General features: G+C 42.7%; 1 pseudogene; it reads left to right on the top strand.

The window, feature by feature from the left end:
* The first annotated feature begins 22045 nt into the window (after positions 1–22045).
* LOC148003043 (ATP synthase peripheral stalk subunit F6, mitochondrial pseudogene) lies at positions 22046–57307 on the top strand (annotated as a pseudogene).
* Positions 57308–72089: the final 14782 nt, after the last annotated feature.

Raw genomic sequence — 72089 nt, 5'->3', positions numbered from 1 at the left:
GTTTTCCTCTGGCCTTTACATATGTGCATGAGCATGTATATGCACATATCCTGCACACAGGCACATCATACACATATACATACAATCAACTTGCATGTGTTTTTTATGCCTGGGAGGCTGAGGCAAGAGTATCACAAATATAAGGTCAACCTGAGCTATACAGTGAGGCCAAAGTCAGCCTACCTTACATGGGCTGGTTAATGTCAACTTGACACAAGGTAGAATCATCTTGGGAAAGGGAACCTTAACTGAGAAAATGCTGAAATTGCTTCCACTAGATCAGTCCATAGACATATCTTGGAAGGGGGGATTACTTTTCTCTTGCTAATTGATAGATTGATATGGGAAGGGCTTGTCCCACTGTGAATAGTGCCACCCGTGGGATGGTGATTCTGGGCTGTATGAAACGGTGAGCTGAATAAACCACAAGCAATGAGCCAGGAAGCTCCGTGGATGCTGCTTCGATTCCTGCTTCCTGGTTCCTGCCTCAAGCTTCTGTCCTGGCTTCCCATGATGATGCACTGTAAAGTGTAAAAACGAGATAAACCCTTTCCTCCCCAGTTGCTTTTGATCATGGTCTTTGTCACAGTAATAGAAACCAAACTAGGACAGTGCATAATGAGTTTTAATCTGAAAAAAAAATGAGCTTTCTAATGTGCGTACATGGAGATCCCAATTCCGTCTCGGTGCCTGTAGTTTCTAAGTATAATACTGACTGAACCCTGGATCTTATAAAATGTTAATTCTTTTAGACAGTATGTCCATTTTGCTCTATGGAAGGAGAGCTCCCAGTCTACTTACTGGTGGTATTCTTTATCCTTCCAGGAGAATGCATATGCAGACCATGCCATGGACTCAAAGGTGTTACTGACAAGGGTCAGGCAGATGGTCTGAGTCCTCACTGGAGCAAGCGTGAAGAGCCTGCTACTCAAATCCTGACCTGTAAACTTAGTCAAGCAGGGCAAGCTGCAGATCCCTGGAGCACTTAGAATATTATTGAAGAAATACAGCCAAACAGCAAGTCCAACGCAGCTGTCATCTTCACTCAACCACTGGAGGAAGAGTCCTTTCCATTTGTCCTACCTAACAACTTTGGTCTCAAGGGCCAGGGTCCTGTAGCCACTGACAGCTAGGATCAGCTACTGATCAACTAGGAGTGCACATCACTGAACCTCTAGGGCCACAGACCCCTCCTTTCCTATCTAACTCTTTCCTGGGACACCTAAGCCTTCAAGCTCTACAATCCCAGGATTCTGTCGAGGTTTGGTCTGTTACTATGTGTTGTACTGCTAAATACTGGCTGGCCCTGGTTACCTCGGGGACAAGTGAATCCTTACCACATCAAGTGACGCTATGTGGTCTTGCTCCTTAATTTAAAAGTATTGGTTGAATAAAGATGCCAACAGCCTGTAGCTGGGCAGAAGAGAGGAAGGTGGGGTTTCCATTCTTGGGCTTGGGGTCTGAGAAAGGCCAAGAGGGGGGAGAGAAAATGGAGACAGAAGATGCCATGGGGTAGGAATCTTGAAAACATGGCAATGAGGGTTGGCTAATTGGAATTAAGAGCATCTTAACGATAATGGCAAGTCGTATTGAGAGAAGACAAGCAGGGAAGTAGACATAGTAACTAGTAGAGGATAGATATCTGCCCAGCTCTAGTACTGATTAAAGCTTAGTAAAAACGTAAAAGCTTTGTGTCTTTTATCTGGGAACTAAATAATCAAAGCCAGGGTGTGAGATTAAATATTTAACACAATAGGATTCAGTGTTTATTTTATCATACCCCATGACCCCTCAGTTATAATCAGAAGAGTGGTGTTCTTATTTACTTCTGATGCTGGGACAAAAAGGAACGTAGGGGAGAAAGCATTTGTTCAGATTACAGTTCCAGGTTATCACCCATCACTGGGGAAGTGACGACAAGAACCCAAGCAGCTGGTCACATCACATCCCAGTCAAAAGCAGAGAGAACTAGAAGCATGTAGGCCTACTGGCTTTCTGGTTGGCTTTCCCCTCTTATCCTGTTCAGGAGCCCTTGCCTAGTGAATGGTGTTGCCCACATTTAGGACAAATTCTTATATGTCAAGGCACTCAAGACCCTTCCCTCATAGAAAGGCCTACAGGTCAGCCCAATGTGCACAATCCCTTTTGAAACCTTCCCAGGTGATTCTAGGTTTTAACATGTTGACTGTTAAAGTTATCCATTACAAGTGGCTTGGGAGTTTCTTCTCCTAGGAGAGGGGTGAGCTTTTCTCTTCAGTGGGGTATCTGGGTGATGTACCAACCTGAGCAATGTCGCTGCCTGCGGGGGGGGGCATCCATTACACAGTTTCTTCCTTTCCTTTTCAAATAAATGCTTAAGAATACATTGTCTCTATTAAGGAGGACTATTTTCATGCCTTATAAGGACCACCAAAAATTGTATCTCTTTTTTTTTTTTATCCTTTGCAACTTGGGTATATAATTATCTCTTCAGGAGTCCATGCATTTACAAAGCTCAGGATAAATGGAATTCTTATAAAACTGGGTTTTATTTCACCACTCATGCATATGGCCAGAGTCAAGCTTAGGTTTTAGATTGGTTTCTCTCTGATGGTCATTTGGTATATGCTCCTAATGACTGACTCAGGTTACGTTGCCAAGTAGCGATGAGCTGCAAGTCAGCCCCTTAATTTACAAAAGACTTGATGCTTTTCCATGTAACATTATTGCATGCCAGGGTCAGGGAACCTGGGTTTTAATCTCAGTCTTGTTGCTAATTGGTAATGGAATCAGTGTGCATTGACATGCACCTTGGTACTCCCACCCTCTGTCCACCACAGACATTTCTAATAGATCAAGGCAAAGTTTGTCTTCTTTCGTTTTTTTAGAAACTTATTTTCTAATTGTGCGTGCGTGTGTGTGTGTGTGTGTGTGTGTGTGTGTGTGTGTGTGTGTGATATTTATGTGCACATGCATGGGGAGATATCTTAGTCGAAGTTCTATTGCTGTGAAGAGACACCATGACCACAGCAACTGTTAGAAAGGAAAGCATTTAACTGGGGCTGGCTTACAGGCTCAGAGGTTTAATCCATTATTATGGTAGGAAGCATGGCGGCCTGCAGGCAGACATGGTGCTGGAGACGGAGCTGAGAGTTCTATATCCAGATCTTCTGGCAACAGAGAGAGAGAGAGAGAGAGAGAGAGAGAGAGAGAGAGAGAGAGAGAGAGAGAGAGAGAGACTGGGCCTGACTTGAGCATTTGAAACCTCAAAGCCTACCCCCTTCCTCCAACACACACTTCCTCCAACAAGTCCACACCTACTTCAACAAGGCTACACTTCCTAAATCTGGTGAGCAAACATTCAAATTTATGAGCTATTGGTACCACAGAGGGTATATGTGCCTGTGAGCATGAGTTCAGAGACCAAACAGGGACATTGGGTGTCTTTCTCTGTCACTATCTTGCTACTTTTAAAAAACATTTATTTATTATATATAAGTGTATTTTTTGTGTATATTTGTGTGTGTGTGATTTATGTGCGTATGCACATAGCTACACTGGAAGAAGGCATCAGATCTGACTACAGATGGTTATGAGCCACTATGTGGTTGCTGGGATTTGAACTCAGGACCTCTGGGAGAACAGTCCGTGCTCTTAACCGCTGAGCCATCTCTCCAGCTCCTATCTTGCTACTTTGAAGCAGGGTCTTTTCCTTACTCCGAAGCTCATGGTTTTCAGCTAGGCTAGCAGACAGCAAGCCCCAGCAATGCTCCCATTTCTGCCCATCGACAGTGCTGTGGTTACAGAGGTATATGAAACCAATCACACAGCTTGTTCTCTGCATTCTGGGATCTGAATTCAGATCCTCATGTGCGTGCAGCAAGTAGTCCTAATGAGTGGGCCATCTCTGCGTCCTCTGAGAGAAGATTTCTAACTAGGTTCATACCCAGTTGTGGAATTCTTCTCTACAGGGCCCTCTAGGCAGTCCCTGCTAATTGCTTAGAATTATTAGAGGTGAAAACTACTTGTCACTCTAGGGCAAAGCGATATTTTTTGCTAAGAATTCTATTGTTTAATACTTGTATAATTAATGCCCATCTTTTGGGTAGAAGACGGAGAAATCGGATACTATCTCTTTCTGGCTGAAGAATTATAGATTGCTACACATCAGGACTCTTTTGTTTGTTTTTGAGACAAGAGTTCTCTGTGTAATAGCTCTGGCCATCTGGGAACTTGCTCTGTAGACCAGGCTAGCCTAGAACTCAAAAGGTCGACCTGCTTCCATTTCCCAGGTGCCGGGAATAAAGACGTGCGCTACCACCATCCAGTTTACAGCAGAACTCTTAATGGTTTATAGTAGAATCTTAGGACTTTGTCCTGGGCAAGAGAAGTAAGTCAGGGCTCACTGTGACAGTGGCTGGAAACATTGACACAGCCACAGTGGGAGTGGCTTAGAAACACAGCACTTAATGCAGAATGCTGACCTATCTTGAACAATTTAAACTTGCTTCTGCAAGTTTTGGCATTCTGGGAGCCTCATTTGGTGCAGAAAATTGATGCATAAACAGAGGAGCAGATACTCACAAAGATAAGGTGCCCGCTTTCATGTCTATTCCCGACAAATTCTCAGCTAGTGAGTGGGGGAGGGGGCAACATTGACTATTGTCAATGCAAGGTAGGTGTTAGCCTCTCACAAGAGTGGTTTGAGTGACAGCTAGAGTTGAGATAGAAAATGCAAGAAGATCAGTAGTCATAGGTCAAGGAGAGAACTCCTGGCTGACTCCTAGTCCAACGTGAGCCTAGGACAGGGATGTTAAACCTGATGGTGAACCTGTTGTTGAGTTCAGAGGGAGGTGTTCAGGGAAAGCTGAGTCCGAGGCCAATTTCGTAAGTGTTTTAACTTCATGACACTCCTGTCCTAGAATTGCATGTGCATATTAACCAAGGAGATCCTGCCTGATGTCCAAACACTTCCTGCATTGCAGCTAGCTCTCTGAGAGTCAGACTTAATAAGAAGTGTCCAGAGCTTGGGGCTCAGGTGTCGCTCACAGGCTATTTCGGAGCTGCTGAAGAACGAGGGTGTGTAGCTCTTATAAAGCTTGTGGGAAATATTTTTTTTGATTGAATTGGGTCTGAAGATTGAGTCCAGTAGCAAGTTTTGATTATGGTTTTCTTCTCCTGACTGTCTGTGATGGGCTCCAGGGACTGGGCTCAATTAAAGTCCCACTGTTGGAGAGAAAGCTGCCCAGAAACCCAAGTAGCCCGACAAACTCTTTCAGAGCCATTGTCAGTTAGCAGAAGACCCACTCTGTCCATGACTGTGTGCGGATCCCTATATGTAGGCTCTCTCTGCCTCTCTGTCTTATTCTCTGCCGTCGGATCTGGATCAGGTCTCAGTGTCTCTGTGCTCAACTATAAGAGCAGTGGGTCTTAAACCCAGCTACTTTCGAGAATTACAGGAAGAAGGTTAGAAAATAATCCTATGCCTGGACCAACACCAGGGACTATGGTGGAGCCTGCATATTTGGAACTGTAGTCAACTATGCACCAAAGTTGAGAGTCTCCCTAAGAATTTCTGGGTGACTTACTAGGCTCTGAAGTCAGGACTTAGTTCTGACAATGGCAGCCATTAGTTATAGATCACAGGGAAGGTGTTCAAAAGGTCCATCTTGCCACCCACTCAAAACATTGCTCTTCAATATACGCTATAGCGGAATTTTTCTGGACCCACTATTGGTTAAATAATGACACAGAAACGTTGATTTTTTATTATAGCTTAGGCTTTTAACTGGGCAGACTCTCAGTGGCTCAATCTAAATTTATCCCGACTACTCTAACCCCATGTCCTGCCACGTGGCCAGCTCTTTTCTGATGTTTCTGTTAGTCCACTTGCTGGGGAATCTTCCTCTCTCCGATTCTTCTCCCAGAGACACCCTCTCAGCCTGGAAGTCCCGCTTCCTTTCCTGCCTAACTGTTGTCTGCCAGATCTTTATTAAGCCAATCCACAGATGAGGGAAGAAGAGTGTTTACAAAATGCTGAGGCAGGGGGTGAGCCATAAGAACAATATCAAACTCTGGCCAGCACTCAGCTCTCTGCTAGTACAGCAGCCAACAACTGAATATACAGAGATAACCCTCATAGTGCACCCCCACAATACAGAGATAACCCTCATAGTACACCCCCACAATACAGAGATAACCCTCATAGTGCACCCCCACAATACAGAGATAACCCTCATAGTGCACCCCCACAATACAGAGATAACCCTTACATGTGCACCCCCACAACAGGCACTTCATTTCTTCTCCTGCTAGGAGGCTGAGAGGTAGGAACAGAGGTTGTGTGGCAAAACTATTTAAGGCCAGGGCTACAGCAGAGCCTGTAGTAATATGACTAATTATCCCGTCTTTTCTTTTTTAAAGATTTATTTATTTTATATAAGTACCAGTAGCTGTCTTCAGACACCAGAAGAGGGCATCAGATCTCATTTCAGATGGTTGTGAGCCACCATGTGGTTGCTGGGAATTGAACTCAGGACCTCTGGAAGAGCAGTCAGTGCTCTTAACCACTGAGCCATCTCTCCAGCTATCCTGTCTTTTCTTGTTCTAAACCTCCACCTGACCACCCATACTTTTAAATTATCAAGAGGGGGAAAAATCTACACTTAAAAGAAGCATGTATTTTGGGTTAGTGGCTAGATGAATTTTTATTCTATCGCCACCACTCACGTAGAGACAATTCTAGAAATTGCTTTGTGTCCACCCGTCTTTGTTGTGTTGATCGAATGACTTAGAGAGCAAGTTGAGAGGGGACAGAACTACTTTAATTCATAATTCAGAGGGTCCAGTTTGTGACAACCTGGCTTTGTGTATTAGGGCAGAATATCATGGCAGTGAGTGTGTGGTGCAAATCATGTTGGATATGGAGAGAAGCAGGAGTTGGAAGGAGGGGAGGGTAAGAGGAGAGGATAGGAGAATCGAGGGTTCAAGTTCAGTCTTCAAAGGTGTGTCTCTAGTGACCTGCTTCCCACATCTTTGTGGACCACCTCCCAGAGTGTCCATCATCTCCGGACAGCCCGGCCAACTGAGCACCAAGCATTTGGCACACAAGCTGCTCTGTACTGTCCAGAGAGGATGGTCAAGCCTTACCTTTGGTTTTAAATTAATAAGTTAGTTAAGCATATAGCAAGCAAAAACAAAGGAACAAATAGCGGTAGCAAACAGAGAGAAGCCATGACCACGTAGCAAAACCTCATTAAATCAGGTGCTCACAACATCCGGCAGAGACGACTGGGGATGCCAAATTGAGTGAGGGAACAAAAGGAACACCATTAAATCAATGCTCACTGCTAAAATCTGCTGGGGAAGCAAACAGCTATGCTGGGCTTTCTCTCCATGAGTAGACGTCTCCCTGTTCTTTTCCATGATGGGCATTTCCATACTATAAGACAAACATTAGACATATCAGTTGCAAATGGCTTACTAGTTATAGATTTTCAAGGACATCGTGTTTTAAAATACGTTCAGCTACTTGCTGTTTGGTTTGTTTTTCTTTCTCCATATCTCAGGACCAAGGAGCTGGTCCAATACCAAAGTTGAGAACACTTTGAAACAAACATGTTTGGGTTTGAAATGGTGTGCATGCACATGTGTGTGTGCACACATATATATGTATGTATGTGTGTGCACATATGCATGTGCATATATGTGCATGCAGTGTGTATATGTGTGCACGTATGTATGTATTTGCATGTGAGCGTATATGCATGTGCATATATGTTTGTGTGTGCACATGTGTGTATGTGCATGCAACGTGTGTGTGTGTGTGTGTGTGTGTGTGTGTGTGTGTGTGTTTTACTTGGCCAGATTCATAGTAATCTTCACAGCACACAGCAGCTTACCAGTATGATGCATAATTATGAACCTATGGGGGACAGTTCACTTTGAAACCATCGCAGCTTCTCGGTACCCTTTGTGAGGTGATAACCCCTCCTAATGTGACCACTATCTGACAGCGAAGCTGCAATCTTTTAAATTGGGTTTCTCTGGCAAGGTTTTGTTTGCCTTGACTGTTTCCAGACATTTCTCCCTTATTTTTCAGTCCTCAAACAATTAAGATCCAGTAGAGATGATTTCTCTGGGCTTATTCTGTTTAGAATTTGTTCACCTCTCCATGGGTGAAATTTGGGAAGTGCCAGCCATGCTGTTTTTCAAATACTCTCAGCCCTGCCCTCTTCCTTTTAACCTTTCTAGACTCTGGGACAGGAAAGCGTTCTTTTGTTATAGTCCCACAAGACTGGAGGGGTCTGCTGATTTCATTCACTCTGTTTGCTCTGCGTACACAATGGATAATTTCTGCTGCACCTGTCCGTCCACTGCTGATTTTCTCTGCCGCCGCTGCTCATCAATCAAACCTTTAATGTTTATTCTGGCCTTCACCTATAAAGATCCCCATTTGGCCTCTGGTTTGTCCTGCCTGCAGAGTGTTCTGGAACCAGAGCCTACCCTAATGGTCATGAGAGAGACCAGAGAGACTTCATCCGGCCACTGATGGGTGCAGACGCACAATCCTACAACCAAACCAGGGAGTTCTGTGAAAGAGGAGGAGGAAGATGAGGAGGAAGATGAGGATGGGGATGAGGATGATGGTGGTGATGATGATGAGGGTATCAGAGGAACCAGATGGGTCAGGGACACGCCACAAGAACGTAGCCCACAGAATCAACTGACTAGGCCTCACTGGGACTGTCAAGAGATCAGGGAGCCTGTAGGGGTCTTAGCTAGGTCTTCTGCATAAATGTTATGGATGAGTAGCTTGGAGTTCTTGTAGGATTCCTTCCTCCTACTGGTTTGCCTTGTCCACCTTTGAGGTGATGGTATGTGCCTGATCTTTATTGTAGCTGGTTAAGCTGTGTTTGGTTGATGTCCCTGGGAGGTCTACTCTTGTCTGAGGAGGAGGCAGAGGAAGGGTAGATCTGTGGACAAGGGAAGGTGAGGGCAGGGAAAGGCTAGAGGAAGGGGAGGGAGGGAAAACTGAAGTCAGGAAGAGAGAATATATGAGAGAATAATAATAATAATGATGATAAATCCCTGTTTGGATTTACATCATGTTTCCCAATTTGTTGTTGATGTTATTTCTTGGCCAGGCTTTCAAGAGTGCATGAAATCACTTGTTGACTTAAAAACACTAATGATATCATGGTACTTTTTTTATAGATTATTTGGATATCTGTCATTTTTGGCACTGGAATCAATCCACTGCCACTGTCATTTTTCGTTTTTTCTTTTTATTCCACTTAAGAAATTCTTGGCTCTTGGTAGGATGAGTGCTATTCTATTGACACCCATCTTTTTTTTTTAAATTGTACTCCGTAGCCCCAGGTCTTTTACAAACACCATCTTGGTTGGTTTTCCTGAATATTGATCCAATGGGGCAAAGAGGCAAAAGTCTATACCTCCCGGGACATCCAGTAATGAAATAAGAGGAAGTTCCTTGTGAACTTGAGTTCCAGGAAACCCAGGTTTCCTAGGTGATATCCTCAGACTCCGTGGGAATGAAAACCCTCTGTCTTTATGTGGCTTCATCAGTTCTACCCTGGTAGGGAGGGTGAAGGTTTGTAACACTCTCCTGAGACTGGTAGTCTAGGCTCTCAATTTGGTCCTTGGTCTTTTTTTTTTTTTAAGATTTATTTATTTATTCTATATTAAGTACACTGTAGCTGTCTTCAGACACACCAGAAGAGGGCATCAGATCCCATTACAGATGGTTGTGAGCCACCATGTGGTTGCTGGGAGTTGAACTCAGGACCTCTGGAAGAGCAGTCAGTGCTCTTAACCGCTGAGCCATCTCTCCAGTCCTGGTCCTTGGTCTTAACTGATAAGTATGTCTAATTTATTTATTTACTTATTAATGGCCGCCTTGAAGGTTTCATCTGCTCTTTGGCACCTGAGCCTGATGTCGAGGTGAAGATTTCCCTGCGTTTACTCTGCTTAGGGACTTCAGAACGTCTCAGCTCCTCAGGGTGATAACTAATTGAATCTGGACAGCTCTTAACTGTTGTTTCTTCAGATATTAAAACATCTTCTATTTCCTTCTGGGACTTCAGTCATGAGCCTGGTGGTGTCCCAGTGGTTTGTGTCTTTTGCTACTTGGTCCTCTTGTATTATTTTTTTCTTCTGTACTTTGTTTTGGATGACTCCTACTGACTTTACTTCAAGCCTACTGATTGTTTCTTCTTTAGCATCAAACCCTTTGTTAAACTCACCCAATGAATTTATTTATTTATTTTTTAATTCTGATATCTTATTTTTTATTTGTACAGATTTTTGGGTTTTTTGTTTATCTTTGAGTCTGTTTTATCTTTTCACCCAGCCTGTAGATATTTTTCTGTAATGTATGCATTCTGTATGTGTTAGTTAAAGAGACAGGGTTCACGCTTGCTTGTGATTCCAGAGAAGTAAAATCCACCATGGTGGGGAGGCAAGAGATGGCACCTCATGCAAGGGCACCTCATGCAAGGGCACCTCATGCAAGGGCACCTCATGCAAGGGCACCTCATGCAAGGGCACCTCAAAGTAATAACTGCGCACAAATTACAACAGGAAAGTAAAACGGGCCGTGCTGAAGCACAGAAGAAAAAATAACACAAGCAGACAGAGCATGAGGCCAGCTTGTTTCCATGTGCCCTCACTCAGGAGACAGAGGCGAAGTAAGGCTTGGCTATAATAACTCCAATCGCAACCCCAGTGACGTCCTCCAGCTCCACTTCCTAAAATTCCAGTACCTTTCCCAACAGCGCCACCATCTGGGGACCATGTGTTGAAACACATGAGCCTATGGGGGACCTATCACTTTCTGAGTATAAACTATTAATTAATTGCGTGTTTCTCTGTGTGTATACACACATTCATGCTATAGCATGCGTGGAGGGCCAGAGAACAACTTCCAGGAGCCAATCCTTTCCTTCCATCCCGTGGGTTCTGGGAATTGAACTCAAGTCTTGGGGGCAAGTGCCTTTATCTGCTGAGTCATCCGTCTAACCCGTCAAACAGAGAGTTTACAAATCAGCAAATACACAGTGCGCAGTGGAACTCATCATTCCTGTTTACTTTCCTGTTGTAATTTGTATACATTTATTGCTTTGTGGCATCCTTACCAAGACCACGGGGAGACTGTCACAAGGCGAAGAGCCAAGGCATCATCAGGTCTCCTGTGTTGTACCTAATAACGTTCCGTCTGGATCCTAGCTGGATGCTAAGTTTCTTGAAGGCAGGTTCTGTGCTTGGTTCACTCTTATTTTCCCCGTGCTTGGTATTGGGTGGAGATAAAGTGAATGTCCATGAAGGAACTCAGCTAAAGGCTCCTTTGACTGTCCAGGAATAGCAGCTCCCCTAGTAAGGTGTCAGCAGTCTCAGAAAATGCAGTATGAAAGTCCTAGACTTTGAATGTGAATTAAAAAAAATGAATTCAGAGGCTTATATGCTCATCAAGGGTTATTATATATGGGTTTTCTGATTTGAGGACCAGAGTCTTTGCACAGGTGTATTTTTTTTTAAAAAGACAAAATAGCCATGATAAGGACTAATGCATTTAAAACATAAAAATTATTATTTTAATTTTGCTGATGTAATTTAGCACATATAAAAATCAGTAGAAGTTTAAAATCCATCATGCAGTTCTGGGAAAACTATCTAGAGCAACTACAGTACCAGACATGAATCTGGAATAATGTCACCAAAAATGCTGGCAAGACCCAGAAGGACACTGTGTTATCCTGGGAGAACCCTTGGGCATGTGTTCACTAAAGCAGCTTTGAGCATATTAGATGCACTGGACGAAGCCAAAGAGGCGAAGCGTGACAAATACGTGAAGATCTAACTAATGCCTTCTTACAACTGAATGAAGAATGATATCAACGTCATCGCAGGGGCGAGACGAGCGACTGCTTACCCTAATGCCTCTCTCTGAGAGCACAAATTTGGGAGAGACATAAGGCAACTAAAAGTTTCAATCGATTATTTCTCCCTCTTATCTGATATTTTATTTATTTAGTGCCCTTATATTTATTATTAAGTTTTTTGTACTTTGCTGCCGTGATATAACCTGTATGAAATTCAGTAGAAGAAATGGATTCTTATCAGTATTTCTCTGGCATCTTGTTTGTTTGTTTGTTCGTTAATGAAAAATGATTTTGTCATATAAAGGAAGGGTGGTGCGTAAAATAATTCAGAGTTCACTCTTCATCAAGGGCAATGCGACTTCTCCCCAGCCTGTGATGACAAGAAGGAGGGAAAGCTGTGGAGAGGGCTGTGCTTAACCCAGTGTGGTTAGCCCAGTAAGGTTAAGCCCATCAGCTTCTAAGATGTCGCCTCTGGAATAACGACACGTCCATATAGGCAAACGATCGTGGCTCAGGCTAAAAAGAGGTGTGGCTTCCAAGAAGACTCGAAGTAGCACAAAGAAAAGCCTGTTAGCAGGTGAATAAGAAAATGGTCATACTCATGCTAAGTCTTGGCTACTTTTCGGTCTTGCTGTGTTGCCATCACACGTGGACAGGAGATGGAGCTGTTTACAGAGACTCTGTTCACTCTGGGACTGCCTGCCTCATCTGCTGCCTGTGTATGTGGAGGATGGCCACAGATCAGAGAGATGTGAGCACAAAGTCCCCAGCTTGGAGAGAGATAGACAGAGATAGAGATAGATAGATAGTGAGAGAGATAGAGAGACAGAGAGACAGAGAGACAGAGAGACAGAGAGACAGAGAGACAGAGAGAGAGAGAGCCTTATAACCTCACAGACATGGCTACCACACAGTGGAGCGGGTCTCAGAGAAAAACTTTTTCAGTTGATAAAGACCTAATAAACAGTTGAGTGATACTTTTCTGAGTCCAGGGATGTCTTCAGAGCAACGGGACCTTCCACTGAGATAGTGTATGCCTTTCCCCATAAGCATAGCTGAAAGAAATGTAAGTGTCTCTTATAAAAATGACTTACTGTTCACTTAATGAGCAGTTTTTATTTCACATGGGCTATAAAATGTCCCGAAGCAGTTTTACAAATTGCCTTTGTTGTTTTTATATTCAATGCATGGTGGTGTCTTCTAGAATATAAATGTGGCTAAATTCGATAGTCTATCTGAATGTAGTTAGCACGTTGCACCCCTAGTTGGAACCATGACTTCTCCAGATGTCTTTGCTGTTTTTTTCATTTTTTTTTTAAATCACTGGTCCTGAAGCTTTTGGGAGTCACCTTGCATACAGAAACACACCTTCAGTCACTTTATAAAAGTGAGAGGGTGAGCTAGCCCCATCAGTGCTGGAGAGCTCTCCTTGGTGGTGCTGATTCAGGAGAGCCAGTGGACTGACCAGCTCAGCCTCCACCCAGGCCCACATCTAGGGCTTTGAGGTGGCCCACCCCAAAATCTGTTTCATCTATGAACCATTGGAGCATGTAAAAGGGGTGGTCCTGCTGATCCAGGACTGCAGGATCTCCATGACACAGGGCGACCAGGATAATGGAGAGAAGTCCAGGCGAGGGTCCAGTACTGATGGTGTGGCAGTACATAAGAAACATTTGTGAGTGAAGATGTGTGGACAGAGGTGTATACTATGTGACACACTATGTGACATGCTACAGCTTCCAAGACGAGATGTTTTTATGCTTTTTTATTGTTGTTGTCTTTTCTTTTGGGGGTTGGGGGGAAGTGGATGTGAAGGGACTAGGAGATGAGTGGGACTGGGGTACATGATGTGAAACTCACAGAGAATTGATTAAAAAGTTAAAAAAAAAAAGTAACAACACACAGGACCACAAGTGATGGAATCAGGTTGAAATGCACATTTGAGAATTTGGGGAAGCTTAATCAAGAGGTTGAGCTGACCTAAGCCAAGGATGCTGTGGAAAATTAGACTGAAATTTGCTTTTCAAGAAAGCGAACAGCAGCATGTGCTGTGGGCCCTTAGTGTCACTCGGTCGTGCTCAGAACTGAAGGTGACAGCTGAGAGGCCTCCTAGAGGACAGATCTTCTGTCCTTCAAATCAAACATCAAGTGACAGTAGAGGAGAAAGGGAGGCGATAAACAGCATTCTCCCCAAATGATGTAAACAGAAGGCTTCACGGCAGATTCGCTCTTCCACTAGTTTTGTGCACCAGGTAGGAAGTGAGTCCCTTACACGTTCTCTGTTGTTTGGTGTGGTGACTGGAATGATCCACTTTCTATCCCCGCAGGCAGGAAGGAGCTTAGGCATTCTTAGGGAATTGCTTTGTTGTCCTCACTTAGTCTCACATTAAAGGATGCTGCTCCAAAGAGAACTAGTTTCTGTCAGACGTCTATGCTTGAATGGTCAATTGATACCATGGTAATGACAGTTATTAATAATAATACACTGTATACTTCAAATTGCTAAGATAATAGAACATCAAAAAGAAGAAACAAGTAGGTGATAAGAGGGTATGAAATGGTAGGTATTAATTAGACTGATGTAATCATTCTACAACATGTATGTAAATCAAAACGTATCACCTATTATAGATATACACAAATATTTGGCAGTTGACAATAGTATTATCTATCATCTATTATCTCATTGGTCTATTATCTATCTGCATCTATCTATCTATCTATCTATCTATCTATCTATCTATCTATCTATCTATCTATCTATCTATCTATCTACCTACCTACCTACCTACCTACCTATCTATCTATCTATCTATCTATCTATCTATCTATCTATCTATCTATCTATCTATCTATCTATCTATCTCATTAGTCTGTTTATTATGTCTGTCTGCCTGTCTGGCTCTGTGTGTCTATCTGGATTTCTTCAGGAATTTTATTCAGGTGAAGTTATCATTAGAGTCTTGACTTGGTTCTCCAATTCTCAACTAAGAGGATCTCCTTTCCTTTCAGAATTCTGCTTTGTGTGATTTATCCTCTTGTTTCTGGGTCATGCACCCATTCCACATGACTTTCACAGCAGACAGGGCACAGACACTGCACAGTCCTTCCTACTTGTGTACTTGCTTGACTGGCTTCAAGTAATTAAAATGCTCAGCTATTTAAAGTTGTGCCTTGCACAGCTCAGAGCTAATTTATATCCTAAGAAGTTTCTCTAAAAAATCACATCATCAAGAGATACTGAAAAGATATTTTGATCAAACATTAATTATCAAACTTTTTTCCTTTCAGAAAACAACCACCACCACCACCACCACCACCACCACCACCACCACCACCACCACCACCACCACCACCACCCCTTGCCAGTCAAGTCTATCCCTTAAGACTGAGTTCATCCTGCATCATAGGCTGGTGCTTTACTGTGGACCAGATAGGCTCAGGCCCTTCATCCACTCAGTGACAATGATGCTTCTTCAGAAACTCTTTCCTCCAGGGTCTGGAGAGAACCTTCCATGGCACTTCCTCCTTTAGAAAATGTGACCCCAGGGACTCTAAAACATTTCTTCCTCAATGTCTCAGAGCTGTGGTCTATTTTGCCTCTGCCTCCTTAGGATCAGGCCCCTACCAGACATGGAATTTGATAATGCCTTGATTGTAGATATCAAGCATCCAGAACTGTTATCAAGGAATTAACAAGGAAGGGCTGAGAGGTGTATAGGAAATATGGCCACAGAAGGAATTGAACAGTGTGTAAGAATATGGAAATGCTGGAAAGATTTTGTTTTGCTGGGATATTTGTTGACAGAGAATGGAGAAAAAGAACACAACATCTTATTTGAGACTACCCTCAGTCTACCTGAAGGAGACAGTTAATACACTGAAAAATCTAAATAAGTTGTATTGTAAGATGGGTGGCATTGAGTGCTCTGGAGAACCATAAGGCAGAATCAAAGGGCTAGGGGATGATCGGGAGGAGTAGGATCCACACAGGGTGACTGTGGCAGACCTCATCTAAGCTCTGGATAAAAGGGAATGGTGAGGCACACGGACTTCTGGGAAAAGATGTCCTAGGAAGAGGCCCCAGCTAGAGTGTGGAGTGGAAGGAGCTATAACCATGGGTGGGGCATAAGGAGTGTTGAGGGTGGGAAGTAAGAGCAGAGAGTTAATGGTGGGGAAGGGCTGGTACCCTGCAGAGTCCTTGGATGACTTGATCCAGGAGAGCCATGTGCAGGACATTGTGAGTGTGGTTCATGTATTTCCTTCCAAGTTTTGTCTGTAGTTCTTAGTGTAATTGTTTTGGGAAAGAACCCAGGTTCACAACAATAATAATATAACTCATTTTCTGTGACTCTGCTCTTATCGAATGTGCCAGAATTCCAGTCTGTCTTAGAAGTTATCTCAATGAGTTCAGGAAAACTCACTTGTGTGTGCGTGTGTGTGTGTGCACGCATATGTACATGTGTGCATGTATACACACATATATGTGGCAGCCCGAGGTATCATAAGGCTCTGTCCGCTCTGTCCACCCTTCCTGCCTCCCAGAGTCCCTCACTGATCTGAGGCTTGTTGATGAGGGGTGACAGGCCCTGGTGCCACAGGGATCCTCCTGTGTCTGTCTCTCACTGCTGGGGATTATCCATGTATGCCACCACGCCCTGCTTTGTTTTTACCTAAGTTCTGGCACTGAACTCGGATCTTTATGAACACTTTATTAACAGAGCTCTTTCCCAGTGCCAAATTCAAGAGGGCTATTTATGACATCTCCAAGCGTTTATTAACCTAACTCCCTGCTGACCATGTTCACGAAACCTCTCCCTTTCCTTCTAGTCAGGCTGCAGCACAGAGGCCTCTCTGGATTTTAACATCCCCTACTTATTTCTTCCCTAAACTGTTTCTCAGGCTATGTGGCCCTTTTTGTGTCACTTAAAGATTTCCACTGTAAGCCATCAAACTTGTCCTAGATGAATGACATAAGCAGAAAAGCTATTTATGAAAAGACACATAGAAGGGGCATAGGCTTGGGGTAACACAGTCAGAGACAGAGCCCCCACCGTTATGGAACAAAGGCTTCCCTTCACTGCTGCCCATGTGCCAAGTGGCTCAAACTGAAGCTGCTGCTCTAGCTTGCTAAAGGATGAGGTCTTCTGCTGCTAAAGGATGAGTTCTGCTGCTAAAGGATGAGTTCTTCTGCTGCTAAAGGATGAGGTCTTCTGCTGCTAAAGGGTGAGGTCTTCTTCTGTTAAAGGATGAGTTCTTCTGCTGCTAAAGGATGAGGTCTTCTTCTGCTAAAGGGTGAGGTCTTCTTCTGCTAAAGGATGAGGTCTTCTTCTGCTAAAGGATGAGGCCTTGTTGCCTCTGAGTGGCAGCTATCAGCTGGCATGGGTTAGCTCTATGTCTGGCTCCCTTCTTCATGCCTCCTTCTCCTGTACCGAGTCCTCATGCCCCTGGCTGCAAAGAAGACCGACACAGTCCAGCTCTGATTCTTCCTGGGTGAGAACTGTGCTCTTGAGTATTCTGAACTGGGACAGGATAGCCAAACTGTCCTGGGCACCAGAAACTATGACAACAAGTCCCTTGTTCCCTGTTCAGGTTGCTGGGGGTGTTTTGTCTTTGCAGTGACTTTGGGTGGCGATAATGACTTTCACATCTCGTTAATACCACAGACTCCTGCCATCTAGTGCAGATTTATTATTATAATTAAAATTACTAGACAGAAGCAAAAGAGCCCACGAAGAAGCCTTACTTTTAAAGTATGTGTGTGTGTGTATCTATCTATCTATCTATCTATCTATCTATCTATCTATCTATCTATCTATCTATGTATCTCTCTCTCTCTATATATGTATATATATATATATATATATATATATATATATACTTTTTTTTGAAGAGGTACATTTCTATACTTTAAAAGGTCAAGTACTGTACTGCTGGAAGACTCATTTTAAAAAATACCCAGTCTGCTCTTGCTTCATAGCTTTCTTCCATCTCTCCAGAAGCACCCCAAGTTTTTAATTGTTTTCTCTTGGTATTTACTTCTTGGTTTCTAAGAAATATGGCTATGAAGCTCTCTCTTCATTGATCATTTTTAGACAGGGCGTATGAGGAGCTGATGAGAATTCTAAATCTACTGTCCCCTCTCGATATAGTTCTAGTGTTATGTAACTATAGAAAAACCCACAGTTGCTGCTTTCGGCACTTCCTCAGTGTTCTGCATCCCTGGGCTATGAGTGTGCTGTTTATTTTCTTTTGGAACAAGTTGCTTTTCCTAAAGTTATTGTTTTCCCCATTTATTTTCACTTCCTCCATCTTTTGGACAACTCTTTCCACACCCGGGCACAGTTCTACAACTATGTAGTGGGTGGGCAGGAGTAAGCAAGGCGTGCTTGGTCATTTGCCGCTCACTAGCTTAATGTCACGTCCATGGTAACAGTCAGGCTCAGAAGCCTCCCGAGCACCTTCTGGCCCTCAGTTCTTGGTTTCCTTGGTCTCTCCATCCTTCTGCATAGTCCTTCATCAGCTCTCATTCCTATTCCAGGTTGAATTCCACACAGGGGTAGGGCTCTGCTCTATGCATTTTAACTTTGAGCCATTCAACCTATAATAACAGCTTGCCAGTTTCTATTAGCACTGTCCCCCCTGCCACAGTGGTATGGGGATTTTTTTTTAAAGCCTTGGAGTTCCCAGAGAACCCCTCCTAGGCACAGCCCTTAGTGGGCCATCAGCCCCAGAGGATTATGGACAGAAAGACCCCACTCTCAGCTTATTTTCCCCTTTCCCACCCCCATGTCGTAATTTGGCCTGGCTGCCCTTACTGAACGCAGGGGCTCTGGGCCGCCTCGTGATGGGCACCTGTGAGCACCTGTGCTTTCTGGCAAGCATCTCTGTATGAACAGCTTGCGTGTGATCTTTGTGATAGCTGTTTTTGGATTTTCAAAGTGCATCCTAAATATTTGCTCTCCTTCTTGGTTCACTCTATTTTGCAAAATTGGAACTCTACCCTCCTGTCCGTATAATTCTTAGTTCTTTTTGAATCTTTTACTTAAATAAAAAGCTTGGGTCTCAGCATTAATCATCGTGATTAATGTGATTCCACTAATAACCTTTTTCTACTTGGGAAGGCTCCAATTATGACTGTATTTTGTGTTTGGCCTTGGGCCAGTTTCTAACTCACCTAGGTTGGTTTCATGATGCCTCAGCATGAACATTAACCTCTCCTGTCTCCACCTTCTCCTGCAGACTTCAGGCAGAGCCCATTCTTGGGACCTTTTACTGACCCATCCTTGGATAAATATGCCCAGCTATCTGGGGAGGGAAGAGCTACCTTTCTCCTTTTCTGGATGGTTCAGACACAAGGCTATTCAAGGATTCTTGATGGCTTCCCCAAAGGTGATATCAAGCCTTCATAATTCTTTGGCTCACTATTCACCCTTATAATTAATAATGGAACCTTGCCAGAAGTACTGATCTTTTAGGATGCTCTGGAAGGAGGATACCAAAGGGATCTGCACTGTAAACTCTTCACAAGCTCTAGGCTCTCCTTAAACACAGTAGAGGAACTAGGCTCTTTAGAGAGGTAAGAAGAGATAAAAAGAAAGTGGTTTTCAAGGTCAGACAGCACTGGATGTGTGACTGAGGAAATTGGTTAGCTTCTCTGGGTCTCCGTTGACTCCTTTGTGAAACGGGAGTATGGTTATCATTAGAATTGGGATGAGGAGTCAAAGGGTAGAAGGAATGATGCCTATATGACCAGTGACCCATTCCTACTCCCACAGTAGTTCAATGTGCTAGGAAACACCTAGAGATGCTACACAGACCATCTGCACGAGTAGCCCTGTACTTCGGGTTTTCATCAACAAATGTCATTCTTGAGGTTTTTTTTGTACCTGTTCTCACAATGGCACGGGAAAAGGGTGTTCAATAGCCAGACGCTATGGATAAACTCAAGTGCATGTAATGTTCAGCAACCATAACACAAGATGCTCATTTACTATACGCCAATATAGTTCACTAGCAATTTTCATAAAATATTTGCTACTAACTTCATTCACAATTTTATGAGTTATTATATGAAATAAAATAAAACCAGAAAAAAGCATCCTTTTAGATAATTAGATGTGAGAAGGGAAATCCCAGGACCCATCACAGAGGGCTGAAGGACAGAGCAGATGTACAGAAAGCCTGTCGCACCTCACTACTGAAGTTGTAGTTAACCATGTCCGGAGAGCTCTTCTGAGCTCAGTGTGGAGTGCAGGACTCTCTCTTCTTAGTGTGGTTGGGAGTTTGGGGTTAAGGTGTGGCTTCCTCTTCTCTGCCTGATCTGAGGAGACACCCCCCTCTCCAATCTCCTATCTGAGGAATGAATGCCACATAGTCCTTGGCAAACATACAACTTCCTCAAATTCCTCTTTCTCGATAAGACCCTGCCCAGCATGTGCCGGGGATTCCTGAATGGCTCTCCATAGAAATGAAGAGTTCACACTACTTTAAACGTCAGCCAATGATTTACGTTCACCCTGAAAACTCCTTCCTACGCTCCAAGGTTCACATTTAGCCCTTTGTCACCCCGAATAAAGTGTATGCACACCAGCTGTCTCACTGAGGAGCCTCTAAGAGAGCTGTCTCATCGAGTATTGTCTAAAAGAGGTGTAACACCAAAATCTGCCCCCCACTCACTCCTAGGCAGGATTCTGCAGACCACACCCATTCCTGACTCTGCTTCATCCTTCCGGGCTGGTGTTCAGCAGGACTTGAACAACCTGAGGGAGGAACCAGAGGATATGGAACCCTGCTGTCCCCCAATATGCATACCACTGCGGGTGCCCAGGATATGGAGACACAGCTGGAGGAAGTGCATTCACATACCATGAAAACTCACGCAAGTTAGAGTTTCTTGATAGCGTTAAATATGGGGTTTTGGTTTTAAGTTTGTGTAGAGATGGAAGGTGGGACCTTAGGCCTTCGTGTGGCGGGGTGGTGAACCTGGGACCTCTGCAGAAAGCTGGGACACCCAGGAGGCTTATAGACTTTTGAGAAAAGGTAAAATGGAAAGAGCCGCATAACGGCAGGGACGCCGTAGGGAGATTCACGTTTCTCTTTCCGCGTTCTAGGTGGGAACATTTGCCTTTCAGCATACAAAATCATATCCATTCATACCCAACTCTCCATACACGCTTGGGATTCCAAATCATACTTCCTATATAGGGCCTTCTAAGATGACAAACGGACCTGCCACGGAGTCCAGGCCGGCGTAGAAACAACGAACTACGTTCAAGAGCTGAATAGACAACCTTAACTCAGCCAATTGCTATGTGCGTAGCAAGAGCCCCACTAGAGTTGAACTAAAAACAACAAAAACAAAAAGCAAAAATAAACACAGAAACAAAAAAAACTCTCCCAACCCCCCCCCCCCCCCCCCCCCCAAAATTACAATGAGAAAATCAGCCACCATGCAGCTAAGACTCAATGGGCAAAAGACACAGCAAGGCTGGAGTCTGAGAAGCTTCCAGAACCAGAGCTCTTAAACGCAGGCCATGAGATAAGCACCCTAGTTTCTCCTTCTCTATAAGGAATACCAACAAATAATGCCAGTGTGGATATTCCGGACAAAGGGATGATTTGCAGCCTGGGTAGAATGCTGCCAGAAAGCACAAGGGTTCGCTACAACAATCAGCATAGCATGCCGTTGGAAACTTACAGGTTTTTAATTTCTGGAATTTTCCAGGAATTTATGTGCAGACCAGTGTTAACAGAGGATAGCTGAAAACATAGAAACCAAACTGTGGATATGAGGGAGGGACGACTGCATACTTAAAAGTCATCAAGGATAGGCTAGAAGGAAGTGGGACTGTAGAAAAACACTGAAGTGGAGAAGCCAAAGTAAGCCTGTAGAAAAGAGAGCGTGATCACTAAAATATAACACTAAGGAGACCTGGCAAAAACAATACGGAGAAACTTGAGTGGCCACAACTGCTGGCCAAAAACAAGCTGCTCAGAATTTCTGGGGTTTTACCTTAGTAAAATTTAGATGTTTAGTCTCTTGGGAGGGAGAAAGGACTAGAAACATCAGTGCTTATCTATATATCAGTAAATTAATTTTAAACCAATAAACTTTAAGAGTTTTGAGTCGTTTCTGTTCACAGCGTATAGAGCTCCCATTCGCTATGACCCTCTCCCTCCTCCGAGTGCCTGTAGAACCGTGTCGACAGCTGCCCTGCTATGCCCTGCTGGCGTTGGAGCCTTATGTGTGTTTTAACAGAGAGGCCCGTGTCGACACAGCAGCACTCCGAGTTGTTGACATTAGGGGGTCTGGATAGTCTTCTGTCAACTTGACACAAGCTAGAGTCATCAGATAGGAGGGACCTTAATTAAGAAAACGCCTCCACAAGATCCAGCTGTAGGAAGGCTCTTAGAGTGTTTTCTTAATTGGTGATTGACAGGGCAAGGCCCAGCCCATTGTGGGTGGAGCCATCCCTGTGCTGGTGGGCATAGAGTCTATAAGAAAGCAGACTGAACAAGTCACGGGGAGCAAGCACGGGGAGAAGCTGCCTCCAGGTTCCTGCCCTGTTTGAGTTTCTGCCTTGACTTTAGGAATGGACTGTCGCTTGGAAGTGTAAGCTGAAATAAACCGTTTCCTCCCTAGTTGTCTTGGTCATGGTGTTTTATCACAGCAATAGAAACCTTAACTAAGACAGGGTCATTTTGCTTTAACATTCTGTGAGTTTTAGCAAATATACAATGATGTGTGTCCACTGTTATATCAGACAGAACAGTTTCCTTGTTGTAAAAACCCCACGTGCTCTGCCCATTCATTCTCCCGGTAACCACCAATACACACACACACACACACACACACACACACACACACACACACACACGCGCGCGCGCGTGTGTGTGTGTGTGTGTGTGTGTGTGTGTTTTATTATCATTACAGTTTTTCCTTTGTCAACAACAACAAAAGAAGTTAGGCTTATACACCACCTCCGTTTTCAGCTTGGCTTCTTTCACTTAACAATATGTACTGGTGGCTCATCCATGTCTTCCATGGCTTGCTGACTCATTTCTTTCTAGGACTTAATAACATAGCGCTGACTGTATTTACCACAACATCTGCTCACTGACTTACTGTCTTGGGGTTTACTGCTGTGAACAGACACCACGACCAAGGCAACTCTTATAAGGACAACGTTTAATTGGGGCTGGGTTACAGATTCAAAAGTTCAGTCTGTTATCATCAAGGTGTGAGCGTGGCTGAGTCCATGCTGGTGTGGTGGTGCAGGAGGAGCTGAGAGTCCATTGGTGTGGTGGTGCAGGAGGAGCTGAGAGTCCATCTGAAGTCGATAGGAGAAGATTGGTTCCCTCGTGGTTAGAAGGAGGGTCTCACTGCCCACCCACACAGTGACACACCTACTCCAACAAGGCTACACCTCCGAATTGTGCCACTCCCAGGGCTGAGCATATTCAAACTGCCACATTTACTGAAGGGTATTTTGGCTTCTTTTGAGTTCTCACAATCTCATTAGCTGTTACAAACGTGCAAGTACAGTGTGTGTGTGTGTGTTTGGGTGTGTCTGTTGTCTGTGTGTGTGTTTTCAGTTCATTTGAATGAAGAGCTAGGAGCACAATTGCTGGCTCATCTGTAAGAATTTTTTTTCCCCTATAAGAATCTGCCTAACAACACCCGCGGATCCCGGCCCGCAGCAGCTCTCTGCTCCCAGACCCTGTGGGAAAGAGACCTCACTGCCTGGTCAGGTGGGCACTCCTAAGGCTGCAGAGCAGAAGAGACCACCAACACTGCCCACCCCTGCCCACATCCCTGGCCCAAGAGGAAACTGTATAAGGCCTCTGGGCTCCCGTGGGGGAGGGCCCAGGAGCGGCAGGACACCTGCCTGAGACACCGCCGGAACCTGAAGGAAACAGACCGGATAAACAGTTCTCTGCCCCCAAATCCCGTGGGAGGGAGAGCTAAACCCTCAGAGAGGCAGACACGCCTGGGAAACCAGAAGAGACTGCACTCTGCATACACATCTCGGACGCCAGAGGAAAACACCAAAGGCCATCTGGAACCCTGGTGCACTGAAGCTCCCGGAAGGGGCGGCGCAGGTATTCCTGGTTGCTGCCCCCACGGAGAGCCCGTGGGCAGCACCCCTCGAGCGAACTTGAGCCTCGGGACCACAGGTAAGACCAACCTTTCTGCTGCAAGAAAGCTGCCTGGTGAACTCACGACACAGGCCCACAGGAACAGCTGAAGACCTGTAGAGAGGAAAACTACACGCCCGAAAGCAGAACACTCTGTCCCCATAACTGACTGAAAGAGAGGAAAACAGGTCTACAGCACTCCTGACACACAGGCTTATAGGACAGTCTAGCCACTGTCAGAAATAGCAGAACAAAGTAACACTAGAGATAATCTGATGGCGAGAGGCAAGCGCAGGAACCCAAGCAACAGAAACCAAGACTACATGCCATCATCGGAGCCCAATTCTCCCACCAAAACAAACATGGAATATCCAAACACACCAGAAAAGCAAGATCTAGTTTCAAAATCATATTTGATCATGATGCTGGAGGACTTCAAGAAAGACGTGAAGAACTCCCTTAGGGAAACACAGGAAAACATTAATAAACAAGTAGAAGCCTACAGAGAGGAATCACAAAAATCACTGAAAGAATCGCAAAAATCCCTGAAAGAATTCCAGGAAAACACAATCAAACAGTTGAAGGAACTAAAAATGGAATAGAAGCAATCAAGAAAGAACACATGGAAACAACCCTGGATATAGAAAACGAAAAGAAGAGACAAGGAGCTGTAGATACAAGCCTCACCAACAGAATACAAGAGATGGAAGAGAGAATCTCAGGAGCAGAAGATTCCATAGAAATCATTGACTCAAATGTCAAAGATAATGTAAAGCGGAAAAAGCTACTGGTCCAAAACATACAGGAAATCCAGGACTCAATGAGAAGATCAAACCTAAGGATAATAGGTATAGAAGAGAGTGAAGACTCCCAGCTCAAAGGACCAGTAAATATCTTCAACAAAATCATAGAAGAAAACTTCCCTAACCTAAAAAAAGAGATACCCATAGGCATACAAGAAGCCTACAGAACTCCAAATAGATTGGACCAGAAAAGAAACACCTCCCGTCACATAATAGTCAAAACACCAAACGCACAAAATAAAGAAAGAATATTAAAAGCAGTAAGGGAAAAAGGTCAAGTAACATATAAAGGGAGACCTATCAGAATCACACCAGACTTCTCGCCAGAAACTATGAAGGCCAGAAGATCCTGGACTGATGTCATACAGACCCTAAGAGAACACAAATGCCAGCCCAGGTTACTGTATCCTGCAAAACTCTCAATTAACATAGATGGAGAAACCAAGATATTCCATGACAAAACCAAATTTACACAACATCTTTCTACAAATCCAGCACTACAAAGGATAATAAATGGTAAAGCCCAACATAAGGAGGCAAGCTATACCCTAGAAGAAGCAAGAAACTAATCGTCTTGGCAACAAAAGAAAGAGAATGAAAGCACACAAACATAACCTCACATCCAAATATGACTATAACGGGAAGCAATAATCACTATTCCTTAATATCTCTCAACATCAATGGCCTCAACTCCCCAATAAAAAGACATAGATTAACAAACTGGATACACAACGAGGACCCTGCATTCTGCTGCCTACAGGAAACACACCTCAGAGACAAAGACAGACATTACCTCAGAGTGAAAGGCTGGAAAACAATTTTCCAAGCAAATGGTCAGAAGAAGCAAGCTGGAGTAGCCATTCTAATATCAAATAAAATCAATTTTCAACTAAAAGTCATCAAAAAAGATAAGGAAGGACACTTCATATTCATCAAAGGAAAAATCCACCAAGATGAACTCTCAATCCTAATTATCTATGCCCCAAATACAAGGGCACCTACATATGTAAAAGAAACCTTACTAAAGCTCAAAACACACATTGCACCTCACACAATAATAGTGGGAGATTTCAACACCCCACTCTCATCAATGGACAGATCATGGAAACAGAAATTAAACAGAGATGTAGACAGACTAAGAGAAGTCATGAGCCAAATGGACTTAACGGATATTTATAGAACATTCTATCCTAAAGCAAAAGGATATACCTTCTTCTCAGCTCCTCATGGTACTTTCTCTAAAATTGACCATATAATTGGTCAAAAAACGGGCCTCAACAGGTACAGAAAGATAGAAATAATCCCATGCGTGCTATCGGACCACCACGGTCTAAAACTGGTCTTCAATAACAATCAAGGAAGAATGCCCACATATACTTGGAAATTGAACAATGCTTTACTCAATGATAATCTGGTCAAGGAAGAAATAAAGAAAGAAATTAAAAACTTTTTAGAATTTAATGAAAATGAAGGTACAACATACCCAAACTTATGGGACACAATGAAAGCTGTGCTAAGAGGAAAACTCATAGTGCTGAGTGCCTGCAGAAAGAAACAGGAAAGAGCATATGTCAGCAGCTTGACAGCACACCTAAAAGCTCTAGAACAAAAAGGAGCAGATACACCCAGGAGGAGTAGAAGGCAGGAAATAATCAAACTCAGAGCAGAAATCAACCAAGTAGAAACAAAAAGGACCATAGAAAGAATCAACAGAACCAAAAGTTGGTTCTTTGAGAAAATCAACAAGATAGATAAACCCTTAGCCAGACTAACGAGAGGACACAGAGAGTGCGTCCAAATTAACAAAATCAGAAATGAAAAGGGAGACATGGTCAGGTGGGCACTCCTGAGGCTGCAGAGCGGAAGAGACCACCAACACTGCTCACCCCTGCCCACATCCCTGGCCCAAGAGGAAACTGTATAAGGCCTCTGGGCTCCCGTGGGGGAGGGCCCAGGAGCGGCAGGACCCCTGCCAGAGACACCGCCGGACCCTGAAGGAAACAGACCGGATAAACAGTTCTCTGCACCCAAATCCCGTGGGAGGGAGAGCTAAACCTTCAGAGAGGCAGACAGGCCTGGGAAACCAGAAGAGACTGCTCCCTGCACACACATCTCGGACGCCAGAGGAAAAAGCCAAAGACCATCTGGAACCCTGGTGCACTGAAGCTCCCGGAAGGGGCGGCACAGGTCTTCCTGGTTGCTGCCGCTGCAGAGAGCCCCTGGACAGCACCCCACGAGCGAACCTGAGCCTCGGGACCACAGGTAAGACCAAATTTTCTGCTGCAAGAAAGCTGCCTGGTGAACTCACGACACAGGCCCACAGGAACAGCTGAAGACCTGTAGAGAGGAAAAACTACACGCCTGAAAGCAGAACACTCTGTCCCCATAACTGACTGAAAGAGAAGAAAACAGGTCTACAGCACTCCTGACACACAGGCTTATAGGACAGTCTAGCCACTGTCAGAAATAGCAGAACAAATTAACACTAGAGATAATCTGATGGCGAGAGGCAAGCGCAGGAACCCAAGCAACAGAAACCAAGACTACATGGCACCATCGGAGCCCAATTCTCCCACCAAAACAAACATGGAATATCCAAACACACCAGAAAAGCAAGATCTAGTTTCAAAATCATATTTGATCATGATGCTGGAGGACTTCAAGAAAGACATGAACACACTTAGGGAAGCACAGGAAAACATTAATAAACAAGTAAAAGCCTACAGAGAGGAATCGCAAAAATCCCTGAAAGAATTCCAGGAAAACACAATCAAACAGTTGAAGGAATTAAAAATGGAAATAGAAGCAATCAAGAAAGAACACATGGAAACAACCCTGGATATAGAAAACGAAAAGAAGAGACAAGGAGCTGTAGATACAAGCTTCACCAACAGAATACAAGAGATGGAAGAGAGAATCTCAGGAGCAGAAGATTCCATAGAAATCATTGACTCAACTGTCAAAGATAATGTAAAGCGGAAAAAGCTACTGGTCCAAAACATACAGGAAATCCAGGACTCAATGAGAAGATCAAACCTAAGGATAATAGGTATAGAAGAGAGTGAAGACTCCCAGCTCAAAGGACCAGTAAATATCTTCAACAAAATCATAGAAGAAAACTTCCCTAACCTAAAAAAAGAGATACCCATAGACATACAAGAAGCCTACAGAACTCCAAATAGATTGGACCAGAAAAGAAACACCTCCCGTCACATAATTGTCAAAACACCAAACGCACAAAATAAAGAAAGAATATTAAAAGCAGTAAGGGAAAAAGGTCAAGTAACATATAAAGGGAGACCTATCAGAATCACACCAGACTTCTCGCCAGAAACTATGAAGGCCAGAAGATCCTGGACTGATGTTATACAGACCCTAAGAGAACACAAATGCCAGCCCAGATTACTGTATCCAGCAAAACTCTCAATTAACATTGATGGAGAAACCAAGATATTCCATGACAAAACCAAATTTACACAATATCTTTCTACAAATCCAGCAATACAAAGGATAATAAATGGTAAAGCCCAACATAAGGAGGCAAGCTATACCCTAGAAGAAGCAAGAAACTAATCGTCTTGGCAACAAAAGAAAGAGAATGAAAGCACACAAACATAACCTCACATCTAAATATGACTATAACGGGAAGCAATAATCACTATTCCTTAATATCTCTCAATATCAATGGCCTCAACTCCCCAATAAAAAGACATAGATTAACAAACTGGATACGCAACGAGGACCCTGCATTCTGCTGCCTACAGGAAACACACCTCAGAGACAAAGACAGACACTACCTCAGAGTGAAAGGCTGGAAAACAACTTTCCAAGCAAATGGTCAGAAGAAGCAAGCTGGAGTAGCCATTCTAATATCAAATAAAATCAATTTCCAACTAAAAGTCATCAAAAAAGATAAGGAAGGACACTTCATATTCATCAAAGGAAAAATCCACCAAGATGAACTCTCAATCCTAAATATCTATGCCCCAAATACAAGGGCACCTACATACGTAAAAGAAACCTTACTAAAGCTCAAAACACACATTGCACCTCACACAATAATAGTGGGAGATTTCAACACCCCACTCTCATCAATGGACAGATCATGGAAACAGAAATTAAACAGAGATGTAGACAGACTAAGAGAAGTCATGAGCCAAATGGACTTAACGGATATTTATAGAACATTCTATCCTAAAGCAAAAGGATATACCTTCTTCTCAGCTCCTCATGGTACTTTCTCCAAAATTGACCATATAATTGGTCAAAAAACGGGCCTCAACAGGTACAGAAAGATAGAAATAATCCCATGCGTGCTATCGGACCACCACGGCCTAAAACTGGTCTTCAATAACAATAAGGGAAGAATGCCCACATATACGTGGAAATTGAACAATGCTCTACTCAATGATAACATGGTCAAGGAAGAAATAAAGAAAGAAATTAAAAACTTTTTAGAATTTAATGAAAATGAAGATACAACATACTCAAACTTATGGGACACAATGAAAGCTGTGCTAAGAGGAAAACTCATAGCGCTGAGTGCCTGCAGAAAGAAACAGGAAAGAGCATACGTCAGCAGCTTGACAGCACACCTAAAAGCTCTAGAACAAAAAGAAGCAAATACACCCAGGAGGAGTAGAAGGCAGGAAATAATCAAACTCAGAGCGGAAATCAACCAAGTAGAAACAAAAAGGACCATAGAAAGAATCAACAGAACCAAAAGTTGGTTCTTTGAGAAAATCAACAAGATAGATAAACCCTTAGCCAGACTAACGAGAGGACACAGAGAGTGTGTCCAAATTAACAAAATCAGAAATGAAAAGGGAGACATAACTACAGATTCGGAGGAAATTCAAAAAATCATCAGATCTTACTATAAAAACCTATATTCAACAAAATTTGAAAATCTTCAGGAAATGGACAATTTCCTAGACAGATACCAGGTATCGAAGTTAAATCAGGAACAGATAAACCAGTTAAACAACCCCATAACTCCTAAGGAAATAGAAGCAGTCATTAAAGGTCTCCCAACCAAAAAGAGCCCAGGTCCAGACGGGTTTAGTGCAGAATTCTATCAAACCTTCATAGAAGACCTCATACCAATATTATCCAAACTATTCCACAAAATTGAAACAGATGGAGCCCTACCAAATTCCTTCTACGAAGCCACAATTACTCTTCTACCTAAACCACACAAAGACACAACAAAGAAAGAGAACTTCAGACCAATTTCCCTTATGAATATCGACGCAAAAATACTCAATAAAATTCTGGCAAACCGAATTCAAGAGCACATCAAAACAATCATCCACCATGATCAAGTAGGCTTCATCCCAGGCATGCAGGGATGGTTTAATATATGGAAAACCATCAACGTGATCCATTATATAAACAAACTGAAAGAACAGAACCACATGATCATTTCATTAGATGCTGAGAAAGCATTTGACAAAATTCAACACCCCTTCATGATAAAAGTCCTGGAAAGAATAGGAATTCAAGGCCCATACCTAAACATAGTAAAAGCCATATACAGCAAACCAGTTGCTAACATTAAACTAAATGGAGAGAAACTTGAAGCAATCCCACTAAAATCAGGGACTAGACAAGGCTGCCCACTCTCTCCCTACTTATTCAATATAGTTCTTGAAGTTCTAGCCAGAGCAATCAGACAACAAAAGGAGATCAAGGGGATACAGATCGGAAAAGAAGAGGTCAAAATATCACTATTTGCAGATGACATGATAGTATATTTAAGTGATCCCAAAAGTTCCACCAGAGAACTACTAAAGCTGATAAACAACTTCAGCAAAGTGGCTGGGTATAAAATTAACTCAAATAAATCAGTTGCCTTCCTCTATACAAAAGAGAAACAAGCCGAGAAAGAAATTAGGGAAACGACACCCTTCATAATAGACCCAAATAATATAAAGTACCTCGGTGTGACTTTAACCAAGCAAGTAAAAGATCTGTACAATAAGAACTTCAAGACACTGAGGAAAGAAATTGAAGAAGACCTCAGAAGATGGAAAGATCTCCCATGCTCATGGATTGGCAGGATTAATATGGTAAAAATGGCCATTTTACCAAAAGCAATCTACAGATTCAATGCAATCCCCATCAAAATACCAATCCAATTCTTCAAAGAGTTAGACAGAACAATTTGCAAATTCATCTGGAATAACAAAAAACCCAGGATAGCTAAAGCTATCCTCAACAATAAAAGGACTTCAGGGGGAATCACTATCCCTGAACTCAAGCAGTATTACAGAGCAATAGTGATAAAAACTGCATGGTATTGGTACAGAGACAGACAGATAGACCAATGGAATAGAATTGAAGACCCAGAAATGAACCCACACACCTATGGTCACTTGATTTTTGACAAAGGAGCCAAAACCATCCAATGGAAAAAAGATAGCATTTTCAGCAAATGGTGCTGGTTCAACTGGAGGGCAACATGTAGAAGAATGCAGATTGATCCATGCTTATCACCCTGTACAAAGCTTAAGTCCAAGTGGATCAAGGACCTCCACATCAAACCAGACACACTCAAACTAATAGAAGAAAAACTAGGGAAGCATCTGGAACACATGGGCACTGGAAAAAATTTCCTGAACAAAACACCAATGGCTTATGCTCTAAGATCAAGAATCGACAAATGGGATCTCATAAAACTGCAAAGCTTCTGTAAGGCAAAGGACACTGTGGTTAGGACAAAACGGCAACCAACAGATTGGGAAAAGATCTTTACCAATCCTACAACAGATAGAGGCCTTATTTCCAAAATATACAAAGAACTCAAGAAGTTAGACCGCAGGGAAACAAATAACCCTATTTAAAAATGGGGTTCAGAGCTAAACAAAGAATTCACAGCTGAGGAATGCCGAATGGCGGAGAAACACCTAAAGAAATGTTCAACATCTTTAGTCATAAGGGAAATGCAAATCAAAACAACCCTGAGATTTCACCTCACACCAGTGCGATTGGCTAAGATCAAAAACTCAGGTGACAGCAGATGCTGGCGAGGATGTGGAGAAAGAGGAACACTCCTCCATTGTTGGTGGGATTGCAGACTGGTAAAACCATTCTGGAAATCAGTGTGGAGGTTCCTCAGAAAATTGGACATTGAACTGCCTGAGGATCCAGCTATACCTCTCTTGGGCATATACCCAAAAGATGCCTCAACATATAAAAGAGACACGTGCTCCACTATGTTCATCACAGCCTTATTTATAATAGCCAGTAACTGGAAAGAACCCAGATGCCCTTCAACAGAGGAATGGATACAGAAAATGTGGTACATCTACACAATGGAATATTACTCAGCTATCAAAAACAACGAGTTTATGAAATTCGTAGGCAAATGGTTGGAACTGGAAAATATCATCCTGAGTGAGCTAACCCAATCACAGAAAGACATACATGGTATGCACTCATTGATAAGTGGCTATTAGCCCAAATGCTTGAATTACCCTAGATCCCTAGAACAAAGGAAACTCAAGACGGATGATCAAAATGTGAATGCTTCACTCCTTCTTTAAATGAGGAAAAAGAATACCCTTGGCAGGGAAGGGAGAGGCAAAGATTAAAACAGAGACTGAAGGAACACCCATTCAGAGCCTGCCCCACATGTGGCCCATACATATACAGCCACCCAATTAGACAAGATGGATGAAGCAAAGAAGTGCAGACCGACAGGAGCCGGATGTAGATCGCTCCTGAGAGACACAGCCAGAATACAGCAAATATAGAGGCGAATGCCAGCAGCAAACCACTGAACTGAGAATAGGTCCCCTATTGAAGGAATCAGAGAAAGAACTGGAAGAGCTTGAAGGGGCTCGAGACCCCAAAAGTACAACAATGCCAAGCAACCAGAGCTTCCAGGGACTAAGCCACTACCTAAAGACTATACATGGACTGACCCTGGACTCTGACCCCATAGGTAGCAATGAATATCCTAGTAAGAGCACCAGTGGAAGGGGAAGCCCTGGGTCCTGCTAAGACTGAACCCCCAGTGAACTAGTCTATGGGGGGAGGGCGGCAATGGGGGGAGGGTTGGGAGGGGAACACCCATAAGGAAGGGGAGGGGGGAGGGGGATGTTTGCCCGGAAACCGGGAAAGGGAATAACACTAGAAATGTATATAAGAAATACTCAAGTTAATAAAAAAAAAAAAATCAAAAAAAAAAAAAAAAGAAAAGGGAGACATAACAACAGATTCAGAGGAAATTAAAAAAAATCATCAGATCTTACTATAAAAACCTATATTCAACAAAACTTGAAAATCTTCAGGAAATGGACAATTTCCTAGACAGATTCCAGGTACCGAAGTTAAATCAGGAACAGATAAACCAGTTAAACAACCCATAACTCCTAAGGAAATAGAAGCAGTAATTAAAGGTCTCCCAACCAAAAAGAGCCCAGGTCCAGACGGGTTCAGTGCAGATTTCTATCAAACCTTCATAGAAGACCTTATACCAATATTATCCAAACTATTCCACAAAATTGAAACAGATGGATCACTACCGAATACCTTCTACGAAGCCACAATTACTCTTATACCTAAACCACACAAAGACACAACAAAGAAAGAGAACTTCAGACCAATTTCCCTTATGAATATCGATGCAAAAATACTCAACAAAATTCTGGCAAACCGAATCCAAGAGCACATCAAAACAATCATCCACCATGACCAGGTAGGCTTCATCCCAGGCATGCAGGGATGGTTTAATATACGGAAAACCATCAACGTGATCCATTATATAAACAAACTGAAAGAACAAAACCACATGATCATTTCATTAGACGCTGAGAAAGCATTTGACAAAATTCAACACCCCTTCATGATAAAAGTCCTGGAAAGAATAGGAATTCAAGGCCCATACCTGAACATAGTAAAAGCCATATACAGCAAACCAGTTGCTAACATTAAACTAAATGGAGAGAAACTTGAAGCAATCCCACTAAAATCAGGGACTAGACAAGGCTGCCCACTCTCTCCCTACTTATTCAATATAGTTCTTGAAGTTCTAGCCAGAGCAATCAGACAACAAAAGGAGGTCAAGGGGATACAGATCGGAAAAGAAGAAGTCAAAATATCACTATTTGCAGATGATATGATAGTATATTTAAGTGATCCCAAAAGTTCCACCAGAGAACTACTAAAGCTGATAAACAACTTCAGCAAAGTGGCTGGGTATAAAATTAACTCAAATAAATCAGTTGCCTTCCTCTATACAAAAGAGAAACAAGCCGAGAAAGAAATTAGGGAAACGACACCCTTCATAATAGACCCAAATAATATAAAGTACCTCGGTGTGACTTTAACCAAGCAAGTAAAAGATCTGTACAATAAGAACTTCAAGACACTGAAGAAGGAAATTGAAGAAGACCTGAGAAGATGGAAAGATCTCCCATGCTCATGGATTGGCAGGATTAATATGGTAAAAATGGCCATTTTACCAAAAGCGATCTACAGATTCAATGCAATCCCCATCAAAATACCAATCCAATTCTTCAAAGAGTTAGACAGAACAATTTGCAAATTCATCTGGAATAACAAAAAACCCAGGATAGCTAAAGCTATCCTCAACAATAAAAGGACTTCAGGGGGAATCACTATCCCTGAACTCAAGCAGTATTACAGAGCAATAGTGATAAAAACTGCATGGTATTGGTACAGAGACAGACAGATAGACCAATGGAATAGACTTGAAGACCCAGAAATGAACCCACATACCTATGGTCACTTGATTTTTGACAAAGGAGCCAAAACCATCCAATGGAAAAAAGATAGCATTTTCAGCAAATGGTGCTGGTTCAACTGGAGGGCAACATGTAGAAGAATGCAGATCGATCCATCCTTATCACCCTGTACAAAGCTTAAGTCCAAGTGGATCAAGGACCTCCACATCAAACCAGACACACTCAAACTAATAGAAGAAAAACTAGGGAAGCATCTGGAACACATGGGCACTGGAAAAAATTTCCTGAACAAAACACCAATGGCTTATGCTCTAAGATCAAGAATCGACAAACGGGATCTCATAAAACTGCAAAGCTTCTGCAAGGCAAAGGACACTGTGGTTAGGACAAAACGGCAACCAACAGATTGGGAAAAGATCTTTACCAATCCTACAACAGTTAGAGGCCTTATATCCAAAATATACAAAGAACTCAAGAAGTTAGACCGCAGGGAAACAAATAACCCTATTAAAAAATGGGGCTCAGAGCTAAACAAAGAATTCACAGCTGAGGAATGCCGAATGGCTGAGAAACACCTAAAGAAATGTTCAACATCTTTAGTCATAAGGGAAATGCAAATCAAAACAACCCTGAGATTTCACCTCACACCAGTGAGAATGGCTAAGATCAAAAACTCAGGGGACAGCAGATGCTGGCAAGGATGCGGCGAAAGAGGAACACTCCTCCATTGTTGGTGGGGTTGCAAACTGGTACAACCATTCTGGAAATCAGTCTGGAGGATCCTCAGAAAATTGGACATTGAACTGCCTGAGGATCCAGCTATACCTCTCTTGGGCATATACCCAAAAGATGCCCCAACATATAAAAAAGACACGTGCTCCACTATGTTCATTGCAGCCTTATATATAATAGCCAGAAGCTGCAAAGAACCCAGATGCCCTTCAACAGAGGAATGGATACAGAAAATGTGGTACATCTACACAATGGAATATTACTCAGCTATCAAAAACAACGGCTTTATGAAATTCGTAGGCAAATGGTTGGAACTGGAAAATATCATCCTGAGTGAGCTAACCCAATCACAGAAAGACATACATGGTATGCACTCATTGATAAGTGGCTATTAGCCCAAATGCTTGAATTACCCTAGATGCCTAGAACAAATGAAACTCAAGACAGATGATCAAAACGTGAATGCTTCACTCCTTCTTTAAAAGGGGAACAAGAATACCCTTGGCAGGGAAGAGAGAGGCAAAGATTAAAACAGAGACTGAAGGAACACCCATTCAGAGCCTGCCCCACATGTGGCCCATACATATACAGCCACCCAATTAGACAAGATGGATGAAGCAAAGAAGTGCAGACCGACAGGAGCCGGATGTAGATCTCTCCTGAGAGACACAGCCAGAATACAGCAAATACAGAGGCGAATACCAGCAGCATACCACTGAACTGAGAATAGAACCCCCGTTGAAGGAATCAGAGAAAGAACTGGAAGAGCTTGAAGGGGCTCGAGACCCCATATGTACAACAATGCCAAGCAACCAGAGCTTCCAGGGACTAAGCCACTACCTAAATACTATACATGGACTGACCCTGGACTCTGACCCCATAGGTAGCAATGAATATCCTAGTAAGAGCACCAGTGGAAGGGGAAGCCCTGGGTCCTGCTAAGACTGAACCCCCAGTGAACTAGACTGTTGGGGGGAGGGCGGCAATGGGGGGAGGGTTGGGAGGGGAACACCCATAAGGAAGGGGAGGGGGGAGGGGGATGTTTGCCCGGATACCGGGAAAGGGAATAACACTCGAAATGTATATAAGAAATACTCAAGTTAATAAAAAAAAAAATCAAAAAAAAAAAAAAAAAGAATCTGCCTGTTTTCCAAAGTGACTTTGCATTTGCCATTTGCAGCAGCAGGAAGTGAGAGTTCCCAACACGCTATATCCTTGCCAGCGCTTCTTGGTGTTGATGCAGTGGATCTTGGCTGTACTGAGTGTGTGGAGTTATCTCAATATTTCTTACCTTTTAAATTAAATGCATTAAAATTAAAAACATGTTAAATGTAATTTCTAAACTTAAACTGTCTTTAGTTTACTCGACTACTCCTGTAGCCGTGTGGCTTTTCTATTATTTATTTGCCATTTCATTTTATTGCCACACTCTCTTGCCTCGATGTCCCCATTCTCTTCCTCCCTGTCACCTGCCAGAATGCTGTCTTAAGAAAGGACTTTCCAGACTGTCTTACATGCAGCCTGGGGCTTTGGAACAAAGTTTAGGTTTTGGATTTAAAAACCTGAACTTGACTAATGGAAGATGCACCTATAAAATCTGATTCACATTCCTTTTTAAGAGTTATTGACAAGATTAACAGATCTTGTCATAGTATCTTGTAAGTGGCAAAACTTAGTATGAGGCTAAGAGATGGCTATTGTGATTTATATATCGTATTATATATGTATATAATTATCTACCTACCTGTCTATCTATCTTATCTATCTATCTATCTATCTATCTATCTATCTATCTATCTATCTATCTATCTATCTATCTATGGACAAACAGATACACACACACACACACACACACACACACACACACACACACACACACACACACAAAGATTACAACCAAGTACAGACTTTCAGGATTATTTCTTACAGATTGATTTGCTTTGTCTTGGGAAGTCTCTAAGCCAAACAAACAGGTTCTCTAGTGATAGGAGTTTAAATATTCCTGGGCAACTTGGCAAGCATTTCTGACCTTCTTAAAACCTGACCAAATAAGAACTTAATGTCCTACCACAATTTTCCTGTGTATGTATTGATGTGTGTGTGTGTGTGTGTGTGTGTGTGTGTGTATGTGTGATATGCACATCTGTGTTGGTATCTGTGCACATGTCTGTGTGTATACATGTGCACACATATGTTTGAGTGTGTAGACCAGAGGTCAGAGTTGGGTTCTTCCTTTATGGTTCTCTATCTTTTTTTTTTTTTTTTGGTTCTTTTTTTCGGAGCTGGGGACCGAACCCAGGGCCTTGCGCTTCCTAGGTAAGTGCTCTACCACTGAGCTAAATCCCCAGCCCCTATGGTTCTCTATCTTATTTCTGACACAGGGTCTCTCCCTGAACCTAGAGCTCACCAGTTCATCAAGACTAGATGGCCTTGATATACAGTGATACAACACTCAGCTTTTTATGTGAGTGTTGGGAATCGGAACTCAGGTTCTCAGGCTTACACAGTAAGTACTTAACAATTGAGATGTATATTTGTATGTGTGATTTGGAGCAGGGGGATGTGAGGGAATGTTTTCTATAAAATGACAGTGTATATAAATTGAATTTCTGAAGCCAGATTTGTGTCCAGGGTAGGAAAACAATCTGCTTCTGAGTCTCTGCCTTGCTAACTTCTAAGATGTTTGTGTTTGAGAGTTCTCATGTTTGCTATTAGTTTGCATTGTCAAATAAGTCCTGTAGTCAGGAGTGACCATTTTTGGCTTGCTGTGTTAGACTCCTGTTTTTTTCTTATTGATTATGCTCTTTACATATTCAAGGATTATGCCCTTTATCTGTGATTTAATTAAAAAATTCCAAGCTTATAATTCATCTTTCTCCTTGTACTTCAGAGATTTTAGAGACTTTAAAGAACGTGGTTGGTATTAGAGGTAAAACTCTCATGTTCCCTGCATGTGGTGGTACTTTTTTTTAAAGATTTATTTATGTATATGAATACACTGTCACTGTCAGCAGACACACCAGAAGAGGGCATCAGATCCCATTACAGATGGTTGTGAGCCACCATGTGCTTGCTGGGAATTGAACTCAGGACCTCTGGAAGAGCAGTTAGTATTCTTAACTACTGAGCCATCTCTCCAGCCGATGGTACATGATTTTAATACCAGAATTCTGGAAACAGGGAAAGGCAGATGTCTGTGAATTCTTGGCCAGCCTGGTCTGTGTAGCAAATTCTAGGCTAGCCATTGTTACATGGTGCGACCCTGTCTCAAAGAAAACCGAAACAAAAACCAACCGACTATAGGTTTTTATGGCAACTGGAAACAATATCACTATTATCATTCTAAGTGCTCATCAAATGGATTATGAATTATTGTTTGTGCATAAAGTAGTTAATATGCAGAGGATATGGACTCCTTGTTATAAATACAAGCATTTTAAGAAATAATTAGATAAGTTATCTCTTTAATAAATATCTTATAACCAAAGTTATTAGACATGGTAACTTATTAATTAGTGTCAGGCTGGAAACTCTAGAATCTTCAAGGATTAACCATTAAATTATGGTATCAAAATCTGATCCATCAAATACATACATACACATGAAAACCTCTTTGGTTTTTGTACCAATCTTATTTTCTCATGTATTTTCCTGAAAATTTTATGGCTGAGTATGTGTGTGTGTTTGTGTGTGTGTGTGTGTGTGTGTGTGTGTGTGTTTGTGTGAAATATATGAACTCTGCATCCTTTTAACTCGTGTGAATCTTTTTGAATCCTGATGAAGTTTTCTTGTTTCTCCTTCTCTGATATGCCCCTATTGGTCTCTGACATCTCACTCTTTTCTTTCCAGAAACTTCAGTGGTCTCTCAGATTCCCGAGCAGATCCACTCCTATCCTGTGGGATTTACATGGGAAAGGGGCACATTTTATTCATCTATCTGCAGCAGTCTCTTGTGAATCTTTTCCAACAGATTCCAAGCATCTCTATTAATATATCAGGAGAATTTAACGGATGATATAGAGTCATAGATGCATTTCAAAGCCCAATTTATTAGCCAACTGGAGGCAGCTATGGAAAGTCTCTATTCACCAGTAAATTTAAGACCTGGAAGGATGGGTTGGTGGAGAGGCAGAGGGTGAAATTTCTCAGTTCCACAGGCTTTGTCACAATAATGTTACTAGTGGAACTGGTCCCAGCTGTAAGGGATAATTTGTCTCTATTGTACCTGTGACAGTACAAACCTTTTCCCAGTGGGGTTAGCTAAGTAAGGATGGAATTAATGGGTAGAGAACAGGAGAAAGCCCATCCTACTTTGGTTGTCTAAACTTACAAAGTGAAGCACTGCGGCTCTCACAGTATCATCTGAGTGAGGCCTCCTCATCCTAAATTTTCTTACCCTTCTCCCACCCTGTGTGCTGTGTTTCTTTTATTCCCAGAGTTTCCCCGACAGTTTGGATGCAGTTGTGGTTGCAGACATTCCTACTGCCTGGAGACAACTGCTGGGGGGTCTCACCTTTGATAGATCATGACACTTTAGACTCTTATGGGCGACCCTCTCACTTTGGGAACACACAGGTAGGTATATCATGAATAGCTCAGGGACCTTGCTGAATTGGAACATGCACATTAACTCAGAAGTACCATTGCTTTTCACTCTTTCTTTACAGGGAGAGAAGGAAGGCATTTTTTTATTTATTTTTATTTTTTACTTTTTATTTGACGTGTTAACAAGATTCCTGAAGTAATCACTCTAGCAACCTTTCCTGTCTACTAGGAACACAGAGTGGAGCCCAGGCCCAGGCCCAGGCCCAGGCCCAGCCTGAGGCTCAGGCACAGGCACAGGCACAGGCACAGGCACAGGCACAGGCACAGGCACAGGCACAGGCACAGGCACAGGCACAGGCACAGGCACAGGCACAGGCACAGGTACAGGAGCAAAGCATAATACAGCTCAGGTAGCTACTAGATTCTAAAATAAAGTTCTCTAACAATTGCTTTACGTTCTTTCATTTTGTTTATTAGAAGCAAAAATAGAAGACTTAGCTGCTGGGGGCCCTAGAGCAAGTGGCTGAGCCACAGTTGGATCTCAGACCTTTTGACTTGAGTTTCTTTGTTCTAACGATAGATCGTGCATGAATTGTTTTTTGAAAGTCTAGATGGAAGGCTGCCTATTGGTTAATACAAAAATACCAGACCTGTGTGGATGGAAGGGGGATGAAGATAGCTTCTCTTCTTTATTATCAACAGAAGGCCAGAGAAGTGATCATGATGTAGCCACTAAATATTCCAGAAGTTCTTCACAGATAATCTGACCACATGACATAAAGTCTAGTAAGATGAAAGTAAGCTTGCTAGGTAGAACTACTGAGAAGGTTCCTGTTTTAGTTTCTTTTCTTGTCCCTGTGGCAAAAGCAACTTAATGGGAGAAAGGGCTCATTTGACTTACCTTTCTAGGTTGTAGGCCACCATAGAAGAGAAGACATGACAGCAACAACTTGAAAAATCTGATCATGTTATATCAAAAGCAGAGAGAGATGGAATAGTATGCGCAAAGCTCAGTTTGCATTATCCTTTTCATTCAGTCCAGGATCCCAAGCCAAGGGAGTGGTGCCACCCACAGTGAGCGGTGCCCACACATCAATTAATGTAATTAGGATAACTCCCCACAGACATTGCAGCGGCCCATCTCCCAGGTGATTGTTGACAATTATATGCTAACCATCACAGTTCCCTTCCAGCAGGTTGGAGCCAGTGAATGTGCCATTTTACTGTTCATTCTTTTCACCTAGAATTTGGATAGCATTTGACCATTAGCTCAAGGGAACTGCACAAGCTTCAGCTTCCACATGTGTGGCATGATGAACTGTCACCCACCACATTTTAAATTACTTTTTCCTGTCTTTTTCAACTACCTCTTTTCTATTTTGATTAAACCATTAGGATCTGGGCTTGCTCTTCCTTATAAATACTTTCCTGTGACATAGTAAACAAGGAAATCTGTTTGGATACATCTCAATTCTCTGGGAAATCCCCTTTCCATTATTAAATATTATATAATATATTAACAAGCATCATCAGAGGGACAGAATGATTACCATTACCTAAGGATTTTTCTTTTCTTTCTTTTTTTAATTGGGTATTTTTTATTTACATTTCAATTTCAAATGTTATTTCCTTTCCTGGTTTCCTGGACATAAGCCCCCTGTCCCATCCCTCTTCCCCTTCTTCTATAAGGGTGTTCCCCTCCCAACCATCCCCCTTCCTGCCATCTCACCTTGATAGTCCCCTACACTTGGGGGTTCAGCCTTGACAGGACCAAGGGCTTCTCCTTCCTTTGGTGCCCAACAAGGCCATCCTCTGATATATATGCAGCTGGAGCCATGGGTCTGTCCATGTATAGTCTTTGGGTAATGATTTAGTCCTTGGGAGCTCTGGTTGGTTGGCATTATTGTTCTTATGGGGTTGCAAGCCACTTCAACTCCTTCAATCCTTTCTCTAATTCTTCCAACAGGGGTCCCGTTCTCAGTTCAGTGGTTTGCTGTTATATTCCTCTCTGTATTTCTAAGGATTTTTCACACTAAGAAAAGAACCACAGGATCCAGCCGGTTGTGTCTTTTAAACATTTGTTTATGGGCCACTTCATACTTAACAGCAAAGAAACTAAAAGAGGAGTTGCTTTGTATTTTTTTCTGTTTAAAGACAAAAGACAGGGAATGGAGAGATGGCTCAGTGGTTAAGAGCACTGGCTGCTCTTTCAGAGGTTCTGAGTTCAATCCCTAGCAACCACAGGTGACTCACAACCATCTGTAATGGGATCTGATGCCCTTCTCTGGACCATACAGGTGTACATGCAGATAGAGAGTGTGATGGCTTGTATATGCTTGGTCCAGGGAGTGGTACTATTAGGAGGTGTGGCCTTGTTGGAGTAGGTGTATCACTGTGGGCCTGTGCTTAACACCTTTATCCTAGCTGTCTGAAAGTCAGTCTTTCACTGGCAACCTTCAGATGAAGGTGCAGAACTCTCAGCTCTGCCTGCATCATGCTTGCCTGGATGCTGCCATGCTCCCACCTTGATGCTAGTGGACTAAACTTCTGAACCTATAAGCTAGTCCCAATGAAATGCTGTCCTTTATAAGACTTGCCATGGTCATGGTATCTGTTCACAGCAGTAGGACTCTAACTAAGACAGAGAGAGCACTCATATATATTAAACAAACAAACAAACAAACAAACCAATAAAAACAACAAAAGACATCATTCTAGTACATTCTTTACAGAGAAATCTGGTCTTGAAAAACCAAAACCAAAACCAACATCAGCAACAACAACAAAACCAAAAAACCAAAAAACCAAAAAACCAGAGACAGAACAAATCTAAAAGTAGAGTTTAGTATTGCTAATCAACTACTACCTTTTAACCAGACAGGAAACCCAAATATTATGTGACCTGTCAAATGCCTGGCACCCGGCTACCCAGGCCAAGGTGCCTTGAATGAATTTCTGGCCTTGTACATTTATTTCCATGAAAAATCTCAGTATTTCCTTCTTATTTCGGCTAAAAGTTCTTCTAGGTTTTTATTTTTAAAATTTTAATAAATTTCCAATGTTTAAATCACTTTCCTGGCAGGAGGGCAAACTAGGGATTGAACCTAAGGCCTCTGTGTGCCGGACAAACACTCAACGACTGAGTCACATCCCCAGCCCTAAGAACCCGCTATCCTCTTGGATACTTAGTGTCCTCTTGCTAGCATTTTTCCTCCTTCAACTCCAGCATTCAATCAGTTCTCAAATCTTATGTGGATGGGACACGGAGAGAAGTGTCCAAAAGTGGCATTAACCAGTTATTCTCTGTGACCTCAATTGCACATGCTTTTTGCTCTTGACCATTCATTAGTTGCTTGTGTGGGAAATGTCAATTTGTATGATGGTGACATTTGAGGCTTATGTGGTTGCTTTGATGTATTAGTTTTGGAGACCAAGTATCCAATTACAGCCAACAGACCACTTTTAATTGGGACACAGAGGTAACAGGACTCCCCGTTGTCATAGTTTCAGAGGCGCATATGTGGTCAGCTGTCTAAAGCTGGATTTTTAAAGCTGGATGTTAGACACTACCAACAGTGAGCCCTGGTGACTCAGGGACATCTGCTGTTCTGGAAGGAGTGGCGTGCAATTTGCAGCCCAGCAGAAGCCCACTTCTTAAGCAGAGCATGCTCTGGAATGGTGTTGCTTCTCGTGTGTTTACTTCCGTACTCTGGACTTATGAGTGGCTGACTAAAAAGGAAATAGTAACTTGTCCTTTAATAAGTGCTTTGGCAATAGAGTGCTGTTCTGAGTGGCAGGGGAGAAGAAAGGACGAAGAAAAGGGCAAGGGGACTTAAAAGCATGCTAGTGATTTCAGCACCTGGATCCACTGAGAAATCTCATGGAAATGACCAACGGCATGAAAGGAGGGAACGATGACAGTCACAATAAATGTCAGAAACAGAGAACTGATGATGCAGCTCAAAAGGGCCAATCATATTCGCTACTCCTTTTATATTTAAATCCAGCTTTCCTGAGATGCAAGCAGGAGAAACTTTATCTGAATTCGGTGACTCTTTTCCGTGGGAGGGGGAAAGGAGCTAGGCACTATCTAGTTCCATGAGTGTTTTCGTCATCCTGGAGACACTTTGGTGCCCTCTTTTTTTTTTTTTTTTTTTTTCCGGAGCTGGGGACCGAACCCAGGGCCTTGCGCTTGCTAAGCAGGCGCTCTACCACTGAGCTAAATCCCCAACCCCTGGTGCCCTCTTAATTTCTTCCTCATTTCCTCCTTGTATTGTGTCTTTTTTCTCTGGGGAGGTATAAGGAAACACCTGTTTACCCAAGATAGGGCACAGATGGACCAAAGAAAGGATTCAATCCAACATCAGCTTGGTGAAGCAACGAATTTTATTAGGGCTACCGAGGAGCATGGCGGACTCAAAGTATATTACAAGGAAGCCCCACATATAATTTATAGTTAGCTACACCCTAAAACTTCTCTCCAGTCAATTATTTACTCATCTGTGTATGTATATATGTGTGTACAGGAATGTATATGTATAGCAGGGAGGTGTGTGTGTGTGTGTGTGTGTGTGTGTGTGTGTGGTTTGTATGTAGGTTGTATAGGTGTGTATGTAGGCATATACACAAGTATATCTACATGCTCATAGAGGTCAGAAGACAACTTCTGGTTGTGCTCCTGATGCTCTCTTCCTTGACTTATGAGACAAGGTCTTTCCAAGGCCTGGGACTTATCAAGTAGACTACATTCTTTGTCCAGTGAGCTCCAGGAATCCACCTGTTTCCACGTCCCAGAGCTGAAATTACGAGTATTCATCAAGCCCCAAATTTTCTCAGATTTTATTGTAGCGTTGTTTCTTGGGGATTGAACTCAGAGAAGGGGCAGCTGTCTTCAGTAACCGTTTCTTGGATTTCGCTAGTGTCTAGCAGAGTTTCTGGCTTATAGGAAGTGCCTAATTAATGAGCATTTGTACACTAGACAAATCTAGAGTAGAGGGAACGTGGCTGTGAGAAGGAATAACTTGGCCTGGAGACAGCCTTCAGAACAACGCCACAGCAGCAGGACAGGAAAGAAAATACTCTAACATTCCCTGTCACTTAGGAACTCAAAGCTGTTGTTAGAAGTCTCCCTCATTTCCTAGGTTCTACCCCTCACTAGTGACATTCAAGGGCATTTGTGATAGTCAACTCCCTGGTGCTGTGACAAATAGTTGAGAGAAATGAACTTAAGGAAAAAAAAAACACCTATTTTGGCTGTGGTTTCAGTCTGTCATTTTGGGGTTATGATCAGGTGTAGTATCATTATTATTATCGATAAGGGGGATTATGTAGCCCTAGCCATCTCTTGAGTGCTATTGGTATTTAATAGCTGTCAAGGCAGAAGGAAGCATCCCCCCCACATGGTGTAGCCACTACAAGTTGCTCACATTCCATTAAATAACCTTCTACTTATGGCCATATAAACAGCTCCACTAAACTCAATAGGTCTCTCTCTCTCTCTCTCTCTCTCTCTCTCTCTCTCTCACACACACACACACACACACACACACAGACATGAAAGTAAGAGGGGGATTAATCATGAAGAAGGGGTCAGTAGAAGGGGGTAAGAGGATCATGGGAGACAGAATAGGATCATAATTCATTGTGTGGATGTATGGAATTGTAAAAAACGAAAACCAAAACGAAACGAATGTTTCTATTTTCATGTCTCTCTTTGCTTTTAGTTCACTAAGCATTTTTCTTGTTTATATGAACCAGAAAGGTAGACACCAGCTCAGTATTAGGGAGCCATCTGGGTTTCAAAGAGGCTTTCAGAAAGTGTGGTGGCACTGGAAATTGATAGGCAACTACTGTGAGCTTCCATTTGTCGGATGTATGCAGCCAAGTGGAACAAATAATACTTTTTGTTGTGGAAATTGTCCAATTCCCTCCCTTGTTTTTAAATTTATTCAAAATAGCTGGAGGTTAGAGAACAAGCCATTTAAGAGACACAATCTATAAATAGTCTCTTAAAGATGGAAATGTAAACTAATATTTATTCAAGACTTATAATTTCTAGTATTTTGTATATAATCTAAACTCAATTACATATTTCTATCTGTTTTAAGATCTAAATTTAATTGATTCAAAATGCTATTCCATTAACAATTCAAAGTCTAAATTTTCCCCTAACATAAATTTCCTTGGGACTTAAGTTTTCTGAGCACATTTTTTTTAACACTGAAGAAGTTGAGAGTGTTTGAACCATTATGTTTCCTTTTAGGTGCTATTGAAGTAGATTTGAAATAGTTTTCTCCATAGTCTGATCCAAATCTGAATTTGGTGTTAGAAATGTGCAGCAGGCTTCACTGAATGTTGGCGTATTAGTTACTGTTCTTAAGAGAAACAGAACCGGGGTTGGGGATTTAGCTCAGTGGTAGAGCGCTTGCCTAGCAAGCGCAAGGCCCTGGGTTCGGTCCCCAGCTCCGGAAAAAAAAAAAAAAAAAAGAGAAACAGAACCAATAAATACATAGGTAATATAGATAAACAGGAAGACGCGTGTCATGTAGCATTGGTTCACATGGACTCAAAGGCCAAAAACACTAGTGATCTTCCATCATCAATCTGCAGGACGGAAAATTTATTGTTACAGTTTCCAGCCCAAATCTCAAGCTCCTAGAACTAGGGGCATCAAGGTCATAGGTATCAGACTGAATATAAAGTCCTGAGGGCTGGAGTCTAGATATTTAAGCCTCAAACTAAGTCTAAAGGCACAAGAACCATAAATGCTAACAGTTTAAGGGAAGGAGAAGATGGATGCCTTAGCTCCAAGAGCAGACTCACATTTCCCCCACTTACCTGCTTTGTTTCTGTCCTCAGAGTATTGGATGATCATCTGTGTTGATGAGCGTGATCATCTTTACTTATCTCTTTAATTCAAATAATAATATTTTCTAAAGACATCTCCACAGACACAACCATAAAATAAAATTTTCACTAGCAAAATGGATGTCTCTTAGCTCAAGAAAGTTGGTACATAACCTTAGGCCACACAGTTAGAGAGAAGGAGTTACATGTGCTGTGAACTACTTCAACTGTATTATTAAATTCCTATTTTTGCTTTTTGTTGTCTTTTTAGACATTATTATGAGTTTGATGATCAAACCAGATCACATTGTTCCTGGAAAGCTCACTGACTTGTCTCTCCAAGAAAATTTCATTGAATTAAATGGTTTGAAGTATATTATTTCCCTGATTAAATTAAACATATGCTAACATTATATCCTAGTTTTATTTATGTTGCTGTGATAAAATACCACAACAAAACTCAATATAGGGAAGGAACGGTTTATTTGTCTTATAATTCCAAGTTACAGTCTATCTTTGTGAGTAAATGATGGCAGGAATTTCAAATTACATCTACAGTCAAGCACAGAGAGAAATAGATGCATGTATTCTCCCTTGCTTGTGTTCAGTATGATTTCTCAACCCTTACACAATCTAGGAAACTCCGCCTAGGGAATGGCACCACCCACAGTGAATTAGGTCTTTGGACAACAGTTAACTTAAGACAGTCTCTCACAGACATACCTATAGACTAAGCCAATGCAGACGATCCCTTGTTGTGACTCTCTTCCATGGTGATTTTAGGTTCTGACAAATAATGCTAACCATCGCACATATCAAATACAAGAGGAATTATGTAAGGCACATGCCATTGTTTCCATTTCCTAAGAATTTATTGGAGTCAGGAGAGGGTAAATGTGTTAACAGAAGTATGATGCTTGATTTTTTTTTTTTAAGAAACTGTATTTCAGACATAGATTTACCCAGTTCTGAAGTCTACTCTCCTTCTGCCTTTCTTTTTGTAGTTACAAGTATAATTGTCTTTTACAGCAGTCAAAAGAAGTTCCAGCTTCTGCCCTAGCATAGCATGAGGAAGCCTGGTCTTTGAAGTCACTGTATTCCTGTGTTGGCTCGTTCGTTCGTTTGTTTTTGTATCCATCCAAAGGCAGTTCCCGAGCACCTCCCTGTTAGTGCTGAGCTGTGTGATGCGTGTCAGGTACTCCAAACACTCCAGGGATAGGACTGTGGCGAAGGAGGTCATGGGTGGGACAGTTTTTACTCTGAAAAGTGAGCTTTTTCTGGCCAACCAAAGATCAACTCAGAGAGTCTCCTGTCTCTGTGTAACCAGAACAGAACATGTGTGAGGGGAGCTCCTTCTTTAGCATTTTAGTTATGCTTCATCAGGTCAGGTCCAATGGAACAGTGCCAAAGTTGATTCAGGGACAACTATGAATGGACTGCACCTAAGTTTTTGGGTCAACCTTACGAATGGAAGGTCTCTCAATACCAAACACATCTCTTCTTTTCCCGTGTATCATAGCTTCTTCCAGGCATTGCTAAGAGAATTTCCAGAATGCTATAATCCCTATTATGTTGTGGAAATAAAAATGGATGAACTACTGGGCTCCTGCACTTTGGGAAACTTAAAGTTGAAAACAGAGCTCCTAAGCTGGCATGATGACACAGGTCTTTAGTTCTAGCACTAGGAAGGCAGAAGCAGGCAGATCTCTGAGTTCAAGGGCAGCCTGGTCTACAGAGCTAGTTCTAGGATAGCCAGGGCTACACAGAAATATCCTGTCTTGAAAAATCTAACGAGAGAGAGAGAGAGAGAGAGAGAGAGAGAGAGAGAGAGAGAGAGAGAGAGAGAGAGATATCTTAGCCAATTTCTTACAGGAAAACTTACACAAGTATGCAAGGAAGCTTGTAGGAAGTAAGGTTGTTTGGCTTGAGTAAGACCATGGTCCCTTCCCTACCAATTTTTTCCCTGATTAGAACACATTAAAACAGATAAAGGCAGGTTTATCGGATGCCTGGTGAGTTCACCAGTCCCAAGGAAATAGAGCCCCTGGGGCTAAGGCAAGGGAATTTTGTCATCTTAGGGTGAGGGATGATCATGTGTCAGCTAGAAGCTGGGGTTCTGCTCATATATGGTCAAAAGTTGAGCCAGTGGTGGGTACTCTGGGATAGGTTACCCGAAACCTGGAGATGATGGATGTTGATATGTTAGCCTGGAGTTTTCCCCCGGTGGCAGGCTTGAGGGAGGGAGAGCAGACAAGGTGATGAGTACCAGCTTGTACCGGTGTGAGCAGGTATTCCAACCAACCAGTTTCTTTAATATATTTGACCAGATTCTTGGACTTAAGCTGGGCATAGTAACGCATCCGTAATCCTAACATTCAGGAGGCTCGTGAATTAAAGTTCAGCCAAGGACACAGTGAGTTCCATTTAAGTATGGGCTGTAAAGTGAGACCTGGTCTCAAGCCTATCCCCCCAAATTCTTGTTCTGAGCCTCAGTTTTATTTGCAGTTCATAAGAGAGTTCTGGGTTCTTCTAGATCTGACATTTTCTAATTCTCCCACAAATTCTAGAGAGAGAGAGAGATCCTTGCCCACTGTTGCCTGGGAAGACTTGGTGCAGGGGTGTTACACGGGAGACATTTATTTCCCTTTTTGGTTAAGTTCTTAGCTCAGGTCTTTTTCCTGCTGATGGATTTCTTGTCTCTCTGCTGGAATCACCTTCCATTTATTCCTCCCCATGTCTTCCTTCTTTGTATTTCTACTGACAATTGATGGAGAAACAGCCCCATGGCAAGAAGCCGAGTTGCTTGTGACTCCCGGAAACTCTGCTAAATCGCTGTGACTTCCTTATTCTGTTTGCCATTGGGGATATTGATTTTGATTTTATTTTCTCCTTTTGGTTAAGACTCTTAATTGAACTGCAGGGTATCCACGATTACCACAGGCTCACCCCTATTAAGTCCCAAACACAGTTTCCTGAAGTTTCTAGTCAATCAATACTACCTAGTTTCTACGAGAAGAGAAAGGTTACAAATTTTATATATAAAAGTGGTATTGAAAAATTCCCCTGGTCAGCTTCAGGTCAACATTCAATTCACAGTACTTTATGAGAGTAATTCTGTCAGAGTGAGGGTTTTTTTTCCCCCACCCCTCAGCCACGAAGTGACTTTCAGAAGCTATGGGGGCAAGTTGGGAAGTCAGTTGGAAAATTCTTTGTGTAAAAATCTGGTAGGGGAGGGAAGAAGGGTTTGGTAATGATGTGGCCCTCTGGACACTTAGATGCCTGTAGGAAACCTGCTCACTGCTCCTGCCTGTGTTCTTTTTAAACTATTAGTCTCTATACTGGTCATCAAAACTTTATTTTATTACATGTACTCAGAAACTGCTACATTCATACTACAAGCCAGGGTATCCAGTGGTGATTTGCCCATGTCAGGGAGCTTAACTCCTATAACCTCGTATGTTAGGCATTGCCATACCATCTCCAAGACTTGGATTGCTCTGTCTTAGGGTTTTACTGCTGTGAACAGATGCCATGACCAAAGCATCACTCATAAGGACAACATTCAATTGGGACTGGCTTACAGGTTCAGAGGTTCAGTCCATTATTATCAAAGTGTGAGCATGGCAGCATCCAGGCAGGCATGGTGTAGGAGATGCTGAGTTCTACATCTTCATCTGAAGGGCAATAGGAGAAGACTGGCTCTCAGGCAGCTAGGATGAAGGTCTTAAAGACCACACCCACAGTGACACACCTACTCCAACAAGGCCACACCTCCTAATAGTGCCACTCCCTGAACCGAGAATATACAAACCATCACACTCTCTTGTGTTATACTTGGGGGTACTTCATTTCTTCTGTAAGATGTGTTAATGAGGGCCCTTCAAGAAGTAGGAGCTATGAGAGTTCAACTGGGCAAACAGCAATGGGAGAATATGAGAAGGGCACCAGAGAGGACTGAGTGAGCCATCAGACTGTGGTGAAGTTCTGGCCCTGAGAGGGGGAAGTTCCAAGAAAGGAGGAAGAAGAGAAGAAGAGAAGGATCAGAGGAAAGAAGGGGCAGAAGGAAAAAAGGAAGGGCGTCATGCCAAAATGAGTCATGCTGGTGGAGTATCCAGAGCCCTGCATCAGCTGTAAACAGGCCTGCCTTAGGATCCCTGCTACACGCAGTCAGAGTGGAAACCGCCCACAGAACGTGTAACTATGGGAACATCATTGTGGATCTCAGAGTATAGCATCAGGGTTCTGGGTCAATTACCCTCCCAGCAGGAGAAGATCTGAGAGTCAAGGCCTTGAACCAAATATCTGTTTCGCCTATGATCTAGGCCATTAAAAGCAAGCTAAGTGATTTCTCTCAGTCTTCTTTTTCTCAGTTTGCAAGAAAGATAATTCGTATCTCATGACATCATACGAAGGACTAAGTGGTGTGAAGCTTATTCAGACTGTCTTGAACAGTGCCTGGCAGACAGTGAGCTCTCAGTGGATGCTCATTGTACCGGGCTCCACCACATCAGTGCCTCAATTTTACAAGCGAAATATTTTCTAAAGTTAATCTTGAAAGGCAGATGAGAATAGAGCTTTTCAGCTTGAGAGAAATTGGAAGTCTTATTTGGAAGCCTTATCTCTACCTCAACCCTTTTCTGGTACATTTCTGGGGTAACCTAGAAACTGAATGAAGCATAATGAGGAACACATCACACATATTTTATTTTATATATATATATATATATATATTTGAATTTTTATGATGAATGAAAACTTATTTTATTCATCCTAATATTATTAAGAGTGTATAGTTTTATATATTTATTATATGTATGTTGGTTTCAATTTTTGAGACGGGATCTCACTATGTCGCCTAGGGTAGCCTCAAACTTGTAGGCTCAAGAGACTCCTCCTGCCTCAGCCACCAGAGTAGCTAGGATTATAGGTGAATACCGTGACACCTCATGGTGGATTTGTGTGACCACTGCTACAATGGAAATACTCTCCAGTTCTATTAAGTTCTCCACATTCTCCTCAGTCCTATGTCTGGTAACATCTGGTCTATTCTTATCACCAAAGTTTCGTCTTCCTGAAATTTTTGAATAAATGGAGCCATTCGGTTTTCTGGAATGGACTTCTTTTAGTCAACACAATGCCTTTATAGTCTCTCCAAGTTTGTACATTCTTATCTGGCTCCTTTAATTGCCAAGTATTCTTCTGTGGACTGGATGCATCACAGTTTGTGTTAAGTGACGTTGGGCTGTTTCCAGTCTAGAAGGCCTCCCGGCACATAGTTGGGAGTAATCAGTAAACACATGCAGTTGTTATGGGACTAGGACTGAGAATCTAAGGTTGGTGTCTGCCAGAAGGTTCTTCCACATCCTGTTCTCCTCTTCCACTTCCTCCTCCTTCTTCTCTTTCTTGACTCTATACTTTGGTTTTCTGTTACATTTCTTTCTTGTAAGTCATCAATGGCAATGTGTTTAAATCCATTTTCTTTGGGCCTCGGCAAGTACTTAGAGGATGCAGTCACCTAATTTGTCTCTTTCTTGCCAGTTCCTTGCTCTCAGGACAATTATTTCTCCCCAGTGTCAGCCCCCAACTCCCAAGTCAAAAACAGCGGCTTCAAATCAGAGCCATATAATTGACTGTCATTGGATGTGAACCTAGGACTGGAGCTTCCTAAGCTCAACTTTTTCTCAGATTCTTGTACTTAATGTTCCTTAGTCGCTTGTTCCTGCTGACACGTCTCAAGCACCAGAGCAATGGTGACCTCATTCTTTATTTAGCAGATTCATAATTCCAGCCCCAAGCTGTTAAACAGCCACCTTTACTGATATCAACATCATTAGGATCTGTTTGAATAACGAAGGCACAACTCCTACTGATGCTACAACTGGGCTCAAAGTGGAACTGCTTAAACTGAAGCCTGTCCATGCCACTGAGTTCCCAGTGGGACTGATGTAGAAGTTGTATGACAGCCTAGTACAGGGTTTGTGCTTAGGGAACTGGGAAAGCTAAATGCCTAGGGGCCATTCCTAGAGGAACAAAAGAAGGAAAACACTAGGCCTGGGACCACAGGGTTTGTGTCAGTGAAAAATCCCCAGGGAGGTATTTCTACTGCCTTCCCAGTGTTTTTTTTAAACTTAGGATCTTGAACACAGACGGAACTCCTTTAGTGATGTGAGAGACACAAACTGGAATGACAGTTTATTGCTTACAGGTCTTAGAGCACAGTATATCTGACACCATATCCAGAGGGTCAAGGAGCCCAGGCAGGGAAAGGGAGAGAGAGAGAGGAGAAGGACCTAGGTACCTAGACCTTGTTTAAGTATAAAACCATATTCCAAGTTTCCTGCAGCATTCTCCCTGTGAGTTGAAAGCAAGTAAGCCTGAGCTCTAGGCTGTACCCCATGTGAGGTAGAAGGGTGAGCAGAGCCATTCAGACAGGTTTCATCTGGATGCCTATGGGGAGGTAGGCATGGAGGCCGTGGTACCCATTCTTTTATGGTGTTGAAAATATGAGCAATGATGTACCATTTGGTCTGCCCTCGGGGCTCTAAGTGGTTGAGAATAGATAGTCAGAGTCAATTGTGCTAAGACTGCTCTCTTGAGAAAAAGAATGTCTTGAATTGCTCATCCAGACTCCTCTTCTGTGCTTTCTGACCTCAGACCTTTTAGTAGCATCCAGTAGCATTCACTCTTGAGGCTTCTGAGAATAATTGCACCCGGGAAGACACATGGTTGGTTCTTATTTCTACACCAATAGAAGTGGAACAGAGAGTAGCTATTGGAAAGGGGACATACTGAATAAAGTGAATCAATTTAGTGAAAACAGGACTGTTTCTTTAATCACTTCCCCACCCCCAAGCTCCTGCCTCACAGTCAGGAAAGATGAGGGACTTTGCAGACTGAACTGTTCCTTTAGAAGTCAAGTGTCACCTAAAGACTATACATGGACTGACCCTGGACTCTGTCCCCATAGGTAGCAATGAATATCCTAGTAAGAGCACCAGTGGAAGGGGAAGCCCTGGGTCCTGCTAAGACTGAACCCCCAGTGAACTAGACTATGCGGGGAGGGTGGCAATGGGGGGAGGTTTGGGAGGGGAACACCCACAAGGAAGGGGAGGGGGGAGGGTGATGTCTGTCCGGAAACCGGGAAAGGGAATAACACTTGAAATGTATATAAGAAATACTCAAGATAATAAAAAAAAAAAAAAAAAAGAAGTCAAGTGTCACAGTCTGGATCCCTCATCTTTAGATTGTGACTGTACTGGGGGATAGGATCTTAAAGAGGTAATTCATAGTCAATAAGATTAAAAGGGTGGGACACTACTCCACAAGATTAGCATCCTTGTAGGGGAAGAAAGCCACATTGGGGTTGCATGGATACACTAAGAAAGAAGTTATCCTTGGGTCACAAGAGAGACCGCAGGAGAAACCAATCCTACTGGTACCTTGATGTTGGACTTTTGATCTCTGTCACAGTAAGGAGTGTGTTCTGCTGGTTAAGACACCCAGCCTATGGCATTCTTCCCTGGACATTCTTATGTCTTCCCTGGACAATGAATACAAGTGGTAGCACTTGGATTTCAAGAGTCAGGAAGGACTCAGCTGATACAAGAGTATATTTAGAAACAAATGGTAACTCCATTACATATTAGAGTATGACAAAGAAGGGGCAGTTGGGGAACAGAGGCAAAGCACTAAGATGTGGCTGCTGACTCGGCTGGGGCCTCCTGGGTTATGAACCTTGGCAGCTATCTCCCTGAGTATCAATGTCCTCCAGCAGCAGCAAGAGAGCAGTAAACCTTGATGACTGTTTATGGAGCTGTCTGGGTACATAAAGCACATACAGATTTTTGATCACTTGGAAGATGTGGTGGCTTGAATTGGTTTGGCCCCCATTGACTTCCGTGTTTGAATGCTTGGCCCTCAGGGAGAACCCTATTAGGAGGTGTGGCCTTGTTGGAGGAAGTGTGGGGGCGGTGCCTTGAGGTCCCCTATGCTCAAGCTCTGCCCAGTGTGGAATCAATCTCCTCCTGGCTTCCTTTGGATCAAGATGTAGAACTCTCAGCTCCTCCAGCACCATGTCCGTCTGGACACTGCCCTGCTTTCCACCATGATGATAACGGACTGAACCTCCAAAACTGTAACCAGCCCCAGTTAAATGTTTTCTTTAGACAAGCTGACTCTGTCATGGTGTCTCTTCACAGCAATAAAACCCTAACTAAGACAGAAGGCGTGAGTGAGACGACTGATAACTTTTAAAAGTTTAGTCATCTCCTACCCAGGATCTGTGGGAAACATTTGATTGTTGGACCAGAAGTATTCAGAAACAAAAAAAGTATCATACTGAAAATGACCAACTATGGGAGCACCACTGCCTTTCAGAAGGAGGATGTGCCCTGAGCAAAAGCTGAAAAGCAGAAGTCCCTCCTGCTTCCAAACTGTTGTCACCAGGCATGGGTGTTTTGTCTGCTTTCATAAATAATACGGCTCCTTTTGGTAAAAACTTTTCCAAGGAGCAGTTTGGACAAATGTATCAAGTTCTTTAAAAATAATCATGTTGCTTGACACAGCAGTTCCGTTTATAACAATTTATTCTAGGAAGATAATTTGAAATGCAGAAAGCTGTTGGCTTAACACGAGGTGTTCCCTTGCAGCTTAACTAACTGTGGTGTAAATTTGGAAAACTCCTAAACCTCCATACTGTGAGGAGTGTGGTTAAATAAGTTGTGGCACATTCGTATGGTGAAAGATTATGTAATCACTAAAATATGTAAGCAAACTGCCTGTCAGTAAGTGAAGAATGCAGAGCACAGTGATTGGTTGAAACTAGGACTTCTGACTTTATTATTATTATTATTATTATTATTATTGTTATTATTATGACTATTATTGTTATTATTACTATTACTATTGTTACTATTATTGTTGTTGTTATTATTGTTATTATTATTGTTATTATTATTATTGTTATTATTATTTGCTTTCTGTTTTATACTTCCCATTTTGATAAATTTTTTATGGTGAATATGCATTAGATTTATAAGCTGGAGGAAGACATAAAGAAATCATGGTCCAACAGGAAGACAAAGAGGGCAGTGCATTAATAATGTCCTCACCTGGGGCCAGGAGACTATTTTCTGCCTACTGTAGATCATATAGGAAATATGAAGTTTCGTTTAAATGTAATAATGTGTAAAACATATGTTCCAGCCCCATGTTGTGATTTGAATAGAAGTTGTTTAGCTCCTATGACCTGTTCTTGAGGTTCAAATAACTTTCATGTGACTCACAGACACAGGGGACACTACACATTGACTGCAAAGGACAGGGGAGGACACAAGCAGGATGGATGAGAGGGGTGAGCCAAGGAAGGTAGGAGGGGTGGTGGAGCCCCCATGCCCACCCTCCAGGATCCCTCACATCTTCAGCTACTTGGAATTTTTCTATTTGGAATTTTTCTGATCCAGTCTTTCTGGGTTTCTGACAGAAGTTTCATAGCATGGGCAAAATTAGCAGAATCATTATTATGTGACTAATTGTTAATTGGCCATTGGGATCAATTCAGCCTTAAACCCTTGTCTACCCCTTAGATGCCAATGAATGGGAAGGGTCCTAGACAAAGAACCACAGGTAATTAATGAGTACAGAGAGAGGGAGAGTCAGCCTTTCCTAGGCATGAACTTTCTGATTGGTTATCCAATACAGAGTGGTCAGCCCTGAAACTATACACACACAAACAGTGAAAATAGACTTAGAAGGTTGTATTTGTGTTTCTACACACACACACACACACACACACACACACACACACACACACACACACACACACACACACACACACATTAATAATAATCAAAGAAAAAGTATCAATTTGAGAGTGTTGGGGCATGCGAGGGGCTGAAGAGAGGAAAGGGAAGAGCCAACATGATGTAATTATTAATTAAAAATATAAAAAAACAAGCAAACAAAAATGCTGTTGAATAAGTAAAAGAAAAAGGAAAATGAAGAATGGGGGTGGGGCTGTAGGATACAGTCTTCTAACCACATGACCAGTTGTCCTGACTACAGCTTTACTCTAAAGCTCCAGGAGCCCATCAAAGTGTCGGACTACTAGGACAAAAGGTCCTGGAAAGTTTCAAATGATTAGGAACATTGTCAGAAACTTGGGCCAAAGACCAATATTTTCATGCTTAAGATTGTTCTATTGTGAGAACAGTGGTAGTGGCGGTAACTCTGGCAGCTTGGGACTCAGTGCAAGTACCACAGACTCAACCACAATTGTTCAGAGGATCTTCAGACTCTTTCTGTCCTTCGGTCAGCAGTCTCTGTGCATTTGAGGAGGAACATTGGTGTTACAGCTGTGGCGTTTAATAAGGAACTTGATCCTGCACAGAAACTCTTCGTGGACAAGGTAAGAGAGTACAAAGCAAAGCGACAGGTGTCTGGAGGACCTGTTGATACTGGCCCAGAGTATCACCAAGGTCTGGACAGAGAGCTTAAACAATGTATGGTAAAGGAGAGATGGATAAGTTTCCTACCTTCAAATTTGAGGATCCCAAATTTGAAGTCATTGACAAACCCCAGTCCTGAGGAACATATAAACCATGTGGTAATTTGTCATGAATTAGTTGTACAACTAATCTAAAAAATTCAAATAAACATTGACTTCACAGTTTTCAAAAAAAAAAAAAGATTGTTCTATTGCCCCTATCAATAAGTTACCATGGCTACCAGGAAGCATGGTCATAGATTATGTATCTTTTATCTACCTACCTACATGTCACCTGCCTATCTGTATCTATTTATCTCTAGCTACATTTGTTTATACAGGTCCCAATATTGCAGACGGGAGGTGGAACTCTGGAGACTCTAAATGGAGTGGCCATTTGGGAAATGTTACAGGAGACTAGAAATGTATACTGGGGTCCTGAGGGCCGTGCGAATCACTTCAATTTCTGCCCTGAAAAAACCTTACAACCATTAGAAAATGTATGCAGGGACCACATCTGCATTCAGTATCTGAGGGAGATGCAGGGGCCTGTGTTCTGTGTGGGTGCTCAGCCTAATGGCTGCGTGATCCCAGGCAGCACAGCAGTTAACGCTTTGCATGAACTGCCTACTTTCTCCTACGTGAGAATACTCTTTCATCTCTAAGTCTCTTTTCCCTCCTCCTCCTCCCTCTCCTCCTCCCTCTCCTCCTCCTGCTCTTCCTCTTCCTCCTCCCTCTCCTCCTCCCTCTCCTCCCTCTCCTCCCTCTCCTCCTCCTCTTCTTCCTCCCTCTCCTCCTCCTCTTCTTCCTCCCTCTCCTCCTCCCTCTCTTCCTCCTCTTCTTCCTCCCTCTCCTCCTCTTCTTCCTCCTCCTCCCTCTCCTCCTCCTGCTCCTCCTCTTCCTCCTCCCTCTCCTCCTCCCTCTCCTTCTCCCTCTCCTGCTCCCTCTCCTCCTCCTCCTCCTCCTCCTCCTCCTCCTCCTCCTCCTCCTCCTCCTCCTCCTCCTCCTTTTTCAGCAGTTTAAGAAGGAACTGGGCCTTCACAAGCAGAACACCTTGCAAGGCTGACTCCAGGCCCATTTGTCAAGTGGATATTTTCAGTGACACCGCTAGCTTCCTCCTGCCTTGTCACACACTGGGGGCTCCTCTTCCTACTTCATAAAGTCATTTCATGGTTTTCCTTTACCAACTCCTTCTTGAGGGAAGGAGAAAGGCTGTCCTTTCCACTGGGACAGAAGCTGTGTCACAGCTGGGGTAGAAGCTGTGCCACAGCTGAAAGTTTCGCTGCTTCCTGATGAATGTGTTTTCTCAACAAAACAAAACAAAACCCTTAAGCTAGTCTAGTGCACTGAGTCTGACGGTCAGGCTTTAGCTAGTAGGTGAAAGAGAGTATTACTCAGTCACAGAAACATTGCCAAGGTTCTTAAAATCACAATATAGGCTGCTGTCTAGGCTGCTGCCGCCTGCATGGGTCCCACACAATGGTATGAGTGATTGGGTGTGCACGTAGTGTGAGCATGCGCTGTCCAGGAGCAGAGTCTCCAGGTGGAGAATACCTATGACATCACTGTCTATCATGAGTACTGAGTTGGTAATGGCTTCTCAGACCCAATGAGTACAGAGAGTGAGGAGGTCCGAGGGATGCCTTGCTCTGTCTCTTCTTCATCCTCTTCCTCTTCCTCTTCCTTTGTCTGATCAAACTCCTTTGAACTATCACATGAGAAGCAAATGCTCATAGAAGAGAGACATCAACATTAACATGCCCTTTGAGCTATTGTTTTTGGTCACAACCTTATAGGCCCCGGTCATATACATTTCCTCTCTGTCTATTTTCTCAGCTTCACAAAAGCAAAAAAAAAAAAAAAAAAAAAAAAAAAAGAACCAAGTACCCACCAGGTTCAGAGAAATATGCTACATGCTTAAGATACCAAGATAAATAATGTCAGCAGACGCCTGTGAGGGTGTCTGCATGCAGAGTGGTTACATGATTTAGAAGTAGGTCCAGTGCCCAGGAACACACAGAAGGGGCATCTTCTAAAAGTCCCTTGACTTTGGCAGTTTGGAGGTCTGACCCGGGAGGAGCAATTTGTATGGATTGAGGAGAGGAGGTGTGTTAAGGGGTTGGAATGAGAGCAGAAAGAGGGAAATAGAGGGCAATTGTAAATTACTCCTCTGAGAGCTTCAGCTGAACAAGTGCAGGGAGACTGGCTTTCCCTGTGCATTCAAATTTAAACTTTAAAAACCTAGAGCACTTGATCAATGATGGGAGAGACGACAATGCGAGGTAGATTTTATAGTTTACAGGTAGTTTGAGCATGCACAGAATCTGAGGACACACACACACACACACACACACACACACACACACACACACACAGACACAAGCAGGCTATAGTTTCTAGTTACACGGTGACTGAGAAATGTCACCATGGCCTATGTATATTGTCCATGCGGGATGTGAAGTCAACAGGACCAGTCATCTAGGCTTCACCTTGTTGCCTGTAGTAGGGGGTGGGGGTGGGGCAGCAAGGAAGCTGTCCCTAGAGATAATCATGCTCGAACTTTATTATGGCATTACAAACACAAGGATACAGCCTACCACTTTGTCCTTACCGTGCAAATTGACGGACATTTATATCATTTTCATTTTTTTAAACTGTGAAAGATCTATTAAGAACATTCTATCTATTAAGAATTTAGAAGGGGGTTGGGGATTTAGCTCAGTGGTAGAGCGCTTGCCTAGGAAGCGCAAGGCCCTGGGTTCAGTCCCCAGCTACGAAAAAAAAAAAAAAAGAAAAAGGAAAAAAAAGGAGATTTATTTAAAAAAAAGAATTAAGAAGAACGTTCTTATTTATTAAGAACGATCTATCAAGTACAAGTCTGTGTGCGTGCGTATTTAACTTTTCCTTCTCACACTTAGAAGCAGAATGGCTGGATCGTGCGGCTGGCAAATTTCTGTTTCACTTTTGGAGGAACCTGGAAGTTGCTTGCTAACTGCGCCATTTCACACCCTAACGGCAATTCTCGAGGGACCCTGGCTCCCCCCGTCCTTGCCTGCGTTCATTATTGCCTGTCTTTTTTTATTATGGCCATTAGTGGGCATGAAATGCCATCTCATTGTGTTTTTAATTTGCATTTCCCAAGTGACTAATGCTTTTGAGCATTTTTATGTGCTTTACATTTTTAAAATTAAAGATATTCATTGTAGAAAATTAAAAATATCCAGAAAGAGTAAAGGAAACGAAATCTCATGTTTCCACGATCTAAATATAAATACTGTAATGTTCCCATGTGGCTATTTTTCACATATGTGTATGTGCGTGCTGTGTGCAGTGCTTGTGCATATTTGTAGATGTGCTTGCATATGTGTGGGTACGTGTTACATGCATGTGAAAGCCATAGGTTGATGTTGGATGTTTTCCTCAGTTGCTGTTAACCTTATCTATTGAGGGAGGGTCTCTTAGTTGAACCCAGAGCCTATCAATTTGATTTAGTTAGTCTGGCTAGCCAGCTTCCTCTAGGGAATCCCTGTCTTTGCCTTCTACTGGTTAGAATTATAGGCAGGTTCCCACACCCACCTGGTATTTACATGAATGATCTGATCTAAGGTTCCTATAATTGCAAGGCAAACGTTTTACCTGCTGTGTGCCATCTTCCTATCCCTGGTGATGTGTGTTGTATTAAAAGTCACATGTGGGCTGGAGAGATGTTGTGAACCATTGTCGCTTTTGCAGAGGAAATGAGTTTGAGTCCCAGCACCTACTTTTTTTTTCTTTATTAACTTGAGTGTTTCTTATTTTTACATTTTGATTGTTATTCCCTTTCCCGGTTTTCGAGCCAACATCCCCCTAGCCCCTCCCCCTCCCCTTCTACATGGGTGTTCCCCTCCCCATCCTCCCCCCATTCCACTCTCCCCCCAACAATCACGTTCACTGGGGGTTCAGTCTTAGCAGGACCAAGGGCTTCCCCTTCCACTGGTGCTCTTACTAGGCTATTCATTGCTACCTATGAAGTTGGAGCCCAGGGTCTACTTTTGCTCACAACCTTTGTAACTCCAGTCCCAGGGGATCCGACTCCTTCTTCTGACCTCTCTGGGCACCAGGCATATGTGCAAACATGGTACACATACGTATATGTAGGCAAAACACCTACACCTACACACACACACACACACACACACACACACACACACACACACACACACCCTGAAAACAGCCACATGTATGTGATATGTGTCTTTTCAAAAATCAAACAAACGAACAAAGTTTGGGTCTTAATGTATGTCCTACTTCGAAAAGATTTTCTCCCTCTCTTTTTCCAAATTCTTTTTTAAAAATGTTTCTTCCTATGTACTGCTCTAGTCATTCTTCCAGTTGAACTCTTCTGTGAACCCTGATATACAGAGATGGAAAGTAGGGGTCCCTGATGAGGCTGCGGGAGGGGTTCTTGCCCTGACCACTCTGCAATGCTTCTGAAGGCCAGTTTTTGAAGCAGCGTGTGTGTGTGTGTGTGTGTGTGTGTGTGTGTGTGTGTGTGTGTGTGTGTGAATCAATTATCTACTCTTGAGTATTGAGATTTAGAAGGTGTTAAGATGAGAAGAGATGGGCTGGGGAGATGGCTCGGTAGAGGACCCAGGTTTAGTTCTTAGCACCTTGCTGACGGTAACCAGCACCTTGCTGACGGTAACCAGCACCTTGCTGACGGTAACCAGCACCTTGCTGACGGTAACCAGCACCTTGCTGACGGTAACCAGCACCTTGCTGACGGTAACCAGCACCTTGCTGACGGTAACCAGCACCTTGCTGACGGTAACCACCTGTAAGTCCATCTCCAGGCGGATCCAGTACCTCTGTCCTCAGTGGGCACCTATACCCATGTCTACCCCTTGCCCCATTCCATATATATATATATATATATGTATATATATATACATACATATATATAAAATTACAAACAATTATACATTTTAAAGATAGAAGGGAGGCTGCTGGCCCTGGAGTCGTCTCAGCTACGCTGTGTGTTAGTGTTTTCCCTGGTGTCCCCTGCACAGGCTTGCTGTTCTTGTGTGTAAGGTGGTGGTAGTGACAGGGCCCATTGCTGTTGGAGAGCAGTAACAGCCTTCAAGCACATGCAGAGTGATTTGGCCTACCTCAATTGTGAATTACTTAATCTTACACTTGCATAACATCAAATTTGAAATGAGCCCATTTGAAAAGGAGCCTTTAAGTGAACAGGGCAACAACCCCTGCTAGGCCACACACGCTGGGCAGTTGTAGGTCAGGGAGAAAAATCAGTTTATCTTCCCTCAATATAGATATGACATGTGGTTTCACATTGTGTATCTTTATTGTGATGAAAATTTCTGCAGAAGCACTTCTCTGGGTGATTTTATGAAGTGAAATAGTTCAGAAAAGGCCACCAAAATGTTTAAATTCAGAAAAAGACATTGAGGATGTTATCCACAGGGCCCCCCCACTAATATGGCATTTTGAGGATGAGTCCCAGAACACTGGTGTCTCTGCAGAGTTTACTATCCTTTCTTCTTGTGCGTTATGTAAAGATGTGTGTACTTGTTTGTGTGAGCACACATGCAGGCTATGGTCAACCTTTAATGTCTTCTTCATCTGTTTTCTACTTTGTGTTTGAGGCAGGATCTCTCCCTGAAACCCTGGGGCATATAGATTTGGATTGTCTAGCTGGCCAATGAGCCCCAGGGTTCTTCCCATCTCCACTTCCCTAGAGCTATGGCTCTGAGCTCATGCCGCCATGTTTTCTATGTGGGTCCTTGAGGATCAAGTTCAGGTCCTCATGCCTACTCACCCATACTTAATGACTGACCTATTTCCATGAGCCTCACAGCAGGCTTTCTTAAAAATTTTCCATAGGAAATATTTACTCTCAAAGAAGAATTTTAATGCTAAACGTATGCCTTGGCCCAGAAGAAAACAGATTCTCCAGTGTCTACTCAACATCCTTTATATGATGGATTGACATCTAGGCCATGGCTTTCTTTCTGGTTGACTTCTCCTTATCTCTTGGGAGACAGTTGTTTAACCAAGAATCTGTTGACTGACTATCTTATTCCCTCAAATCTATATATCCCTTAATAAACATCTATTGCTTCTGTTATAGAAATCTTGCATATTTGCTGTATTGGTGGACATTGTATGATTTATTATTAATGCTATTTATCAATATTATTATAATTGTTAATATTAGAAAAAGATTCTATTTTGTGTGCATATGTCTGTACTACCTATATGTCTGGTGCTCTAGAGACCAGAAGAGGGTGTTTGATCCCCTTGAACAAGATGCTGCGGACTGTAGTGAGCTACCATGTGGATGCTGGGAATCGAATCTGCAGTCTCTAGAAGAGCTATTAACTGTTGAGACATGTTTCCAGCCCCTAGACTATTATCCTTGGTCATATCACTGCATTTTAATTGTTTACTCTTGGTACATACATTCAGGTAAATCTCAACCACCACCCTTCAGATTTCAGCACTGGTCCTCTTAGCAGAACACAGGCTGCTATATCAAAGCATCTGAAGAAACAATCCAGTTATACTCTTTCCTAAAGGTTCACAGAATAATGTGGGGGAAGAATCACGCTTCATAGTCCCCAATAAAACAGACCAAATGCCCATCATCAGCTGTATGCATTGTGCTTGCTGTGCGCCCTTTTCTCTGAATTCTCCTTTTGTAGATCTCTGCTGCTTTTGGCACTCACGCTACTGTGTGCCATTTTCTTCCACCTCTCCTGTCTATACGGTACTCTGGTGAGCACCACCCAAGCCGCTGAGTGCCTGAGTGAGGGAGCATCCTGGATTAGCTATCTTGAGGAGTGACAGATTGCCCTAACCTTAGGGACCTGATAGTCTTCGCTCACAGAGGAGTCTAGAAGCAGCTTTGCTGCTGCTACATAGGAGAGGTGCTCGTTTCTATGTTTGCATTTATTACCCTGTTTACTAACTTTTTATTAGATTCCCCCAGTTTCCATTGAATTCCTTTACAGGGGGCAGTTCTAAGTAGATAATACAGTCTTTCCTTTCCTATGATATTTATCTTATTTTTTCCAATCATTGACCAGAATTATCCAATTAATGAATAACAGAGACAAACAATGGTGGTGTTAGTTTCATTTCTCATTTTAATGGGAAAGAATCCCATTAATCAGGAAATCCAAGAGTGTGTAATGCTTAAGTATTACAATAAAACCAAGTTCCCCATACCAGGTAGAATTAAATATCTTAGGGAGCCACCATGAGAGGGTACCCTGCCAACACAAACCAAGAACCATCCAACATCTTTCTTCCTGATGATACACTGAAGACATACCCACATGAGAATGTGTAGCCCATTGCTTCCTTTGTGTGTATATCTGGGTGTACATGAAGGTCAGGGGTTGATGTCAGGTGTCCTCTTCAATTCGTCTGTTTTAATTAGTTAATTAGTTAATTAATTTTGAGAGAAGGTCTTTTATTGAGCCCAGCGCTCATTGCTTCATTTAGACTTGCCCACCAGCAGCCCCAAGGCACCTCCCATTTCTACCTCCTCAGCATGGAGCTTATAGGTGTCCATCACCATGCTTGGACTTTCTTGTGGGTGATAAGGTTTCAAACTCAAGTCCACAGGACTGTGAAGCAAGCACTTCACTGGATGAGCCATCTGCTGAGACTGGTTGCTCAGTTTTTGAAGATCTGATCCTTCCTGGCTGATGTATATTCCTCAGGGGATCTTTCCTGGTGACTGATGCTATTCTGTAAGGCAAGGCATTTTTGCTTATCAAGGCTATGATCAACGGGTGTTCTTTTATGATTGCCTTAGGTAGTCAAGGCAAACACCTGCTTACTAGTGGGCAAAGTGGACTTCTTGGAGTTTTCGAGTGTGACAATATCTTACAATAAAGTAGAGGCTATCTCTTTGATTCTCTTTCTATTGGCCTTGTTTTGTCCTTTGTAATTTTCTTGGCCTACCTCCCTTTCCCCTTTCCTTACATGATAAGTATGCCATTTCAATTTGCAATTTCAGCATGGGACGAGGAATTTCCAAGTAAATCTGGGTTTAGTGAGACAAATTAAAATCCAATTAAAGAAATAGGAGAGTGAACGGTGGCATGTCTATGAGAGGTTGTTGGGGGCTGGGGTGGGAATTGGTTAGAGCTCAGAAAACATCCGAAAATTACCCATGGGAGGGAGGGGGGATGAACTCCACTGTGAAGGCTTAGGAGGCAAAGCTGAAAATAGGGGGTAATTATATGTGAGCGTCTGCAACCCGCTCAGAAGGAAGATATGAAGAACGAGTTGCGAGGGAAATGCATTTGATTAAGAAGCGGCTTAAGCTGACTAAGAAGCCTGGATTGAAGAAAAGTCAAAAGCAAACTACAAAAGCTACTTGGAGACCTCACAGGAGAGACAGAAGTAAATGTGCCTGCACTTGTGTGTTCTCCCAGGGACTCTTAGGGGAATGACTACACTGCCTGAGATTGTCTTGTTTCAGGCATTGTGCTAAGGCTTAGGGGTGCCTTCACCAGGGGAGGAAAGGACAGTTCCTGCATGTCAGTGGCAGAGATGGTCACCAGCATGGGGAGGAAGACTGTTGTGAGAACGGACCTTGGAGTAAGTGGCCTATAGACAACTGATATTTATTTCTCTTGGTTCTGTCCAAGTAGGGCAGCAGCATGGTCAATTTCTGGTTGTGGACCATTGACTTCCTGCCATGTCCCCAAGTGGCAGAAGCAACCTCTTCTTAATTAGTGAGGGTAAAGCCCTCCCTTCCTGAAGGGAAGGCTTCTGTCTTCTTCCACCCTGACATCAGAGGTTAAGATTTCAATATCTGTATGGGGAGGAAAAAGGAACAGATATTCTGTCTATAACAGTTGCCTCATTGCCATGGTTTAAGGTGGGGAGGGGGTGGGGGATGGGCTGATTAAGGAGTTTTCTCTTTCTGATGAGTGTGTAGGACCCAGTTATCTGCTAGGGGAAGCTGTACAAAGATCTATGTCTTAGTTACAATTTTATTGCTGTGACGAGACACTATGACCAAGGCAACTCTTTTTCAGAGGTTTAGTCCATCATTATCATGGTGGGAAATATGGCAGCATGCAGTCAGACATGGCCCTGGAGAAGCCAAGAGCTCTATATCTTGATCTGAAGGTAGCTAGGAGGAGATTGTCTTCTGCAGGCAGCTAGGAGACTATCTTCCTCACTGGGCAGAGCCTGAGCATAGGAGGCCTCAAAGCCCAGTGACACAGTGACACAGTTCCTCCAACAAGGCCACACCTCCCCCAATAAGGACGCATCTCCTAATAATGCCAATCACTATGGGGCAAGCATTCAAACACATGAATCTGTGGGGGGTCTGAGAGGAGGAGGTTTGGGGTATATTACGAATATTATTTATTATAATATACAGTATTTCTATATATAGCACATATAATATATAATGTACAATTATAGACATATTGTATATTATATGTAATCTATGAAATAATGATATCTGATATATGATACATAATACATAATAAATAAGAGGATTATGTAACATAATATGTAATATGCAATATGCAGTACAAAATACATAAAATGTAATATGTAGTACATGTATAATATGTAGTATACATATGTATAATGTTCAATGTGTATCATATGCTATATATGATATGTGATATATACATTTTTATTTTGTTTATTAAGTTTTTTGCCAACACTTTACAATTTGTACAAGGCCAGCCTATTTGGGGAGCAATGGCATTTGATCTCCAGGTGGCTCTCTAGGCCTATCTGGGCTGTCTGGGATGGGAAGAGATATCATTAGAGGTCAAGGGATGATCTGAGTAGAGTTTGGGGAAGCAGGATGACAACAGGCCCTGTGGTAAAGGTGACAGAGCCTTGAGCATGGGATGTTGCTCTCCTGTGACTCAGGAAACTCATGGTGATTGCATATAGTGAAAAGTTAGACATCATGGGGGTTCTGGGTCTGGCAGCTGTGTAGTCTCTTTGGAGCATAGCCCTGGCACATGGGTATATCCAGCTCAGTACTCCATTTTTTTCATACATATAGGCACTCGTTGTCCACAGAACGAGAGGATAGATTCAGTTCAAACATGTCCTGCCTATAGCTGGTCAATCCTCGGACCCAAAAAGCTGATTTAGGAAAGATCTGGAGACTGTGGAAACTTGACACCCCTGGTTTCTGAAGTTACTAAAAATGCTTTCTCACTATATTTTAAGTTGTGGGAAAATAAACTCAACCTGAAGTGAGCCACTGCAAGCACACTTTTGTGCAACTGAATGGCATTGAATAAATTCACATTATCATCCAACCACCACCACCATCCATCTTGAGAGAGCTTTTGTGCTCTCAACCAGAATCTCATCAAACAGTAACTCACCAAATACGAGCTTCCCCATTCCTTATTCATGCTGATCCCTGGCCATGTTCCTTGTGCCGTCTTTTATGAACCCCACTACTCCAGATACCTCATGAAGTGGAAGTAGTGATACAATATAATTTTACTTACAGAAAGCATGTAGATTGTAGCTGTCCCATTTTACTTAGCAGCTGTCTGCATGTCCAAATTCTCTCCCCACCGTAGCACATTTTCATGTTCCATGTACTAACAGACCTCCTTTATTTACTTGTTCCCTCAGCTGCTTCCACATTCAGACTGCTAGCAAAAATGCTACTGTGAGCACTGTCTCATTTACTCTTGAAGAGATGGGAGAATGACCTTGTAGGGCAGAACTTCATTCCATGTCACTCTTTGTTTGTAGGCTTCACCTCAGGAACAGTCAGGTACTTCCCATATGACTTTGAAGACTTACTGTGTTCTAGGCACTAGGCTTGGTGCTGCCTATACAATACTAAGAAAGGCTCTTTCCTCTTTAAAAAAACTCAGCTTAGGTGGAGGTAGGGTAGAGGAACAGCAAATGATTCTTTCTATGTCTACAGTCAGCCAGAGAAACAACTGTTCATTATTTTAGTCCTTGCGAGTAGAGAATTCCCCCAACACAAGTAGATTTCGCTCAAGGGGGCATTGTAAGAAATGTGGACTTGTAGGAAACTTTGGTGACTTGGTCAATATCTCCCTTTAAATTTACAAGACCATTCATAAAAGGCAAGTATTTCCAATACTGTGACTTAAAGGTTGTGATCATTGACTTTGGCACCTCGTGTCTCCAGGTTCCCAAGACCAGGAGATAAAGAAACTTCTGAGGAGAAGACCCAGTGCATTATGCTTCCTCTCTTGCCCATCAGCACACACCTGTTTCCTGGAGAGAGCTGGGCTTCCAAAAGTCCTTGAAGCTAACTAAGAGTCCATTGGCTGATTCTGCCTGAATGCTTCCTGGCTGAGAGCAAGCCATCCAGCCCATTAAAAGTCGTATACCCTTTTTAATGTGGATGATAAAACTTTAATTAAAGTGGTGATTAGAAACAGAATAATAATGACCACTAATAAAGTACTTTATAGGGATCGATAGCTTTACAAAGAGCAGCCCATTTGGTTCTGGAGGGCGGCTGCAGGCAGCCCTAGAGCATGGGCTCTGGGCAGGGTAAAAGGATTAGGGGAAGGGTTTACTGGAATAGAGAGATAACATAAAAGGCAATTTATAATGTGTGACTTGGAGCAATGAGCTAGGGAAAATGGAAAGCTGCAATGTGGATGGAATTCGTTGTACCTTTGCATTATGAATGAGCTTTACAAGATTGCAGCCATGGCACCGACTTGGTTACTTATGTAGGAGCAATGCTATCTGCATTGTTTTTCTTTTCTCTTGTGGTCTATGTATCTTAGGATGAGGAGAAGTGGGCCATATAAAATCATGTCTGGGAAAGCCTTTAGCAACCGGTGCCCATTAATCACAGTAATAATAACAAAGGCTTGGTGATAGTAATAACAATAACGACTTAGCTATAACGGGCACCTACTGAGCTCCATGTTCATATTTCATCCTGATGACTTCTGACAGGGTGAATAGGATCACGTTCCCTTCCCCAGATCATGTAGACTGAGAAACAGGATTGCTAAAGGAACCCAGAGATGTCCTACAGGGTAAAATTTTAATTTAGAGTTAAAAGGCAGAGAGGAGCTTGGTTTAGGAGAAGGATCAGGGACAGGCAATTTTCCAGCTGGAAAAACTTCAGGAAGATTCCTTTGACTTTTCCCAAGTCTTCCCACTTATATCTTCCTATTATAAATGTAGCATGGGGATTATTTAAAAAGTGCCTGACTGTGTGAAATTAGGAAAATATGAGGTCAGAGGGTAGTTCTGATAAATAATGCCTGTCAGACCTTGGGTAACTCTTAAGTTCCTTAAGCCTCAATATTGCTGCCAATAAAATAGAACTACAATTTACTTCAGGATTCTCATGAGGATTAGATGAGGTTTTGGTAGGAGACCTTGTATCAGGCATCTATTGGATGGATGTTGCTTGAGAAATACTATTTTCACAAATTATTTTTCACCTCAACTGGAGTCAAGGGCTCATACCCCAAAGTACCAAGAACAGGATGGATATCACATGGCTGTAGTGACTAATGTCTTAATGGTTTTAAAGGACAAGGAAGAAGAGGAGCTGCAGAGAGACCTGGGATGAGCCTGGTATTTAGAGTGAGCTGAATGCTGCCAGGAGCCTAATAATGTTATCTCTGAGACTTGCCCTTTGTGTGCAGCCAGCTATTGTCCCCAGTAAGTTGCCATATTGAGGCAGCTACACAGTTGAAGAGTGATGAGAAGAAGAGGGAAGGTGAAGAAAGAAGGAGAGCAAGTAGAGAGCTCTCTGTCTTCTCATGAAGAGAAACAAAGGAATGGGTTAAGAATTGGAAGAAGATGCTAGGGTCCTGCGAAGACGAGGCCTTTGATCTGCTACAAAGGTGAATGACAAATGAATTAGACCCTGTAGACCCAGGTAAGTATCAATCATAGATATAGACTATTAGTCCAGTAGAGGGAAGTGGATAACTGATGGAACAGGGTACTTGAAGAAACAAGGGAGGGTAAGATGCAAGGACTGAATAGACATCTCAGTCTTGAGTCAGGTCAGAGTGACTCTGACAAGCTCATTTCTAAAGCTTAGTTGGAGGGTGTGGTGGTTTGAATACACTTGGCCCAGGCACTGCTAGGAGGTGTAGCCTTGTTGGAGTAGGTGTGGCCTGGTTGGAGGAAGAGTGTCACTGTGAGACTGGGTTTTGAGATCCTCTTCCTAGCTGCCTGGAAGCCAGTCTTCTCCTGTTTGCCTTTGGAACAAGCTGTAGCAGCTCCTCTGTGTCAAGCCTGCCTGAAAGCTGCCCTGCTCCCACCTTGATGATAATAGACTGAACCTCTGAACCTGTGAGCCAGCCGCAATTAAATGTTGTCCTTTATATGAGTTGCCTTGGTCATTGTGTTTCTTCACAGCAATGAAACCCTAAGTAAGACAGAGGGGAGGACCACAGACAACACAATGACTCTAGTTTATAAACCAGAATCATGTAAGCACTGGAAAGAAGCAGAACAATGCAGCTAAGACTGAGAAGGTGCCTTATGGAAGACAGCCCCATCTTTCTCACTTCTCAGGAGCAAACCCCGAGAAAGAACTCTTCACACACTTTCAAAAGCACTAGTGTAAACCTATGGACTCTGTTTTCAGTTTGCCCATGTATCCTATGGCCACCCAGCACATGCCATCGCTGTTTCTTGCTGGACTCCATCTCACAGTACTGAAAATCCAACTCAAGGGCTTGCACATAGTAGACAAGTGCTCAAGCACTGACCTATGGCTCTGTCCCCTTACAGGATGCTCATAACAGCCTACTAATAGGTCTTTTTGTCACCATTTCTTCTTCCAGCCTTCCTCTTCCCATCTTCCATAAAGTAGCTAGAAGGGATTTTCCAAAGTAGACATTAGATTATAACAACTTCTCTGCTTAATGAGGTGGTTTCCATTTCAGAACACACACACACACACACACACACACACACACACACACACACACACACAGAGAGAGGGGGGGGGAACAGGCAGACAGACAGATATACACATAAATACAGAGACAGACAGACAGACAGACAGACAGACAGACACACACACACACACACACACACACACACACACACACACACACCTCTGTTCTGTTTCATGGCAGACTATAACATTTAGCCTTTGCTTACCTGTCCAGTCTCACCAATCTCTATTTCCGGTTGCTTATCCACAATGCCTTCTTTCAGACCCTCCGAGGCACTAGAAATTCTTTGCTGCTTTCATTTGCTAGTGGGGCTTCCTCCTCTGGCATAGACTTTCTCAGAGCTCCTCATGGATCTTTCCCTTACCACTTCATTCTTAACTCAGATGTCACCTTCTTGGAGACAGGCCTTCTCCATCCACCCTGGGTAGCTCTCATTCTCTAATCCACTTCTTGTCTTTCTACCCTATTTTATTTTCTTGATTGTACTTAGCGCCTGAAAATATTGTGCTTATTTCCTTTCACATGTTTGGCTTCCCATCAGTAAAATATATAATCCTGGAGCGCTATGTCCCTGGGATCTGTAATATTTATTACTTTGCATTCACCAGGGGGCAACACCAGTAAATACAGGTGGAATGCATGAACCAAAGACCAAAGAACTTGCTTGCCCTCTCATGCAGTATAAAATTACCATTTACCTCGACCTCCTCCTTTCTACTCCCCATGTCTTTCCTGCCCCTCTTTATTCACTGAATATAAATTTCATAACCATTTGGATCACAGTATAGAACGGCTTGGGAGGAAACACTGTTTAATCCAGTGGTTTTTAAGAGTCCCCAGGTTCTAATTAGCTCGGTGCATGGCAGCCATGCTAAATGAACTGTAATAGTCTTACCAGGTCAAACCCCAGCTTTGTAGGGCAGCCTAAAATAGAGGCTGTGCTCTTTTTGTCTTGAGCAGGGCAGTCTGTTGAGTCTCTGAAGGTATATGAAAGTTTAATA

The sequence above is a fragment of the Rattus norvegicus genome, chromosome 10 (assembly GCF_021556685.1).
Source record: "Rattus norvegicus strain SHRSP/BbbUtx chromosome 10, alternate assembly SHRSP_T2T, whole genome shotgun sequence".
Taxonomy (NCBI): domain Eukaryota; kingdom Metazoa; phylum Chordata; class Mammalia; order Rodentia; family Muridae; genus Rattus; species Rattus norvegicus.
Note: the sequence above shows the minus strand (reverse complement) of the source record. Positions and strands in the feature narration are given on the sequence as shown.